The following is a 72,089-nucleotide window of genomic DNA, read 5'->3' as shown; positions in this document are numbered from 1 at the left end:
CACAAAAGTGAAACAGAGAACACGATTAATAAACAGATAAATGAACTCAGGACAAAAATAGACAACATTAAAGAGGAAATGACTCAGGATATGGAAAACCTCAGAAAAAAGAATGAAACAGAACTGCAAAACAAAATGGAAGGCCAATCCAGCAGAATAGAACAAACAGAAGACAGAATCTCAGAACTTGAAGATGAAATGGTAATTAAAGGAAAAACCAAAGAACTATTAATTAAACAACTCAAGACCTGTGAAAAGAAAATACAAGAACTCATCGACTTGATCAAAAGACCAAACTTGAGAATCATGGGCATCGAAGAAGGAGAAGAGGTGCAAGCAAAGGGAATGCATAATATATTCAACAAAATAATAACAGAAAATTTCCCAAATCTAGAGAAAGATATTCCCATACAGATGCAAGAGGCCTCCAGGACACCAAACAGACCAGATCAAAATAGAACTACCCCACGACATCATCATTAAAACAACAAGTTCAGAAACTAGGGAAAGAATATTGAAGGCAGTAAGAGAGAAAAAACAAGTAACATACAAAGGTAAACCCATCAAAATCACAGCAGACTTCTCAATAGAAACATTAAAAGCAAGAAGAGCATGGGGTGAGATCTTCCGGGCACTGAATGAAAATAACTTCAACCCTAGGATACTCTACCCAGCAAAACTATCATTCAAAATAGATGGAACAATAAAAGTCTTGCATGATAAGCAGAACCTAAACAATATGTGACCACAAAGCCACCATTACAAAAGATTCTTCATGGGATTCTGCACACAGAAAGTGAAACCCAACTTAACCATGAAAAGACAGGCAGCACCAAACCACAGGAAAAGAAAAAGCAAGAAAGTAGAGAGTAACCTCAACTTAGGTACACACAATCAAATCTTCAAACAACCAAGAAAACTAAATGACAGAAATCACCACACACCTATCAGTACTAACACTTAATGTTAATGGACTTAATTCACCCATCAAAAGGCACTGCTTGATGAAATGGATTAAAAAGGAAGACCCAACAATTTGTTGCTTACAGGAGACCCATGTCACCGATAGAAATAAGCATAGGATTAGGATGAAAGGCTGGAAGAAGATTTACCAAGCCAATGGCCCCCAAAAACAGGCAGAAGTAGCAATACTTATCTCTGACAAAGTAGACTTCAAAGCTACATTGATCAAACAAGATAAAGAAGGACATTCCATACTAATAAAAGGGGAAATAGACCAAAAGGAAATAATAATCATCAATCTGTATGCATCCAATGTCAACGCTCCCAATTTCATCAAACATATCCTGAAAGACCTAAAAGCATATATTAACGCCAACACAGATGTTGTGGGAGACTTTAATACCCCGTTATCATCAATAGATAGGTCATCCAAACAAAAAATCAATAAAGAAATCCAAGATCTAAAATATACAATAGATCAAATGGACCTACTTGATGTCTACAGAACATTTCATCCAACTTCTACACAATATACATTCTTCTCAGCAGCCCATGGAACCTTCTCCAAAATAGATCATATCCTAGGGCACAAAGCAAGCCTCAGCAAATATAAGAAAATAGAAATTATACCGTGCATACTATCTGATCACAATGCAGTAAAAGTAGAACTCAACAACAAAAGTAAAGACAAAAAACATGCAAACAGCTGGAAACTAAATAACTCACTACTTAATGAACAATGGATCATCGATGAAATAAAAGAGGAAATTAAAAAGTTCCTGGAAGTCAATGAAAATGAAAACACAACCTACCGGAACCTATGGGACACAGCAAAGGCAGTCCTGAGAGGAAAGTTTATAGCCATGAGTGCATATATTAAAAAGACTGAAAGATCCCAAATCAATGACCTAATGATACATCTCAAACTCCTAGAAAAGCAAATCCCAAAACAAATAGAAGGAGAGAAATTATAAAAATAAGAGCTGAAATCAATGAGATAGAAACCAAAAAAGCCATACAAAAAGAATTAATGAAACAAAAAGTTGGTTCTTTGAAAAAATAAACAAGATCGAGAGACCCCTGGCAAACCTGACTAAAATGAGGAGAGAAAAACCCCAAATTAGTAGAATCAGGAATGCAAAAGGGGAAATAACAACAAACACCATGGAAGTCCAAGAAATCATCAGTGACTACTTTGAGAACCTATATGCAAATAAATTTGAAAATCTTAAAAAATGGACAGATTGCTAGATACATATGATCATTCAAAACTGAACCAAGAGGAAATTAATCACCTGAATAGATCTACAACACAAAATGAAATTGAAGCAGCAATCAAGAGTCTCCCCAAAAAGAAAAGTCCAGGACCTGATGGATTCTCTGCTGAATTCTATCAGACCTGTAAGAAGAACTGATACCAACCATCCTTAAACTGTTCCACAAAATAGAAAGGGAAGGAAAACTGCCAAACACCTTTTATGAGGCCAGTATTACACTTATCCCAAAACCAGGCAAAGATACTTCCAAAAAGGAGAACTATAGGCCAATCTCCTTAATGAACATTGATGTAAAAATCGTCAATAAAATAATGGCAAATCGAATTCAACAACACATCAAAAAGATTATTCACCATGACCAAGTAGGCTTCATCCCAGGAATGCAGGGGTGGTTCAACATACGAAAATCAACAAACGTAATAAACCACATTAACAGAAGCAAAGACAAAAACCACTTGATCATCTCAATAGATGCAGAAAAAGCCTTTGATAAGATCCAACACCATTTCATGATAAAAGCTCCAAGAAAACTAGGAATAGAAGGAAAGTACCTCAACATTATAAAAGCTATATATGACAAACCTACAGCCAGCATTATACTTAACGGAGAAAAATGAAAACCATTCCCTCTAAAATCAGGAACCGGACAAGGATGCCCACTATCTCCACTCCTATTCAACATAATACTGGAATTCCTAGCCAGAGCAATTAGGCAAGAAGAAGGAATAAAAGGAATACAATTAGGTAAAGAAACTGTCAAAATATCCCTATTTGCAGATGACATGATCCTATACCTTAAAGACCCAAAAAACTCTACTCAGAAGCTTCTAGACATCATCAATTGCTATAGCAAGGTAGCAGGATATAAAATCAACATAGAAAAATCATTAGCATTTCTATACACTAACAATGAGCAAACTGAAAAAGAATGTATGAAAACAATTCCATTTACAATAGCCTCAAACAAAATCAAATACCTAGGTGTAAACCTAACAAAAGATGTGAGTGACCTCTACAAGGAAAACTATACACTTCTGAAGAAAGAGATTGAGGAAGACTATAGAAAGTGGAGAGATCTCCCCTGTTCATGGATTGGTAGAATCAACATAGTAAAAATGTCTATACTCCCAAAAGGTATAGTTAAGAACTTTCTCAACGAAACCCCAGCAGCACAGCAACTAAGAGATAGCATAGATAAATGGGACCTCATAAAACTAAAAAGCTTCTGTTCATCAAAAGAAATGGTCTCTAAACAGAAAAGAACACCCACAGAGTGGGAGAAAATATTTGCCAGCTACACATCAGACAAAGGACTGATAACCAGAATATATAGGGAACTTAAAAAACTAAATTCTCCCAAAACTAATGAACCAATAAAGAAATGGGCAAGTGAACTAAACAGAACTTTCTCAAAAGAAGAAATTCAAATGGCTAAAAAACACATGAAAAAATGCTCACCATCTCTAGCAATAAAGGAAATGCAAATTAAAACCACACTAAGATTCCACCTCACCCCTGTTAGAATAGCCATCATTAGCAACACCACTAACAACAGGTGTTGGCGAGGATGCGGGGAAAAAGGAACCCTCTTATACTGTTGGTGTGAATGTAAACTAGTACAACCACTCTGGAAAAAAATTTGGAGGCTACTTAAAAAGCTAAACATTGATCTACCATATGATCCAGCAATACCACTCTTGGGGATATACCCAAAAGACTGTGACACAGGTTACTCCAGAGGCACCTGCACACCCATGTTTATTGCGGCACTATTCACAATAGCCAAGTTATGGAAACAGCCAAGATGCCCCACTACTGACGAATGGATCAAGAAAATGTGGTATCTATACACCATGGAATTTTATGCAGCCATGAAGAAGAATGAAATGTTATCATTTGCTGGTAAATGGATGGAATTGGAGAACATCATTCTGAGTGAGGTTAGCCTGGCCCAAAAGACCAAAAATCGTATGTTCTCCCTCATATGTGGACATTAGATCAAGGGCAAACACAACAATGGGATTGTACTTTGAGCACATGATAAAAGCGAGAGCACACAAGGGAGGGGTGAGGATAGGTAAGACACCTGAAAAATTAACTAGCATTTGTTGCCCTTAACGCAGAGAAACTAAAGCAGATACCTTAAAAGCAACAGAGGCCAATAGGAGAAGGGGACCAGGAACTAGAGAAAAGGTCAGATCAAAAAAAGTTAATCTAAAAGGTAACACACATGTGCAGGAAATTAATGTGAGTCAACTCCCTGTATAGCTATCCTTATCTCAACCAGCAAAAACATTTGTTCCTTCCTATTATGGCTTATACTCTCTCTACAACAAAATTAGAGATAAGGGCAAAATAGTTTCTGCTGGGTATTGAGGGGGTGGAGGGAGATGAAGTGGGTGGTAAGGGAGGGGGTGGGGGCAGGGGGGAGAAATGACCCAAGCCTTGTATGCACATATGAATAATAAAACAATAAAAATAAAATAAAATAATTGATATGTAGACACAAAAAGTAAGATGTTGGAAGCAGCCAGGAATGACAGAGTGTGGCGTTGATGCAGGCTTACATAACCCTGTTGAGCAGAAACTTCCTCTCACATAGACGAGAAGAGTTTTTTCTTTGGTTCAGCTGTCTGTGGGTGAACTGAATACTCAAACACTTTTTATTAGCAGAATGAGGCAATGCTGGACAGCTGTGTTCCAGTTTTCAGTTTTATTGACATAATCATGGGAACCTCACTCATACATAGAAAGGAACAGAGGGTGTTGTTATCTTAATACCACTTCATTCTTTAAATCTCTTTCAGGTTATCTGCCAAAATGTTCATTGTTACCTATAAACAAAAATTACTTGTAATGGTCTAATAATTCTAATAATTTCTTTTGACTGTATTAAAATGAAATGATTGGAAATGCCATTTGTTTTTCAGTCATCAGTCATGACTTGTCAACTATTACCCACACCTGCAGCTGTTTCACTCCTCGAGGTGAACAGTTTAATTAATATACTCAGAAAGGCTTGGTGGTGAAATTAGAGTGGTAATTCAGCACATTTTGTGTAGTGTATTTTTGTACAAGTTTTAAAATATTTTTTCCAGGGCCTTGTCATGTACATTTAATTCATCTAATTTTTGGAAAATAGACCCTGTGTAACTCTGCCCAATCAGTCAATCTTTCCTTTCTTCTTACTTTCCTTCCTTCCTCTTCCTTACCTCCTTCTCTCCCTTCCTCCCTTCCTTTTCTCTCTCTCTTCCTCTCTCTCTCCTTTCTTCCTTCCCCCTCTCCCACCTTCCCTCACCTCCATCTAGAGACAGAGTCTTGCTGTATGATTCAGGCTGCCTTTGACTTCATTATGTAACATTCAAGTATGGTCTTGAACTCTTGACCTGCTTGTCTTGGCCGCCCAGGTTTGCCCCACCATGCTCCACTTAGGGTATTTTCTCAGAAAAGTATAAGTTCATTGTTAAATCTAAATAAATATGAATTTTATGTCTCAAAATAGGACATCTACATTTCACTTATTTATTTTTTGGCTGTATTGAGGTCTCAACTCAGGGCCTTGCACTTGCTAGGTAGGCACTCTACCATGTGAACCATACTTCTATCCCTTTTTTTGATTTTCAGTTATTTTTCTGATAGGAGCTTGTATTTTTTGCCTGGGACTGGCCTTGTACCTTAATTCTCTTATCTATGCCTAGCTACCTTTGTAGCTAGGGTTACAGGTATTGTAGCAGGGGGGAGGATCAGAAAAAAACAGACTGAGTCCTGAGAAAGTATCAGGGAGGTAGGGATGGCATAGCAGAGAGATAAAACTTCAGAAATCTGAACATGAGGCAGGTCACGTAGCACCAGGGAGGGGAAAGTTACGTAGCACTAGGATAAAGTAGCCAATAAAATTAAATATAACCATATATGGATTAGACCTTGCTTTTTGCTGCTGTAACCTGCTTGCAAGGGTATATAAGGTGAGACTCCTTTGTTCTCGGGGCTCAGCCTTTGGACATGAGTCTGCTGAGTCTGTGCTAGGACAATAAAACTTTGCTTCCTGCTAATTGCCCCAATGGTCTCATAGCTCAGCTAGCAAACTACTGCAACATTTCTCTTGGGGGCTCGTTATCCAGGATTGCAGAGATGGTGACTTATCACCTCCCTTGTCACAGGGCTTCTTCCCCCCGGACCACCAGGAGAAGAGTCTACCAGGCACCAATGGATAGCTTGATCCAAAGGGGGAATTCATCCTCTTGGTGAGTTGGGGTGAGGGCCTCAGATGCACAACAGAACCCAGTGAGGCACAGGAACCAATGAGGGGAGGGGAGCACCACTCATCAGACTGGTAAGAACCTGGGTTCAAATTCAGGCCTGCCCCAGGAGGCAGAAAGAGGAAATTGATCACCTCTCAATGAGACACCATAGTAACGGCCTTTTTTGGGGTGAAGCCGTGTCTCTCAGGTTCAGGGAGTGGGGTGGAAGTACTGTGCTGTGTGAGAGTATATGAAAAAGTGAGCTGAGACCCAGACTAGCTGTGAAGTGAGTGAGGAGTTCCCGCCCACTCTGTGTCTGTCTGGCAGTCTGGTAACAGGAGGAGATGGGTGGAAATCAGAGTAAGAACACTCCCTTGGAGTGGGATTTAATGGAGACTATGGAGTTAAGTTAACTCCTAACAAGCTAAAGGTCCTTTGTGAAGCAGATTGGCCTGCTTTTGGTGTAGGATGGCCCCTGGAATGGTCACTAGATAAAACTGTGATTAATGAAGCTTACAGAGTAATTATTTAAAAAAACCCTAACACCCAGGAAAATGGGAAAAGCCAAGAAGCTAAAATTGGTCTTAAAAAATCAGACTTTGTTGTTTATTTAAATTCAGGTAGCAATTTATTGGGTGGAATGAGGAGAAATCAGAGTTTTCCAGTCTTGATGGGTAGTTTTGGGTGCCTCAGTTTGCACATCTTCACCCAAAATGGGCATCCTGAAGGAGGACTGAGGCTCAGCACTAACTGAGCTCTTACAAAAATTAACACATGAAGGATAAACTTGCACTGATATATAAGGTCTAGTCTGACTTGAAAGAAAAGGAATGTTGCAGAAGGGTTGTGAAGGTAGAAAGGGGGAAAGTGGAGGAATGAAAACAAAATTGGGATGAGGTCTTCATGAATGAAGTGAGGAGAGAGAGAGAGAGAGAGAGAAGAGAAAAAGTAAAATGTCATAAAATGTTTGGAGACAGAAAAGGATGAAAGGTTTAGTACACTCTTCAGTTGAATTTTTATATCTTAACAAGTAAATAGAAAACAATTTAAGGTTATTAAAATATGCCAGAAATACTGAACTTGCTGGCACCTTTACTTCTAGGGAGCATAAACAGGGAGAACCTACCAAAAAGGGTGAGAAAAAAGAAGCAACTTTGACTGTTGCTGGTAAACGAAACAAAACAAAAAACTGTTCCAAAAGGTTGGTGCAATAAGCTTGGTCTGTTATTGAGAGAGTCAGGAGATGCTTGTGCTTCCCTTGCTAATGACTGATCAGATTATGCATCCATCTAATGCTGTGCTCACAGCGTGTATGCGTAAGCATCTTCAAAATGTTTCTTAAACTGCTGCTGTAAGGTTAATATGATACTCAAAGTAACAAAAATAAAACAACCCAGGGTATTTATTTTAACGATCTCTGTTATAAACTGCTTAGGTTTTTTACACATAAATATGTAAACATCTTGAGAACAGTTCTTATTATAGAGTCAATGTAAAATTATTACTCTGTTCTATTGCTACTTTTAAGAAAATAGGTTACTAAGCTTATTTCAATAAGGTCTCACTAATATGCAGGCATTCGGGGGTTAACACTCTGGTTTAGACCAGAGGAAAAAAAAAGAAGAAAAAGGGGGCCACAGCCTGCAGCAGGAATCTTGGAATTTGGGTAGTTAAAGAAATGACCTTCACGTGTTTCATTCTGTCATAAATACAATTTGGGTCTATTAACAAATGGGCTTTCTATAAATTGCTTTTATCCAAAAATAATTTCAAGGTTTCTTTCTTTCTTGTTTTTTTATACAAATGTAAGGATCTAAGTTAAAAGATTTTATGAGTTATTTTCAACAAGTAACAAAATATATAAAAGGTATTAAGGTTATGGTTTATAAAAAATAAAGAAAGGATAAAGACAAGCTCCCCCAGAGGGTACATATTAAGTTGTCACAAAGATATAGATGCTTATGTAAGTGATTAAGTTAACTAAAGTCTAAGAAGTTACATTAAAGTTTTTATAAGGTCAAAATTTAATGTACTGATTTTAAGTAAAAACTTAATTGTCTAAGCTCATAACAACAAAGCTATCTTTAAAATATTGTATTGTTCTTGGTAATATTTTTTAAAAATTGTCTTAAAATGGTTTTTGTTTTATCAAGATAAATTTTTGGTGCAACAGGTTAATCCACAAATTTGTCAAGACAACAAGAATTTATTAAAACACAGAAAAACAAGAGGCAGCTGAGCACAGGGAGTACTGCTGCACTGATATGAGGGTTGAGACAAACCCTTTACCTTTTGACATAAAGCCTAAGTGCACCCTCAAGATAGGATTAAAAAAAAACTCAAAAAGGAGCACTGTACTGGAAGTCAAGACCTCCAGTTTTTATTGGACTCAACAGAGTGGAGGTGTTAGTCCTACTCTTTCCACATGTTGGATGGAGGGAATTTTTGTCCTGGGATGGCCAGATTGGGCCTATTATTTTAGGGGGGGATCCATTGACTACAGGTTGGTGGGATCCTGCTGTATGTCATGAGCCATGTGTTAATGTCAACAATCTGGGATGTGATCCCTTATCAACATCTAAGCCATGATTCTTGGCCACTATGTTTCCTAACTCCACACTTAGTCCCCATAAATATTTATCTGTGCTCTCTGGTGATTTTTGTCAGGGTTTTAACTACTAAGGTAACTGAGTCATGTTCACTTAAGAGTTGGTTTATGTTGGGGTTAACAATAAGGACAGCCATGTTAGGACTAGACCCCCTCCCCCTTGCAGATGGCTTACCTTTATCTCCCAGGATAGATGCCAAGGACAGTGACCTAACTACAACTTATCTTTCTTGATTTCCCAGCAACAGTATCCCTTAGTGACCTTCCTGGTACTTTTCCACTGGCCCTCTATATCTAGCCCAAGCCTGTGTATGGCAATGGGCTCTGGCTCTCTTGCTGGGGTCTCCCTCCCCAGGGCGCCTGCCTAAACAATAAACCCTGTACTGGTGTTTGAGCCATCTCTCTGCCTCTTCCATACCTCTTATTTTCCAACAGTTTATATAAAACTTTCTAGATGACCTCATGGTTAAATAACTATTGTCTTGGGTGATTCTAGAACAGTTAGTACCCTATATGTGTCTGTGACTGGGCTATTTGGGTTTACTAAAAGTATTCTTTCCCCCTACAACTGACAAAAATCTAAGGTTTTACCTCAAGAACAACTAAAGTAATATGTATATATAACCTCTATAGAGTTGTGATGCTGTTGCTGGTTCCTATATATTATATATATTTATGTTTTTCAAGTATATCAAGCCTTCTAAAATACAAAATTTAGATAAACACATAACAAAAAGTTAATGGTACTGAGATATTGTTCTGTTAGTTGCTAAATTGTCCATCAGAATTTTAACCATGACTCTTAAGTTTTTGTCATTACAGTTCTGATCCTTCTGGGCATTTACAATCAAATCCATAAAAAATGTAACTACTTATGTGCCAACAGGTTAGCTTTTTATCTGAAGTGTGTGTGTGTGAAGTGCTAGGGTTTGAACTCAGGGCCTTGTGCTTGCAGGCAGATGCTCAACCAGTTGAGCCACACTCCCCAGCCAGGTTAGCTTTTTAGACATCTGCTTTTGTTAGATTTTGTTTTGTATTGTCGTTGTCTAGAAGCCCATTCTCTAAGAGCCACTCCTTCTAAGCCTCTTTGTTGCTTAAATTTGTTCAAAAGGGTCTAGTTGGCACTGACTCCCACCTGATCTGTTCATTATTCCCCCCCGCCCCCCAACATGGGACCAAGACCAAACAAACAAACAATATCCAGGAAAGAGCAACCAATCAAGAAAGATCTTCAGTCTGAGGCCATATCACCCTGCCCACACCCAATCTCATCTGGTCTCCAAAGCTAAGCAGGGTCAGGCCTGGTTAGTACTTGGATGGAAGACATATTTTCAGAAGAGACTGCTCAGAGACAAACGGTTTGGAGACAAGGGGGCAATGCCATCAAAGGTCAAATGGAGTCACTCATGCCACACTTCTCAAAAATAACCAAAGCTGAGAGGATTGAGGAGCTAGTTCTTATACACATGTGGCTATCTGGCATTAAAGCCCCTCCAGACCCAAACTCATATTTTTAGACAGGTCTTCTATTAAATAGAGACAAAATAACTTTTTTATGGGCTCTAAACATGTCCTTTGATACTTCAAGATGATAATTTTAACTTTTTTTTTTTTTAAAAACAACATGTTTTCTTGGACATATATACTGGTAAGATATTGTTGCTATGGTAATTCTACTCAGTTAAAAACAACAACAACAACAAAGACATTGTCTGGGTAAAAAATAAAATGTCCACTCATTAAAACCCCATTGGAGGGGCCCTTTTGTTGTTATCTTGTCTACTACTCCCATCATAGTTAAAGTAGTAGTGATTGTTCCTTGGATCAACCACAGTTGAGTCAAGCCAGCTTCTCTTGAGTGGGAGTGCATCCCTGATCCAGTTCCACCATGCAAGATCACCCTCTGAAACCTAAGTGCTCTCCCTTAGCAGGACTCCGCTTCCCAGGAAACAACAGGGGACCAAGAACAACAGGATGACATCCCTGCTCTAGTCACCTGGAAAGCTGACTAGTCTATGCATGGCAGAAGCTTGAGATATCAACTCTCCAACGGGACAAACAGGTTGTTTTTCATACCAGTTATTCCACTGTAATGCATTGTCACCCCTTGTCTGTATCTGTTGCTGTAATTCTCACCCTAGTCTTCTTGGCAGAAACCTGTGGCTGATTGGTCTCATGGTGAAAGGTTTTTATTTGCTGTCTTCTATCTCTTTTGAGCGGATGCATAATTACTATTTATTGTTACAGATCTGGTTTAACAAAGGACAAAATATGCAGCTCTCCTTCACAAGGGAAAGCTGCCTCTAACTACACCCATGGCACCTGTAACCCTGTAAACTTCACTGTACTTAAGTCATCTGATTAAACATAGGGAAAAGTAATTAATATAAAAATAGATAAAAAGGGTCTTAACCCAGAGAGTCTGATACACCTCTAATTAGTAACTGTTACCCATGAGAGTGCCTCATACCAAGTTTTTCACTCCTTTTATAAGGAGATGAAAAGTGAATTTTCTATCTCTGCCAAAGCTAAAAGCTTATTCCTCACACTGGCTGAGTCTATAGTCCAGACACTGAATGTCACTTCATGCTATGTTTGTGGGGGGACCAACATGGGAGACCATTGGGCTTGGAAAAAAGATGACAAATGGTCTCCTGAGTAAGTCATCCAGTACTATGGTCCAGCCACCAGGGAAGAAGATGGGTTCTGGGGCTATTGCAGCCCTATATATATATATATGCTCAACTGCATCATCAGGCTACAGGATGTTGTTAAAATTATAACTAATAAAACTGCAAGAGGTCTCAATTTGCTGGCAAAACAAAGCACTAAGATGCACAATACCATCTATCAGAACCACTTGGCTTTAGACTATTTACTTGCTTCTGAGAAAAAAGTTTGTAAAAAAAATTTAACCTAAACAACTGCTGCTTACAAATTAATGATAAAAAAAAGGTTGTAAAAAAGATCACAGACAAAAAAAAAAAAAAAAAACACCCAAAAAACCTTGCCCATATCCCCATCCAGACTTGGAGAGGATGGGATCCCAACGACCTGTTTGGAGGATGGTTTTCTGCTTTAGGTGGATTAAAAACCCTGATAGGGGCAATGGGCCTAATCCTAGGAGCATATTTAATATTGCCCTGCCTGGTCCCTCTGCTGCTGCGGTCTATCAAGACTATTATAAAGGCTATTATAAAAAGGAGAACAGCCACACATGTAATAATGTTATAAAAATACAAACCCCTAAATTAAGATGATGTTCTTTAACCTAAGTGGGTCTGAGCATCAAAGGGGGGAATAATGTAGCAGGGAGGAGGATCAGAAGAAAACAGTCTAGGCCTGAGTCCTGAGAAAGTAGCAGGGAGGTAGGGATGGCATAGCAGAGATAAAACCTGAGAAATCTGAACATGAGGAAGGTCACGTAGCACCAGGGAGGGGAAAGTCACATAGCACTAGGATAAAGTAGCCAATAAAATTAAATATAACCATATATGGATTAGACCTTGCTTTTTGCTGCTGTAACCTGCTTGCAAGGGTATATAAGGTGAGACCCCTTTGTTCTTGGGGCTCAGCCTTTGGACATGAGTCTGCTGAGTCTGTGCTGGCACAATAAAATATTGCTTCCTGCTAAACTGCCTCAGTGTCCTGTATCTCAGCTAGCAAACTCCTGCAACAGTATGAGCTACCGTGCCTGGCCCTGGGACTTCTATATTTAAAATTTAGTCACACATGAGATCACTACATACAGTATATGTGCTATATTTATACATACAGTATATAGTGCTATATTTAGAACTCGGTTCCTTATTATTTACTGTAGAACAATGCAAAAGAATCATGAGTTATTGATAAAGCAAGCAGTATGACAATGGGAGCTATACTTCTTAGTACATGAGTGTGTAAAACTCTATCATGCAGCTTTTGGGAACAATGAAATAAGATTTTATTTAAAAACTCAAATAACTATTGCAGTTTTGTTTTACATTGTGACCATTTGTATGTATCTAATAAAAGATTAAAATACATATTGCTGTCTGGACACTAATATATAATTTTGTTTTTAATCAATGGAAAATAGAAATAGTGAAGTATTTAATTGGTTGGGGAATGGCTGTAATTGAGAAGCATTTGATAAAAACAGGTTTTAACTATTTTCATGATTACTACATGGTTTATCAGGAAGAAATCACATAAAATTTTACCCATAGCTTTTCTAGACTGTATGTTGGAAGCAGTCCTATTAATAGCTTTGTTGTAGACTTAACTCAGCAGACTTTTCCTTAAACTGTTTCCTTAAAATGCCTCTGCCATCAACAGAAGCTCTGTTGGCTTCTGTTGATGGAGTGGCCCAAGTGATAGAGTTCCAGCTTAGCAAACCCTAGCAATCATGAGCCCCTGATTTCAAGCCCAACTACTGCCAAAAACAGAAAAAAAAATTAAAATTCTTATTCACTGCTGATTGTCATCCTATGAAGTAGGCATTGTCGTCTTGGTGTTAGCCATGGGCTGTTTAAAGTGCTAAAGGTGGCAGACCCACTAGTGAAAGAGATGGAGCCAGGCACATGAGGCTTATGCTTGTTATCCTAGCTACTCAGGAAGCAGAGATCAGGAGGATCATGGTTCAAAGCCAGCCCGGGAAAATACTTCCATAAGATCCTACCTCAAAAACACCCAACACAAAAAAAGGGCTTGTGGAGTGGCTCAAGGTGTAGGCCCTGAGTTCAACCCCCAGTACAGTGAGAGAGAGAGAGAGAGAGAGAGAGAGAGAGAGAGAGAGAGAGAGAGAGAAAGGAAGGAAGGAAGGAAGGAAGGAAGGAAGGAAGGAAGGAAGGAAGAAAGGAAGGAAGGAAGGAAAGAAGGAAATAAAAGAAAGAGTTGGAACCTCACCCAGTGTGGCAATACCAAATCCTGATTCTTCCACTTGTACTTACTTTGAGCTCTATACCCCTTCCAGCTTACTGTTTAGAAGCATGATGTGGGGAAGTGTGGAGCCTTCTTAAAAACATGAACCTCAAGCCTGTCATGTGGATGGATGAACAACCTCACAGTACCCTGTGCTTGCCTGAAAGCAATCCCATCCAGAGCAAACCTCTTCACTGTTTCTGAAGTGGGTGAGGCAGGGAGAGCATTGCACAAATGACAGGAAGGGCAGCAAAGTGTCCCAAGACACCCACTGGAGTGACCTTGGACTCTCTTAATGATCCTTCTGGAGATGACTACCAGGGCCTCCAAGTCGAAAGCTGGGATAAGAGGGCTGACTGCACTGGAGAGGCCCTAAGCCAGTGAAAATTCTGTTACTAGCCTTTCTCAGGAAGAGGACACCTGTGGAAGAAGGAAGCATTCACCAGAACTACTGGAGGTGGCTCCTCTTTCTTCCCCACCTGGAGCTCAGTTGCTTCTGAGTGAATGTTGAGCAAATATTTATGGAATATCAGCCTATAGGAGACCAGCTCTTAGCCTGCACTGGGCACCCATGTGACCTGTCTGGCCCCATCCCCATTCTCACTGTCCCTGAGTTTGGTGAGGAAAATTGAAAGATTTAAACCCTCTTTCCTGTTCAGTCAGGTTTGCACCACATGACCAAAAGCACAGCGGCAGGAACTTCCTGCCTTCTCAGCCAGCATTCATAATCTCTTAATCACTTTTTATCCTAACAGCCCCATAGAGATGTCATCATGTCCCCACTTTAAAGACAAAGCAATTGAGGTGAGAGAGATGAGGCTTCCTCATTCACTTGAACACAGGTCTTCTAATTCCCACATGGGCAGTTTCTCTTGATACATACAGCACAACGTGAGGTGGGGGTGGAGGGACTGATTTGGCTTGTATGGTGGCTGTCTTTAGAAGCACTTGAGAGCTTCCACAAACCATGCAGGGCTTTCCTCTGCCCCCAAAGATTTCACTGGCTTGGCTGGGATGGGGCCAGAGACCAGATGTTCTTAGAGTGCCCAGGGAGCCACATGTTCAACCAGGGCTGAGAACCACTACTGTGTGTGTGACGGTATCTCTATGAGAAAAAGCTGGGTGGTGCCTTTGAGAATGCTCTTTATTCCAGAACCAGTGCATGGTGGCCTCTGCACCAGGAATTCCTGGTCAGTCAAGATGAAGACTGCTTTGTCCCACCTGGGGGACAGGAGGGCTTCCTGGGTGAGGAAGTGGCACATCAACTGTTTACCCAGGTACTGGGCCTAACAGGTGAAAAGGCACAGGTACCCTACCTGTGGAGCAGATGCCAGGACAAGATATATCAACAGTATTTTCAGGGTTTTGCAAGTTGCTCTTCCTAACTCAGGAGTTTGATAGAATGAAATCCACAAAGGTCTTAACTCACACAGTCCTAAATTTTTATTATTAACTTACTTTCTCTACTAGTGGTCAACATTCTTGTGACCACAATTTAATCAGAGCATGAGGCGCTAATGGCATCTGACCTTTACTAATGATGTTCAGTGCACTGGGCACTGTTCCATGTCTCAGAGTGCTTTATGCCATCCTACATCAGAGCAGCCTTGTGTCAGAGGTGCCACAATGATGCCCTACCTTACAATAAGGAAGTAACCCATCCAAGTTCATAAACACACACATACACATGCAGCCAGGAAGTAGTGGAGGCCTCACTAAGGTTGGTCTGACTTTACCACAAGCTCTTAGGTGCTACATGTTTCCCTCACATTAAAGCTGCAGGTGCTAGGCTGGGCACTAGTGGCTCATGCCTGTAATCCTAACTACTCAGGAGGCAGAGATCAGGAGGATCCAGGTTTGAAGCCAGCCTGGGCAATTAGCTCGTGAGACCCTATCTTGAAAAAACCCTATCACAAAAAATTGGGCTGGTGGAGTGGCTCAAGGTGAAGGCCCTGAGTTCAAACCCCAGTACCACAAAAAAAAAAAAGAAAGAAAGAAGGGAGGGAGGGAGAGAGAGAGAAGAAAGAAAGAAAGAAAGAAAGAAAGAAAGAAAGAAAGAAAGAAAGAAAGAAAGAAAGAAAGAAAGAGAGAGAAAGAAAGAAAAAGAAAGAAAGAAAAGCTGTAGGTCCTCAGCTTTGTTAGGGTCTCACTTCAGTGCTAGTGATGGCCAGGTGGTGCAAGTCCTTGCTGGGAGAGGGCGCCTGGCTGCAGACCTCATACAGGGTGTTTGGCAGCAACAAAGCCATGGCCCGTCTAGTTCCACAGCCACCAGCAGTATGCAGAGCCAGCTGGTTTCTACACTCCTGCACTGTTGTGACCAGGGGTGATCACTGTCCTCAGGGTAGCCTGCATGAAATACAGTGTCCTCTGCTGCCCTCCACAGGAGCAAACAGCACTGCTGGATGAAGGACTAGCTTCAGTTGTCAGTGAGCTGGCCACACACAAAGTGCAGCTGTCCTCTCTGGTCACATGTGAAAGGAAAAATGAGAGGAAAACTGAGGCATTCAGGAAAGGAAAAGGAAAGACACTCTGAGAAAGAATCTTTATCCTTCACAAGCAGCAGGCCTTTATTTGGGAAGAAAGACCTGAGAGGGACCCTCAACCATCAGAGTAGCACTCTGAGAGGGACAAGAGCATGTTTTTCTTACAGGCTGGGTTTTTAAGTATCACATGGCAGGAAATGGGAAGGTTGGGAAGGGTGAGCACCAGGTGCATGGCTGGAAGGGAGGATAGGAGGAGGTGGTAGACATCGGCTGGGAAGGCCATCAGGGCTGGGCAGTTTTGCGTATTGTTTTTCTCTTGCTCTTTTATCTGGGGTAGCCATATTTACATCGTTTCAGTGTTCCTTGGCATTCTACCATTCTAACAGTGTGGGAGCCTTTCACCCACTCCCATTAGGCTGGTGCTTACTAAGTGCCTGCCATTGGCCAGGACACTAGATAGTAGCTTGAAGCCAAATGAGGAAATACATATCTTAGTAAAGGTAAACATATGGATAACTATGAAAGCTAGTATTATTGTAACAACAATTTGTAACTCCAATTCTTGTTTTCTACAGGATTGAAGCATTCAAAAATAATTATTAGTCTAATGGCTAGTATTAATGTAGCTTTGGTGCACATTTGGTTTTCTATATAATTTAAGAGGCTGATGCATTTCAAAGAATTGTTAGTTTGTATTTTGGAGCACACAATGAAGATGTAATTTTTGTGAAATCAACAACCAAAAGAGGGGGGATGGAGCTGTTAAATTAGCCATTTTTTTAAAGGTAAGCTGGTATAAACTCAAGTTACAGTGTTGCAGCTTTGCGGTATTAAACTAAAGAAAATGCCTATAGTAGATACACCAAAGGACATGAGAAAGAACAATTTTAATTTCATTTAAAAACATTTAAATGAAATATTATTAGTTAAAAAGCTAGTATTAGTCTAAAAGCTAGTATTATTGTAGCCAGCCTGGCTACATAACACTTTTTTATTTCAATACAAAAAAATCAACTAACTACAACAGAAGACAGTGCTGCAGAACAGGAGGGACCAAAAGCTGTGCAGAAAACAAACAGCAAAGTGACGAAAATCCTCCTCATGCAGAGACTGGCAGAATGGATTTTAGAAAAAAAACAACTACATGCTGTCCACAAGAGATTCACTTTACATCCAAAGATACAAAGATTGAAAGAGATTGGAGGAAGCCAGCTGTAGTGGAACAGGCATGTGAGTCCAGTACTCAGAGGCTGAGGTGGGAGGATTTTAGTTCCAGACCAGCCTGAGCTACATATGAGACCTGGCTCAAAAAAAAAAAAAAAAAAACCAACAAAAAAGTGGTCAGATGGAAAGAGTCATTCCATCCATAGAACCAAAAGAAGCAGGGGTGACTACATTAATATCAGACAAAATAGAATTTAAATAAAAAACCTACAAGAGACCAAGGACATCATATATTAACAAAAATTTCAACGTTGTAAGAATACATAATAACTATAAACATTTACACATCTAATGTCAGACCATCAACATACATGAAACAGAAAATGACAGAATTGAAGGAAGAAACAGTTCTATGACAATAGTTGGAATATCATTACCTCCAATAATGGATAGAAACAGCAAACAGAAGAAAGCAAGGAGCACAGTGCCAGTGGCTCACATCTGTAATCCTAGCTAGTTGGGAAGCTGAGATTGGGAAGATTGCAGTTCAAGGCCAGTCTGAGCAAATAGTTTGTGAGACCCCATCTCCAAATAACCACAGCAAGATGAACTGGAGGTGTGACTCAAATGGTAGAGTGCCTGCTTTGCAAGCACAGTGCCCTGAGTTCAAGCCCCAGTCCAACCAAAGAAGAAGGAAGAAGAAGAAGGAGGAAGAAAGGAAGGAGGAGGAGACAATAACAGGGGACATGAACAATACCATAAATAAATGAGTTCTAAATGACACAGAACATGTGACATTAGCAGCAAACATTCAAGTGCTGCTCAGGGACATTTCCCAGGATAAACCATGTATTAGATGATAAGTTAAGTATCAATAGATTTTTAAAAAATAAATAGTATACATCATATCACATTAGACCAAAAATGGATATAAAGTCAGAAAACAACTGAAATAAAAGTAGAAAATTCACACAATTGTGGAAATTAAACAACACACTCTGAAATAACCAATGGATAAAAGACAAATATTGCAAAGCAAATTAGATGAGGGTTGGGGGCATGGCTCAAGTGGTAGAATGCTTGCCTACTAAACATGAGGTCCTGAGTTCAAACCCGAGAGAGAGAGAGAGAGAGAGAGAGAGAGAGAGAGAGAGAGAGAGAAAGAGAAGGAAAATACAACAACCTCAAACTTATGGGATGCTGTGAAAGCAGACTAACAGGGAAATTTATAGCTATAAACACATTTAAAACCAAGAAAATCTCAAATTAACAACCTAACTTTACAACTTAAGGAGAAAGAACAGAGACTCCAAGATGGTGGCTAGAGGGAGGTGGCTAAAGTAAAATCTTGGAGAGGTTCTGGAGATACACCTTACAGGAAAAACCACCGAGAAGAGGCAAAACTTTGACCCCTCCACACCCCCAGTCTGCACATAGCATCTTCACTTCACCTTAAACGGAGAAACCAGGAGGGCTCCCATGCCACCGCCAGACGCCAGCGCCCAGACAGCTTGGGAAGACACAGACCACAAGGTGAGCTAAGCAGTACACAGTAGTCCCACAGACAACCCTGGGCCAGATCAGCATAGCCCCCTGGACAGACTGACCCACACCCAGGGAAAAAAGATTAAAAAAACCTGAATAATAAGCAATAACAACAAAAAAGACATGTAGCAAAGAGGGCAGGGCACCCTGAGCACCAAAGAGCGGGGGATGGAGGGGCGGCAATCAGGAGCAGGAAAGCTTGTAAAAGTGGTGGTGGGAGGAAAACTCCACAGGAGAGGAGGGAAGACCCACTTCCCATGTGAACTGTAAATAAACACGCAGGCCTGAGAAAGCTGGTGCAGTGTCACCTCCCCCAGTGTGCTTGGAAAGGGGAAAGCTTGAAGCAGTGGCTGTTGCATACAGGAGAACTCTAAGAAAACAAAGCCTGTGGGGCCAGGTGTGTGTTAAGCTCACTCCTGAGATCTGCATAAATAAAGCCTCCAGCAACAGCAGGCTGACAGCAGTGGGCAGGTGAGCCACAGCCTCAGATAGCCATTCACAGAACTGTCTCCAGACTCTTTTTATTTTCTCTCCCTTCCTTTGATTAGACAACAACCAAACTACACCTGCATGCTGAAAAACTTACTGAAACTGTATTGCATTTGAACTTAGGACACTTTGTGGTGTTTTTTTTTGTTTTGTGTTGCTTTGTTTTGCTTGGTTTGGTTTTTTTTCCCCTTTGATGAGACAAAAACAGAACTACTTCTGAGACACCATCTCCAGGATTGGAGGCTGAGGGACGAACACCAAAATTATTAAGACTGAAATCTATTGCATCAGAACTTGGAGATTTTTCTTTCTTTTTTATTATTATTATTATAATTTTTATTCATTTTTTATTTTTTATTTTTTTCAATCCTCTCTCTGTCTTTCTAATGCCTGTTCAGCTTACTGTTGATTAGAACACTATCTCTCCCTGTTTATATCTTTGAAACTTTTATGTTTGTTTCTTTGTTTTGTTTTTTTCTACTTGCTTGTTTATTTGTTTTGCCCTTTTTCTTTAACTTTTTTGCTTTCCATCTCTTCTCACCCTTCCATTCTAAATATCACCAGTGTTATTATTACAAGCTAGAAAATACTTAATTGCACACAGTACAGGGACAGTAACAACACCAAGGGCAATGACAGAAAGACAGAAAAAACAGGGAAACAAGTTTCCCCACAGCAAAAAATTAGTACAGGAACCAGAGGGAAATGAAGAAAACAGATACTCAGATCCAGACTCCAACAAAATGAAGATAAACTATGCCAAAGAACCCAATGAAGCCCACAAGAATAATCTAAAAGAAGAAATACTACAGGTACTCAATGAGAGTTTTATAGAGATGACACTGGATATTGTCAACCAAAATGTACAGGAGACACTCAAGAAATTCCAAGACAACAAAATAGAGAATTTGAAAAAGCAAAAGAAGAAATAAAGGAAACCATAGAAGCACTGTATAAACACAAAAGTGAAACAGAGAACACGATTAATAAACAGATAAATGAACTCAGGACAAAAATAGACAACATTAAAGAGGAAATGACTCAGGTTATGGAAAACCTCAGAAAAAAGAATGAAACAGAACTGCAAAACAAAATGGAAGGCCAATCCAGCAGAATAGAACAAACAGAAGACAGAATCTCAGAACTCGAAGATGAAACGGAAATTAAAGGAAAAACCAAAGAACTATTAGTTAAACAACTCAAGACCTGTAAAAAGAAAATGCAAGAACTCACTGACTCCATGAAAAGACCAAACCTGAGAATCATGGGCATCGAAGAAGGAGAAGAGGTACAAGCAAAGGGAGTACATAATATATTCAACAAAATAATAACAGAAAATTTCCCAAATCTACAGAAATCTATTCCCATACAGCTATAAGAGGCCTCCAGGACACCAAATAGACCAGATCAAAATAGAAGTACCCCACGACATATCATCATTAAAACAACAAGCTCAAAAACTAGGGAAAGAATATTGAAGGCTGTAAGAGAGAAAAAACAAATAACATACAAAGGTAAACCCATTAAAATCACAGCAGACATCTCAACAGAAACATTAAAAGCAAGAAGAGCTTGGGGTGAGATCTTCCGGGCACTGAATGAAAATAACTTCAACCCCAAATACTCTACCCAGAAAAACTATCATTCAAAATAGATGGAGCAATAAAAGTCTTGCATGATAAGCAGAAACTAAAACAATATGTGACCACAAAGCCACCGCTACAAAAGATTCTTCAAGAGATTCTGCAAACAGAAAGTGAAACCCAACATAACCATGAAAGGGCAAGCAGCACCAAACTACAGGAAAAGAAAAAGCAAGAAAGTAGAAAGTAACCTCAACTTAGGTACACACAATCAAACTTTCAAACAACTAAGACAACTAAATGACAGAAATCACCACACCTCTATCAGTACTAACACTTAATGTTAATGGACTTAATTCACCCATCAAAAGGCACTGTTTGATGAAATGGATTAAAAAGGAAGACCCAACAATTTGTTGCTTACAGGAGACCCATCTCACCTACAGAAATAAGCATAGGCTTAGGATGAAAGGCTGGAAGAAGATTTACCAAGCCAATGGCCCCCGAAAATAGGCAGAAGTAGCAATGCTTATCTCTGACATAGTAGACTTCAAACCTATATTGATCAAATGAGATAAAGAAGGACATTCCATACTAATAAAAGGGGAAATAGACCAAAAGGAAATAACAATTATCAACCTATATGCACCCAATGTTAATGCACCCAATTTCATCAAACATACCTTGAAGGACCTAAAAGCATATATTAACTCCAACACAGTGGTTGTGGGAGACTTTAATACCCCATTATCATCAATAGATAGGTCATCCAAACAAAAACTCAATAAAGAAATCCAAGATCTAAAATATGCAATAGATCAAGTGGACCTAGTAGATGTCTACAGAACATTTCATCCAACTTCTACACAATATACATTCTTCTCAGCAGTCCATGGAACCTTCTCCAAAATAGATCATATCCTAGGACACAAAACAAGCCTCAGCAAATATAAGAAAATAGAAATTATGCCATGCATTATATCTGATCACAATGCAATAAAACTAGAACTCAACAACAAAAAGTAAAGACAAAAAACATGCAAACAGCTGAAAACTGAATAACTCATTGCTTAATGAACAATGGGTCATTGGTGAAATAAAAGAGGAAATTAAAAAGTTCCTGGAAGTCAATGAAAATGAAAACACAACCTACCAGAACACCTACTGGAACCTTTGGGACACAGCAAAGGCAGTCCTGAGAGGAAAGTTTATAGCCATGAGTGCATATTTTAAAAAGACTGAAAGATCCCAAATCAATGACCTAATGATACATCTCAAAATCCTACAAAAACAAGAACAAGCAAATCCCAAAACAAATAGAAGGAGAGAAATAATAAAAATAACAGCTGGAATCAATGAAATAGAGACCAAAAGAACCAAAGAATTAATGAAACAAAAAGTTGGTTCTTTGAAAAAGTAAACAAGATTGAGAGACCCCTGGGAAACCTGACTAAAATGGGGAGAGAAAAAACCCAAATTAGAATCAGGAATGCAAAAGGGGAGATAACAACAAACACCATGGAAGTCCAGGAAATCATCAGAGACTACTTCGAGAAACTATATTCAAATAAATTCAAAAATCTTAAAGAAATGGATAGATTTCTAGATACATATGATCATCCAAATCTGAACCAAGAAGATATTAATAAATGAATAGATCTATAACACAAAATGAAATTGAAGCAGCAATCAAGAGTATCCCCCCCAAAAAAAGTCCAGGACCCGATGGATTCTCTGCTGAATTCTATCAGACCTGTAAAGAACTGACACCAACCCTCCTTAAACTCTTTCATGAAATAGAAAGGGAAGAAAAACTGCCTAACACATTTTATGAAACCAGTATTACACTTATCCCAAAAACAGGCAAAGACACCTCCAAAAAGGAGAACTATAGGCCAATCTCCTTAGTGAACATTGATGCAAAAATCCTCAATAAAATAATGGCAAACCGAATTCAACAACACATCAAATAGCTCATTCACCCTGACCAAGTAGGCTTCATCCCAGGAATGCAGGGGTGGTTCAACATACGAAAATCAATAAACATAATAAACCACGTTAACAGAAGCAAAGACAAAAACCACTTGATCATCTCAATAGATGCAGAAAAAGCCTTTGATAAGATCCAACACCATTTCATGATAAAAGCTCCAAGAAAACTAGGAATAGAAGGAAAGTACCTCAACATTATAAAAGCTATATATGACAAACTTACAGCCAGCATTATACTTAATGGGGAAAAACTGAAACCATTCCCTCTAAAATCAGGAACTAGACAAGGATGCCCACTATCTCCACTCCTATTCAACATAGTACTGGAATTCCTAGCTAGAGCAATTAGGCAAGAAGAAGGAATAAAAGGAATACAAATAGGTAAAGAAACTGTCAAAATATCCCTATTTGCAGATGACATGATCCTATACCTTAAAGACCTAAAAAACTCTACTCAGAAGCTTCTAGACATCATCAATTGCTATAGCAAGGTAGCAGGATATAAAATCAACATAGAAAAATCATTAGCATTTCTATACACTAACAATGAGCACACGGAAAAAGAATGTATGAAAACAATTCCATTTACAATAGCCTCAAACAAAATCAAATACCTAGATGTAAACCTAACAAAAGATGTGAGTGACCTCTACAAGGAAAACTATAAACTTCTGAAGAAAGAGATTGAGGAAGACTATAGAAAGTGGAGAGATCTCCCATGTTCATGGATTGGTAGAATCAACATAGTAAAAATGTCTATACTCCCAAAAGTAATCTACATATTTAATGCAATTCCCATCAAAATTCCAATGACATTCATTAAAGATATTGAAAAATCTACCATTAAGTTTATATGGAAACACAAGAGGCCATGAATAGCCAAGGCAATACTCAGTCAAAAGAACAATGCTGGAGGTATCACGATACCTGACTTCAAACTATATTACAAAACAATAACAAGAAAAACAGCATGGTACTGGCACAAAAACAGACATGAAGACCAGTGGAACAGAATAGAGGACCCACATATGAAGCCACACAACTAAAACCAACTTGTCTTTGACAAAGGTGCTAAAAATATAAGATGGAGAAAAGACAGCCTCTTCAACAAAAACTGCTGGGAAAACTGGTTAGCAGTCTGCAAAAAACTGAAACTAGATCCATGTATATCACCCTATACCAATATTAACTCAAAATGGATCAAGGATCTCAATATCAGACACCAAACACTAAAGTTGGTACAGGAAAGAGTAGGAAATACTTTGGAACTAATAGGTATAGGCAAGAACTTTCTCAATGGAACCCCAGCAGCACAGCAACTAAGAGATAGCATAGATAAATGGGACTTCCTAAAATTATAAAGCTTCTGCTCAACAAAAGAAATGGTCTCTAAACTGAAGAGAACACCCACAGAGTGGGAGAAAATATTTGCCAGCTACACATCAAAGGACTGATAACCAGAATATATAGGGAACTAAAAAAATAAATTCTCCCAAAATTAATGAACCAATAAAGAAATGGGCAAGTGAACTAAACAGAACTTACTCAAAAGAAGAAATTCAAATGGCTAAAAAACACATGAAAAAATGCTCACCATCTCTAGCAATAAAGGAAATGCAAATTAAAACCACACTAAGATTCCACCTCACCCCTGTTAGAATAGCCATCATTAGCAACACCACTAACAACAGGTGTTGGCGAGGATTCGGGGAAAAAGGAACCCTCTTACACTGTTGGTGAGAATGTAAACTAGTACAACCACTCTGGAAAAAAATTTGGAGGCTACTTAAAAAGCTAAACATTGATCTACCATATGATCCAGCAATACCACTCTTGGGGACATACCCAAAAGACTGTGACACAGGTTACTCCAGAGGCACCTGCACACCCATGTTTATTGCGGCACTATTCACAATAGCCACGTTATGGAAACAGCCAAGATGCCCCACCACTGGTGATTGGATCAAGAAAATGTGGTATTTATACACAATGGAATTTTATTCAGCCATGAAGAAGAATGAAATGTTATCATTTGCTGGTAAATGGATGGAATTGGAGAACATCATTCTGAGTGAGGTTAGCCGGCCCAATAGGCCAAAAATCGTATATTCTCCCTCATATGTGGACATTAGATCAAGGGCAAACTCAACAAGGGGATTGGAGTTTGATCACATGATAAAAGCGAGAGCACACAAGGGAGGTATGAGGATAGGTAAGACACCTAAAAAACCAGATAGCATTTGTTGCCCTCAATGCAGAGAAACTAAAGCAGATACTTTAAAGCAACTGAGGCCAATAGGAGAAGGCAACCAGGAACTAGAGAAAAGGTTTGATCAAGAAGAATTAACCTAGAAGGTAACACACACACACAGGAAATCAATGTGAGTCAATTCCCTGTATAGCTATCCTTATCTCAACTAGCAAAAACCCTTGGTCCTTCCTATTATTGCTTATACTCTCTCTACAACAAAATTAGAGATAAGGGCAAAATAGTTTCTGCCGGGTATCGAGGGGATGGGGGGGAGAGGGAGGGGGTGGGGGGTGGTGGGTGGGGAGAAATGACCCAATATTGTATGCACATATGAATTAAAAAAAATAATAATAAAAGAAAGAACAAAGAAAACCCAAGCTAGTAGAAGAAAAAAAGTAACAAAGTTAAAGCTGAGAATAATGAAATAGAGATTAGAAAACTAACAGACAAAATCAACAAAAGTCTGTTCTTTAAAAATATCAAGAAAATTGTCAAACTTTTAGCTTAATGGTCTAAAAAAAAGGAGAAGAAATTATCAATTTTAGATGTGAAAGTGGGGACATTTCACCCATTTCTAAGGAAATAAAAGGAATTATAAGAGAGTACTAAGGTCAATTGTACACCACAAAATAGCATATTTGAAATTGACAAATTTCTAGAAATAGAAAACCTACAAAACTATATCACAAAGAAATAGAAAATCTGAATAGATCTATAATGAGTAAGCAGATTGCATCAGTATCAGAAATCTCCAAACACAGAAAAGTCTTGGATGTGATTACTTCACTGGTGAATCCTACAAAATTTTACAAAAGCAAAGCTGAAAATAAAGATCATGTGGCTTCTAAATTTTTTAAAAGTTGAAGAGGAAAAAACACATTCTTGCTGATTCCACGAGGCAAGCAATGTTCTGATGCCAAGGCTGGACAAACATAGAAAACTATAGACCAATATCTAATATCATCATGGGGATGAACAGTGATGCAGGAATTCTCAACAAAATACTAGCAAATCTGTCAGCAGCACATCACAGGAATTATGCACCATGACCAAGTAAGACTTATTTCTGGAATGTAAGGATGGTTCAACATACAAATATCCATCAGTGTAATGCCCCACATTAGCAGAATGAAGGAAAGAAAACACTTCATCATCTCAATTGATGCAGAAAAGTAATTTAACATGATTCAATCAACACCATTTCATGATGAACACACACAACAAACTAAAAATAGGTGAAACTAACTCAACATAATAAAAGCCATGTATGCAAAACCCACAGTGAACATTTATACTCAATAGTGAAAGACTGAAATCTTTCCTCCAATATAATAAACAACGCAGAGAATCCAGCCAGCCAGATTTGACACTGATCTGCCTATCAGTCATCCAGATGTTGAGTATTTCACAGATGGCAGCAGCTTTGTCCAGGATGGCATACATTTTGCTGCATATGCAGTAGTAGACTCTGGACACTGTCACTGAAGCACACCTGCTGCTGGTTGAGACTGCTGCACAAAAAGCTGAGCTCATTGCTCTCACATGGGCACTCCAGCTCACTGCAGGAGTGCGGATAAACATCTACATGGACTTTAAATATGCCTTCACTACCATTCATGTCCATGGAGCCCTATATAAAGAAAGGGGGCTCATTAACTTGGGAGGAAAAAGTGTTAAATATGGACAAGAAATTCTGGAATTGCTAGAAGCTATGTGGGCCCCTAAGGCACTGGTGCTGAGGGCTCCAGAAGGGGAGACAGCAGCTGTTCAGGGAAACTGGAAAGCTGATAGGGAAACCAAGTGAACAGCCCTCACAGGAGGACAAATGTCAGTCTCACTGAAGCTGCCTTGTTCCCATGACCCCATGGTATACTTAACAAGAACAGGCTTGGTTTGAGACTGAAGGAGGAAATTTCCTGCCAGGTGAGTGGTGGAAATTCATTGACAGCCATATTGAAATTCCAGAGTCACTGTCTCCCACATTTGTCAAGCAGGTCCATGAAGGAACTTAGTCAGGGCAGAAAGCTCTCAAGACCACCTTGGCCCAGCATTTTTATGTCCCCAAGCTCTCTGGCATAAGTAAGACAGTATATGAGAGGTGAAGTCTGTGTGCCAAAAACAATCTCTGTCAAGGGCCAAGAGCACCACCCCAGGTGTAAAGTGTTAGAGGAACTCCTTTTGAAAACCTGATTGTGAACTTTACGGAGATTCCATGGGCCAGAGGATGTAAATATTTGCTGGTGTTTGTCTGCACCTCCTCAGGATGGGAGGAAGCCTTCCCTACTTGAGGAAGCCTGGGAAGTGGCTAGGTATCTGTTAAAGGAAATCATCCTTCTGTTCAGAATACCTGTGTCTATTAGACTGGACAATGGACTGGCCTTTGTGGCTGAGGTAGTACAGTTGGTGGCTAAGGGCTTAGGAATAACTTGGAAGCTTCACATGGCCTCCTGCCCTCAGAGTTCAGGAAAAGTAGAATGTGTCAACAGGACTCTAAAATTGCAATTGGGAAAACTATGCCAGGAGACCCACCTACAATGGGATCAGTTACTTCCCATAGCCTTGCTTAGAATTAGGTCTAGCCCCACCAAGTGGATAGGTCTCTCCCCTTTTGAAATTCTTTTTGGGAGCTCACCCCCTTTAGTTAATGGCCTACGAGGGGACCTTAAGGAAATAAGTGACCTCATCCTGAGACAGATGCAGGCCCTTGGGTTGATGCTCTCAAAAATCAATGACTAGGTAAGAGAGAGACTCCCTGTTAGCCTGACAACTCCCACACACCCTTACAAACCAGGGGATGCTGTTTGGATAAAGGAATGGAATGTTCAACCACCAAAGCCCTACTGGAGGGGCCCTTTTGTCATTGTTTTGTCTACCCCCACCGCAGTTAAAGTAGCAGAGATCGTTCCTGGATCCACCACAGCAAAGTGGAGCCAGCTTCCCTCTAATGGGAGTGCATCCCTGACCCAGCCTCATCATGCAAGATCACCCTTCATAACACCCATACCCTTCCCCTACAGGACCCTTCTTCCCAGGAGACAACAGAAGACCACAGACAATGAGATGTTAGCCCTGCTGTAGTTACTCTGGAAGCTGAATAGTCTACGCACAGCAGAAGCTTGAGGAGTCACCCATCTCACCTTTGGGGATGAGTCCCTTCCATACTTTCTTTTTGCTAATCTTGGTCAGCATTCTACCTGGGGACCACCAGGCCTTGACTTGACTCATGTATATGCACTACCCGAGTGGGAAGTGTTGTTACCAAAATTCTGGTTTTCCATACATATTATTCTTGTGCAGGCACAGTTGTTGGGTCATGTTCCCACAACCATACCACCTACTCAATGTGCTCTCATTACAGTCAGAATATCTGTTTTAACCCCATCTATTGCCCATAGGAGCAATGGCTAGAGGTCCAAAACTTCACCAGCACTGGGGAGCTTATTAGCCAGACACATGTTTACAACCCCAAAAGGCCAGTGTCTATATACTTTGATGTGTGTGCGGTAATAGCTAAAAACTCCATCTATTGACCTCAGGATATTAGAAACACCTGCAGAGGCCTGGCCTGGGAGAAAACTTACATGTTGAATGATAAGTATATGTGCCAGGAAGACAACTCTTGTCCATGTATTGACGCAAGCTGGAACTGCTGCCCATACTGGAGTTGTGTTTCATGGGCTACCTGGCAAAAGACAGAACCCTCCACCCTCCTTCAACAAGGAGTAGCAACCTCTAACTGCTCCCTTGGCACCTGTAACCCTGTAAATTTTACTATACTTAAGCCCTCAGATTGGGCACAGAAACATAAGATTGGTATAATGATAAATGGAAAGGGGCTTGATCCGGGACTCTACTGCACCTCAAATTAGTAACTATTACCCATGAGAGCTCCTCATACCAGGTCTTTCACTCCTTCTACGAGAAGATGTAAAGTGAGTTTCCCATCTCAGTTAAACCAAAAACCTGTTTCTCTCACTAGCTGAGTCCATAACCCAAACTCTAAATGTAACTTCACATTTTGTTTGTGGATGAACAAATATGGGAGACCATTGGCCATAGGAAGCAAGAGAACAAAACCCACAGGAGCCCTTTAATAAAACTGCTCTCCCTAGCCACGGGGAGAGCACTCAGAGCCTAAAAACCTCTATTATCAGGAATTACTGTATCTCCTTTCCGAAAGACCAATTCTCCACCCTGGTAGGGAACTTGATCTACTTGAAACAAAAGTTTTACAATGATACTGCTCAAGGTGACTCAGTGGTGGTGGTGGTGGTGGGGGCTCCCAATTACACAGAGCCACAACCTCACCTGCTGGCTAACTTCCCTAAACTTGCAATAGCATGGAATAATCTGACCGTGGGCATAGAGTGGTGGGCGCCTAAGGGGCTATATTGGATCTGTGGGGAACGAGCTTACACAATCCTTCCCAACGACTGGTTCGGGTCCTGTGTTCTGGGCACCACTGGCCTTCTTTCTTCTTGCTCCCCTTTAGACAAGGTGAAAAATTAGGAGTCTCCATTTATGAAGAAAGGGTAAACAGGAAAAAGCAAGATGCCCTACAAACAGGGGACTGGAAGGACAATGAATGGCTTCCAGAGTGGATCATTCAATATTATGGTCCTGCTACATGAGCAGAAGATGGCTCCTGGGGCTATCGCACCCCAATCTATATGCTCAGCCGCATCATCGGGCTTCAGTCAGTGGCCGAAATTCTAACTAATGAAACAGCTAAAATCCTCAACGTGTTAGCAAAACAACAAACTAAAATACGCAGCACCATCTACCAAAACTGTTTGGCTTTGGACTATTTGCTAGCCTCAGAGGGCAGCGTATGTGGAAAGTTCAATCTGAGTAACTGCTGTTTACAATTGATGATGATGAAAAGGTAATTGAAGAGATTACTGACAAGATGAAAAAGTTTGCCCATGTCCCTGTGCAGACCTGGAAGGGATGGAGTCCCTGATAAGTACAGCCTCTTCTGCAGCCTAAGCCACAGCTGGTTTCACTCCTTGCAAAACAAAGCCCACCGTTCCTTATCTCCCACCCCTTTACTTTGCCCGCCCCTAGACCTTGCTTCAGCAGCTGGTCTCATCCCTTGCCGATCAAAGCCCAATGTCCCTTATCTCCCGCCACCTCCTTTTGCCTGCCCCTAGACCTTGCTCCTGCAGCTGGTCTCTTCTTTTGCAGATCAAAGACCATCTCTTGCCCTTGCTTTCTCCCAAATGCTACTTACGATCAGACTGGCTGAGAGAAGCTGCTGTGCCTTTTTCTGGAGGCCAGCCAGCGTGCTTATTAAACTTTTGGGCATGAGATAACTCTTGTAAGCCTCCTTTGTGTGCGGTGTGCGGCGTTTTCCTAACAGTCCCGATGACCTGTTCCAGGCTTTGCCCCTGTTTAGGTCCTAGGTGGGTTCAGGACCTAAACAGGGGCAAAGTTCCCTGTTTTAGGAGCATGCCTGATATTACCCTGCCTAATCCCCCTGGTACTGCTGTCCTTCAAGACCATTATGGAAGCCAGCTGCTCATGTAATGATGCTGTGGAACTGTAAACCCCTAGATCAAGATGAATCTCTTTGACCCAGAGGTGGGTCAAGCATCAAAGGGGGGAATGTGGCAGGAAGGGGGGGGGGATATGGAGATAATGAGAGAGAAAGAGTGCAATAGTGAAACAAAAATAACAGATTTAAGGAATGTCACCTGGAGTGAGACCAGAGAAGGGTCACCTTGCACCAGAGGTTAAAATGGCCAATGAAATAGTATGTGACCATGTATGGGACAAGCTGTACCCGCTCCCCCATTTCTGTAACCTGCTCTAAATGGTATATAAGGAAATTCCCCTTTGTTCTTGGGGCTCAGCCTTGGATTGCAAATCCGCTGATTCGCCGCTGGCCTGCTTAATAAACTTGCTTCAGGAAAGCTTTGGCGCCCCGTCTCTCTGTTTGAGTGTTCCTGCAACAATACATACATCCATAGGATGGACTGTCATTCAGCTTTAAAAAGGAAAGGCATTCCGGCTGGGTCTGGTAGTGCACGTCTGTAATCCCATGCCAGCCCAGCAAAAGTTAGTGAGACCCTGTCTTAAGGCACAGCTGGGCTTGTGGTGCGCGCGGGGCCAGCGGTGGCAAAAAGAGAGATCCAATTTTAAAAACGCAGGGAAAAGCTGGAGCGACTGTCTAGCAAGTACAAGGCCCTGAGTTCCAACCCCCGGACCGGGAAATTGTACAACATGTATAACACCGACAAACTCGCAGGCCACTGTGTTAGATGAAATGTCAGTCCCCAGTGGCACAGGAGGGGTTTAGTAGGTGGGTTTCAGCTTTGCAGGTGGAGAGTTGTGGAGAGGAACCATGGTGACTGCTGCATGTCCCTGAAGGCACTCAATTCCAGCGAAGCGTGCACACGGAAGAAGTCTGGGAGTCTTTGCGCAGTTTACAATAAAAAGTTGAAAAACTTTGGAGCTGCGCACACAGCTCGGCGCTCACGAAAGCGGACCCCGCTCAGGCCCTTCCCGCCCGCCCACCCGAGAACCGGAACTTTCCGCGCCAGCAGCCGCGAGGAGGGCGGGGGAGGGCGCGAGAGCGTACTTCCGGGGCGGGCGCGCGGCACTTCCGGGCCGGCCTTGCGTCCCGCCGCCATTCGGGTGGCCGCGCGCAGGCCCCGCAGCTGCTGCTGCCCGGGGGTCCTCGCCGCCCTGGCCTGGACGCGGCGCCGGACGGTGAGGAGCGGCGGGCGGGCCGGGTGGGGCGGCGGACACGGCTTCTCTGTGCGCGGTCTTGCTCCCGCGCGAACCGCGGCTCCTTCCGCTCCTTGCACCTCGCTTCTCGCGGGGGAGGGGGTCGTGGCTGTGGAATCTGCCGAGGCTGCTGTCCGGAGTCCAGGGGCCGCAGCCGCAACGGGGCCCCCTCTAGTGGGCTGACGCGGGCGGATGGCCGCGGGCGGTCCTAGCGGGACCTGGGGAGCGGCGCCCAGCCAAGAAAGGGCCGGAGGCGGTGCCAAGAGGGGGAGGGCGGGGCTCCCGCTGCTCGCCTGTGCGGGTGGTGTCCCCCAATGAAGTTAGGCGCACCCCGTGACCCTGTGCCTAGGTGAAAGCATCAGAGGTTGTGAGGAACGCGAGACACTTTTAGGGAGTACACATTCCGTGGACGCCGAGTGGTATGCACACGACACGACACATATCCGAGCCCACGGACTGTAAGTCGTGGCCATGTGCCTAGTGCCCTTCCGACCGCCGGCTCCGGTCTGTCACCCTGGCTGCTAGGGAGGCGCCGTTAGGTGACCCCAGCTCATCAGTAAAGGCTGGGCGCGGTGGGCCACATATGCGAGACCCTGTTGTTAAACTAAAGCAAAAAAGGGGCGGGGGCGTGGCTCAAGCATTAGAGGCGTGCCTCTCATGGAGGCCCTGAGTTCAGACCTTAGTACCGCCTTGGCCCAGAAAACAAAACAATATGCAAATACCCACCACTAATTAATGCAACGATTAACAGGAGAAATGAAGGGGGATGTAACGGTTCATGGGAATTTTGTGCAATTTTTCTTTAAAATAAAGCCATTTAAAAATAATATTGTATTAACTTTAAAAACCAGCTAGGGGTGAAGAACAAGGGTAGTAAGTATACAGAATAGTTAGCTTTAACCATTCTCTACATCTTGGATTTTGGTGTAAAAAGGTGTACATCAAAAAAATTTTTTTTGTGTGTATGGCGGTATTGGGGGTTTAACTCGGCCTTGAGCTTGCTAGGCAGGTGCTCTGCCACATGAGCCACTTCACTAACTCTCAAAATGTATTTTAAAAGATGATTAGTAGTATTGGATGGGAATAGATGTGGTACAATATAGCATAGGGCTGCATTGAAGCTACTCGTGATGGGCTGACAGCGCCAAGGATTAGAATTTAAAATGCAAGATGCAGTCTACAGTGGCAAAAAGAATGAAATTTCCATTAATCTGGATGATTTAGAGTTATTTTTATAGTTAGGAGCTCTGAAATTTTGAAAAGCATTTTTCTACACGTTAAAGCTGGAAGGAATCTCAGCTCTGTAGCCCTGCCTAGAAGCTGGATCCTGGACTGAGGTCTGTAAAGGACCCATGGATTGTTCAGACAGACATGGTGGGGAAGAGCATTGTGTTTCAGCAGAGAATCAGACCTAATTTTTGTTGTGATCTTTGACACGTTATTTCTCTTCCTCAACATTCGTTTTCTCAATTGTAAAATAAAAAGGTTTGACTCAAGTCCTCTGACGACCCTTTTGGTCCAGTACTGACTTCTCATGGGGTCTTCCTGACAAATCATCTTGTTCCATGTCCTGCTGGAGCATTTTGCAAAACTGTTGAGCTGGATTTTGTTCTGCTGTCTTCTACTTACTGCTTCTAGAATATAATTTTTCCCTTGTGAAGTTAAGTGTCTGTGCTCACAAATGACTTTTTTTTTTTTTTTTTTGGCATTACTGGGGTTTGAACTCAGGGCCCATACCTTGAGCTACTCCACCAGCCCTTGTTTTTGTGGTGGTTTTTTTCAAGATAGGGTCTAACAAACTATTTGCCTGGACTGGCTTTGAACCTCGATCCTCCTGAGAAGTTAGGATTATAGGTGTGAGCCACCAGCGACTCGTTTTTTAATTCTCCCTGCCATTGTGTTCTGCCTTTTGTTTGTTCCCTAGTTTGTCCCAAGATGCTTTTTAAAGTGTCTTTTCTGCCCACAGCTGGAGATAGTATCTGGAGACTGGGATACCCTACCCAGTGCAGAATGTCGGACACACATTCCTGTTTTATACCATTGATATGTGGATTCTAAATGGTTGATAGGGTTCATCTTGTTACTTTTGGCCACTTTATACTGGCTTTTCCAGATTTTACTGCATTTATAATGTTCTAGAAAGAACTTTCTTTTCTGCCCTTTGTCAGAGGCTGGTCATTTGCAGGCCATTCACTGTCAGCCTTGTTTCCTCAACTATAAGTTGGAGTTTTAAAGTAGATGATCCTTTAGATGGGTGCTCAGGTCTCCTCTAGTTTTTAAAGTCTGTGAGTCTAAGGTTGAGTTTCCAGTCTTCATGAGAGTGTTAGGATTGAGTGAATGTTTTATGAACATACTCTGTGTACCAAGGATGTTACAAGGGTTACAGCCATGAATAAATTGATCATCCCTGCTCTCTGAGCTATGGTCTGGTGAGGAGTCAGGCTGGAGTGCTAGGGGGTGGAAGTGTGCATATGGCTGGCATCAGAGACTGGGAGAGGGAAAATGACCTGTGCTTAAAAAGATGAACTGTCTGAAGGATGAAGGATTTGCCTGATGGCTGGGTAGCATGTGGAATGTAAAAGAGAGGGAATATCTTGTGGAAAGGCCCAGCTTGTAGAGTCAGGGAATTACATGTGGTCAGCACTTTGAGAATGCAGATGGTCAGAACCAGACTGAAGAGCTTTGTATGTCATGTTCAAATGTTACACTGCAGGTGTCCGGGAAACTTCTAGGAAATGTGAGCAGGTAAGTTACATCTGACTTTTGGGTTTCGGAGAGGACTCTGATAGCACCATCTGTGGGTAGGTGGGGAGGTCTGGTGTCAGTATTAAAGCTTAGCAGGGGTAGGGAATGGAGAAGGGGCTGATGGTGTGCCAGAATATACTGGTAGCAATTATATATGCATGGCCAGTTTATCCTGTTGTGTTCTTGTGAATAAACTCACCTAAACCATGTGCACACAGGGAAAGAAGGGGGCAGAAGCTACTGAAGCAGGTCCTTCCTTTCCTCCCTGGGTCCAAACACTACCATCCCACTTCCTGCCAGAGTCCTCTTCCTTTTGACTCTTGGTCCTGTCTATTGTGTTGCTTCTTTCACCACTGCTTGTCAATAACATTTATAATAAACAAAATGTCAGCTGTTTTTACAGTGCAGTTGCACTGGCAGTTGTCTGAGTGCTTGTCAAAAATGAGGTCATGCAGAGTGCCTGCCTAGCAAGCATGAGGTCCTGAGTTCAACCTCCCCCCCATCACCAAAAAACAAACAAAAATGCGGTCACTTTGGGTACCAATGGCTCACACCTGTAACCTTAGCTTCTTGGGGGGCTGAGATTCTGAGTTTCAGAAGGATTGTGGTTTGGGGCCAGCCTTGGCAAATAGTTCCTGAGACCACCATTTCCAAAATAACCAGAGCAAAATGGGCTGGAGGTATGGCTCAAGCAGTAGAGTGTCTGCTTTGCAATCGTGAAGCCCTGAGTTTAAACCCCAGTCTCCCCTCCACCAACCCCCCCCCCTTTACAGAAATTGAAGTTATGGTGAGTTTGAGAAAGGTCTGGCTGGCATCTTTATTTATTTGGTAAGGGCTTACTTATCTGGTGAGACAAATCACTAGGCTCTTCTCTGGCTGAGGATTCAGTCTTATCAATTATTCTGTCTTAAAAGTCTGTGGTCTCAGCCTTACCAAAAAGCTGAGGGAACTGCTTTTATTTTTGTGGTGCTGGGGTTTGAACTCAGGGCCTTCACCTTGAGCCACTCCACCAGCTCTTTTTTGTGTCTCAGACTATTTTCCTCGGCTGACTTCAAACTATGATCTTCCTGATCTCTGCTTCTTGGATTACAAGAAGAAGTTAGGATTACAGGCATGAGCCACTGGCACTTGGCACAATCCATTTATTAAGTGAATGAATTAAATGCTTAATATTAGGATAGGTACAACATTACGAGAAATGTTAACATTAAATCAAGCCAGTATTCGGTTAATAAAGTTTATCTTTTTGTAGCTAGATTTCATTGTTGAATGCTTTTCTGGGAGGATTTGAAGTGTCTTGCCCAGCCTTAAATAACCTACATGTAATCTTGGTATTCACTTATCTTTGTGTGCTGACGACTTCGTGATTCAGGGTTTTAGGGCCAAAGTGTAGAGTGTCAGTGTCAATAGGTAATTCTGGGGTCTCACCTAGGTCACTGAGTTCTACAACCTGGACTGGAGAAGTAAATTCATTTAACTGCTCTGAATCTCAGTTTCTTCATCTATAAATGAAAAACGATAAGTAATAGTGCTAGAGGATTAAATGAGATGGTCTATATGAAACTCCTAGTAGAGTGCCTGGGACTCTGTTCAGATTCATTTTCCATCCCCTTCTCTTGTAAATCTTAGAGATATCTAATAAAGCATATGCTATTCTAGACTAAGTTTGCAGTCATAGCATGGACTAGGACAACATTTTATTCAAAATCATGATCTACAAATATAACTTATTTCTGCCTTGTTGCAGCACAACATTTCTACCTAAAGTGCACAGTGTGTGTTGTGACAGAGAAGATGGAGGTGTTGCAGGAAGTGCGTAGGCCCTCAGCCCGCCTGCAGTGTGACCACTGTGGGTTCAGGGGCACCGACTATGAGAGTGTGCAGATCCACATGGGCACCATGCACCCAGAGTTCTGTGACCACATGGATGCTGGGGGGCTAGGGAAGATGATATTTTACCAGAAAAGCGCGAAACTCTTCCACTGCCACAAGTGCTTCTTCACCAGCAAGATGTACTCTAATGTGTACTATCACATCACGTCCAAACATGCAGCCCCAGAGAAGTGGACTGATCACCCAAAAAGCCAGTTAAACAAAGAGGCAGATCCTGTGGAAAGCCCTTCTCCTGAACACCAGAATACACCTTCTAGCCCAGTAGAACCAAGGCCTGTCCCTGCCCTCCCCGTAGAAGCACAGAAACTTGGCCCAGGTTTGTCTCCAGAGTCACCAAAACCTGTCCCTCCTGTTCCCCTGGATCCTCAGAAGCTGGGCCCTGTTGTCCCTCCTGAGCCACCAAAAACTCCTGTTCCTTCTCCTGAACTTCCAAAACCAGCTCCTTTGGTTTGTGATCCACAGAAGTCTGCCTCCGTCCCTTCTCCAGAACCTCAGAAGCCTGCTTCCATATCTCCTGAGCCAGTGAAAGTTGCTCTTGTGAGCCCCAAGCCGCAGAAGCACTCTCCCTTTACAGACACAGGGGGTCCCCCTTCAGCCTCTTCCCCAGAGTCACCGGTTCTGGCTACTTCCCCTGAGCCTTGGGGGCCATCACCAACTGCATCTCCAGAGTCTCGGAAGCCAGCCCGGACTGCCTCCCCTGAGCCAAGAAAGCCATCCCCATCAGAATCTCCTGAACCTTGGAAGACATTCCCTGCCATCTCCCCAGAGCCCCGGAGACCAGCCCCAGCTGGGTCACCAGGATCCTGGAAGCCAGGGCCACCTGGGTCCCCTAGGCCTTGGAAATCCAGTCCTTCTGCATCATCAGGACCTTGGAAGCCATCTAAGCCTGCTCCATCTGTGTCTCCCGGACCTTGGAAGCCAATTCCTTCTATATCACCAGGCCCTTGGAAACCAACTCCACCTGTGTCCCCTGCATCCTGGAAGTCTTCAGTCTCACCTGGTTCCTGGAAAACTCCCCCCACATCTCCAGAGTCGTGGAAGTCTGGCCCGCCAGAGCTTCGAAAGACTGCTCCCACTTTGTCACCTGAGCACTGGAAGGCAGTTCCCCCTGTGTCTCCCGAGCTTCGCAGGCCAGGCCCACCACTCTCCCCAGATATCCGAAGCCCAGCGGGTTCTCCAGAGCTCAGGAAACCCTCAGGGTCACCAGACCTCTGGAAGCTTTCTCCTGACCAGAGGAAAACCTCTGCATCACTTGATTTTTCTGAGGCTCAGAAAAGTTCCCGTGGTGGTTCTCCTGATCTCTGGAAGTCTTCCTTTATGATGGAACCTCAGAAATCTTCTGTCTTCCCTGAGGCACGGAAATCGGGTCCTTCTGGGTCATCTGAGTCCCCCAAAGTGGCCTCAGATGTCTGGAAGCCTGTCCTCTCTATCGATGCTGAGCCTAGAAAGTCCACGCTGTTTCCTGAGTCCACCAAAGCAGTCCCTCCTGTTTCCCCAGAACCACGGAAACGTGTGCTTTTCCCTGAGTCCCGGAAGCACACGCTTTTCCCTGAGCTCCCCAAAGCACCCATGCTCTCAGAGGCTCAGAAGGCAGCAGAGCTTGGAGATGAACTGCAGCTGGATGCCAGAGATGAGGAAAGGGGAGACACTTTGGTTCCGGAAGAGCTGCTGGCCACACCTAAGAAACTCCTGGAAGATGCTTTAAGTCCTTCTTCCAAGAAGCTCAAGAAGGACAGCCAAGAGAACTCGGATGCTGAACTTAGTAGTAGTGAGTACATCAGATCAGATTTGGACACCATTGACCTGAAGGGCCAAGAGTCAAGCAGTGATCAAGAACAGGTGGATGTGGAATCTCTGGATTTTAGCAAAGAGAGCAAAATGGACATGACCAGTCCAGAGCAATCCAAAAACGTGCTGCAGTTCACTGAAGAAAAAGAAGCATTTATCTCTGAAGAGGAGATTGCAAAATACATGAAGCGAGGAAAGGGAAAGTATTATTGCAAAATTTGTTGCTGTCGTGCTATGAAAAAAGGTGCAGTTTTGCATCATTTGGTCAATAAGCACAATGTCCATAGTCCATACAAGTGCACAATTTGTGGGAAGGCATTTCTTTTGGAATCTCTCCTTAAAAATCACGTAGCAGCCCATGGGCAGAGTTTACTTAAATGTCCACGCTGTAATTTTGAGTCAAATTTCCCAAGAGGCTTTAAGAAGCATTTAACGCATTGTCAAAGCCGGCATAACGAGGAGGCAAATAAGAAGCTGATGGAAGCCCTCGAGTCCCCATTGGAGGAGCAGCCAATCTGATTTTCAAGCACAGAGTGAGTACTTGCTCTGCTGCAGAGTTGTTTGCTGACATTGTAGCTTGTTCCGTAGCCTAGTTGGATCAGTAGATGGTGATGTGTATGGTGTACTGTGTTTAAATTGTTTCACTAGTGTTACAAAGGAAGCATTTGGTTATTTGTTCATGGTCTCTTTTTTGGCTACCTTATAAGTCAACACATTTTTACTGTGTATTTCAGATGAATAAAACTTCTGTTTTTTTAAAAGTATATTTGAATAGTAATACAAAGGGGTAGGCATTCTATTTAGTAAACAGAGCAAGTTCTAAACACCTAGTTAAAACATATCTTTGTGTGTTATGTAAAACTGATTTCAGATAAAAGAAATTTTCAGTGGAGGACTTCCTAGCATGCTCGAGGCCCTGGGTTCAATCCCCAATATCTTTAAAAAAAAAAAAAAAAATTAAGTGGAATGTTTAAGAATTAGGTGTGAAAAATAAATTTGAGAAAAAAGTTGTTCCTTAAATGTATTTTCAAATCATGAGTTATTTTCTATTTGATCATGTAAAATTAGTTTATAAATCTAACAGTTTCTAGATGTTTATTAACTTTTATGTCATAGAAAGTTGGGAGTCTCAGGGTGGCTGATTTTTCTGCTAACAGGGAAAGTTGAGTAAGTCTTTAAAGCAGGAGGCTAAGAGAGTGATAGTGTAGTGGGGTTGCTCTTTTCCTTAGTTATTCCAGGGGAGTCTTCCGTGTGGTGTCTTGCTCTTCACTTCCCTGCCAGCTCACACTAACAGATGATCCTTAATTGCCAAATGTGTTGCAGAGTTTGAAACTCCTCCGCCTGGGCCTTACGTGCCCCCCTGTTGGTGCTTAAGACCAGGGTAATGGGTAGAAGCTGAAAGTCTTCCAGATTCACAGCAAAATGTTTTATAAGCAGAGCTCGGCATGGTGGGGTACACTTGGAATCCCAGCTACTCAGGAGGCTGAGGCAGGACGATTGTTTGAGCCCAGGAGCCGAAGACCAGCCTAGGTACCATAGTGAAATGTTAGAGAGAGAGAGAGAGAGAGAGAGAGAGAAAGAGACAGAAGAAAAAAATGTAAATACATTTTTGAGAAATACTTCAGTTTTGTTACTGTAAATACCTCATGCCTGTTCATGGGTTATTTTATTCCAAGATATTTTGTCAAATGTGTATCAACAAATTAAAAAAGGCTTTCATGCCACCAGTGTCTTCATGGGTGTTTTCTTTTGTGTAATTGTGTTAATCAGACCATCATTGCTCTTACAAATACCTGGGAGAAACAGTTTAATGGTTTATTTTAGCTCACGGTTTTAGATTTCAGTCCATAGTCAACTTACACCATTAGTTTTAGGGCCTTAGCAAGGCAGAAGCATCCTGGAGGAAGGACTTGCTAGAGGAAAGCCTCCAGTAGCCAGAAAGCAAAGAGGAGTGACAGCCAGGACCAAGATACACCCTCAAAGGCACGCCTTTAGCAACAACTCACTTTCTCCCACAGTCCCACCACCTCCCTGTAGTCTGTACATATAGGGGTAGATTAAATCATTGACCAGGCAGGGCCCTCATGATCCAATTGCAATGCCCAGAGACAATGACATTGGCTTTACTAACCTCATCCAATCAAGTTGACAAGATTAACTGTCAGTAATTTTTGCTGTGAGATCCAAGTTCCATTTTTCTTTTCTGCTTCCACTTGTTTTCAACATGCTAGTTTTCCTATATTGAGCAGCATTTTCTAAGCTGTTTTTTTTTTTTTTTTTGAATTCTCTGGTTATGCACTGTGTGATTGGCACTCTGGGACATTTCTTGGTGCCCAGTAGCTTGGAAAGGTTGCTTGAGCCCAGTGGTTACTTGTGTCGCCTGCCTCACTGCAAGTGTGAAGGGAATTTTTGCCTAGCCAGGACTGAGACAATGGGTCTAATTTAGCTTTAACCCTGTTTGGTTAAACCCTTGCTCTGGTCTCACCCACTCTTTTAGAGCTTAGCAACCTTTGAAAAGTAGCATCTCTCATTAGTGTGACCAACTCAGGACATTTTCATTTTCTTCCTCTGTAATAAAGACTTTCTAATGAACTCGACCCAGTGTTTTCATATAATACAAAAGTGAGTGGAAAACTGTACCGTGTTTTATTCCAGTAGGATGGACTCAATGCCATTGTATCAAATGACCATTTTAATTTTATTCTACTACTCCTACATTGTGATCTCACTGTAGCAGATACTGCTGTTGTTCTAATGCTGGTGTGAATTCTGTGACTTTGTCTTGAAGACCTAGAGGGATGCTCATGAAATCAGAACTGCAGGCCTTACAAGATGGAGGGCTCCTTTCTAGGTTGAATTACAGCCCCAGATCTGAAAGTTTGTACCTTTCTCAATGTAGTGGTTGCTGTTCATGTTATTTTGATTACATGGTCTATCACTTGTTCATATCACTGATTACCTGGACTTTAGTGTCTTAAACCTACTAGTGTGTTCTCTAACAGTTCATGGACTGCAGTCAGGTATCCCCTTGCTCTTCCCAGCTTCCAGAGGTCCCATGCACCTTGGCTCATCTTTAAGGCTGCAGCTTAGCATTTCTACCCTCTTGCCATTAGCCTCTCATTCTTTGGCTTTGCTTTCCTCCCCTCTCCCACCTTGATTGCTTGGGTCAGTCACTCAGATAACCTAGGACAGTCTCCTGTTCATAGTCTGCCAATTTGCAACCTCAGCACATCCTTTGCCTCACAACTGCTATAGTCACAGGCTCTGGGGATTAGGACCTGGACATCTTTGGGAGTTGTTCTGCCTGCCTCCCCTAGGTAGAAGTTGGGGTGCTGACTTCTTGGCCTGGCTTCACAGCAGTCATGCCATGGAAACCATGGACTTCTTTGGCATTGTGTCTTTCCACTTCCTTTCCTGGTCTAGGCCCTTGTCACTGTGTAGACTGGTGTGATAACTGCTCAGGCTTTACCCTTTTAAGAGTCAACCCAAGTCCATCTACCCTTAACAAAATAAGGTCTTTACACACCAGCTAAAGTAACAGGTCTAGTTACTGCTGTTGGCAAACTACCTTCCTCAAGCAGTCTTCCCACTGAAGACATTTGGGCAGGTTCTCTGTGCTGGGTAACCTGTGGCTCATGCCACAGTAGACTGTGTTAAAAAGGTGGCCAGAGTATAACCCACATTGCTTCAGAAGCCCCTGGTCCCACTTTGGGTCACGTGTGTCTGGTGCACAATTACAATAAATGTAAGTGGTCTATTTACCCCAAGTATGACAAAAGCTGACAAGAGCAATAGAATTACGAGATGCAGCCACCTGCTGCGTACAAAGCCAGATGTTAAATACAAGAAAGATTTAAAAGTAAAAAAGTATCATTCAAAAACCAACCAAAAGGAAGTTGGTTTGTCTTTTTTAACTTCAGAAAAGGAGTCTAGGGAAGGAAGTATACTAGCAATAAAGGGTATTTAATAATGAAGGCAAACCTAACACCTAATAGACGTTGGTTGCTTTGAAGTATATCCAGCAGAAGTTGAAAAGAAGTAATCCACAAACAGTTGGAAAATAATTTGCCTCTCAGATAAGAGAAGTATATAGATAGCAGTGATAACAAGATTTGAACCACCTTGTTAGGCAACTCTATAATAGTCTATCCAAAATTGCAGAATAGGCACATACTCCAAGTGCACAGGGACATCAATAAAAGTAGGACATATTCTGGGCCTTAAGATGCAATCAAACTACCAAGGACTGAAATAATGTGTATGAATTCTTATTGTGGAATCAAAAATTAATGAAAACAATTCAAATGCCTAGAGATTAAATGGCACCCTTCTAAAAGAAAATGCAGAGTGGAAATTAGAACTCATTTTGCATCAAGTGATGGAGGATCTAATAATTGGAATGCAGCTGAGGCCATAGTAGAGCAAAATTAGAGCAAGGAAATGAAAGATTTGGGTTTATGCAATGCAGAGAGGAAATTTGAATGCTATAAGCATCCCAGAGAAATAGCTGCATGATGGAATAGCAGCCACTGAAAGCTGAGACCAGGTGTGTGTGGCTGAAAGTGGAAAATTGCAGCACAGTTGGATACAGGCATTAAAAGTGTGGTGTCAGGCCCTGATGACTAGGGGAGATTATTGTCAGTTTTTGCTGCTATACAGAAAACCACAGGCTGGGTGGCTTAAACAGCAAATTATTTCTGTAGACTGAGAAGTAAAGGCCAAGGTGCTGGCTGAGCCACTTCCTTGAGAGGACCCTCTTTCTTCTTTGGGAAGGAATGCCTTCTTGCTGTATCCTCATGTGGCAGAGAAAGCTTCTGTCTTAGAGAATACGTAATACAAACTGAATGTTGGTAGAAATATGGACTCTGGGGCTGGGCTTGGTTCAAGTTGTAGAGAGCTTGCCTGGCAAGCATAAAGCCCTGGGTTCAATCCCCAGTACAACAAAAGAAAAAGAAATCTGCCTCCAGAGCTTAGATATGCAGTTCCAGGGGATCTTCCTTGTCCTATACTCTTGTAACCTAGTCCTCTTGGCCGGATCCTTCTCTATGGCATTTCTTAACTGTAAGAAACTTTTAGCCCCTCACCCCTGCATCCCTCAGAGGTGTGGATGTCTCCGTACTGGACTGCTGAAAATCCTGATGACCACCAATTCTGGTCAGACACCCTGCTCCAAGCAGGTGGGTCTGTTGATTTGTGCAGACTGGAGTACAAACAGGAGCCAGGAGGGAGTTTTTTATGATTTATTACCTATTGCAGCCCTCAGCCAGCCAGCCCCCATTGTCTACCACATCGTGGCCCTTGTTGCCCAGGCTACTCAGTATAGCAGTTTTATACCAGTATAGACAAAGGTAGCATCCAGACAAGTTATTACATGTACCACACATGCAAATCCAGCAATAGTTACATAACTATCTGACCTTGGGTGGTTACCTAGCAACAGTAAATGTGCCTGGGTATGGTGATTAGCTTAATAATCACTTTCCCTACAATAACCATAGCTTATGCTTTTGACAGGCAAATACAAACACCTCTTTTAAGAATACTTTTCTCTAGAAAATTCTCTTGTGTTCCTTCCCAGGAAATTTTTTTTTCTCCCATAGAGGTGAGTTACTTTTGTGTCTTTTTCAACATAGGAACCTTTTGCTTAAAGTCATATAATAGACATTATTTTATGCAGAGTCACATGGTGGCACAGGGCCTCACATGGCAGAGAGAAAGAGGAGAGAGAGGGAGAGAGAGAAAGAGAGTGAATGAGTGTCTTCAGGTGTCTCTCAATATTCATTTATGGGGGTGGGGGCAGGGGGGAGAAATGACCCAAGCCTGTATGCACATATGAATAAAAAAATTAAAAAAAAATTCATTTATGGGGGATCCACTCCATTAACCTTACCTAATGTGAATAACTACCAAAGGAATCTCTTTTAAACGCTATAGTTGGATTAAATTTCCCCCTTTTAAGTCCTTGCAAAAAGAACTGAATTTTGACACATGAAGCTTTGGTGGATATGCTTAAACCTTAGGATCCTAATGTGTCCTGAAATGGGAAATTCAGGCAGAAAATCCAAATTCGATAGCATGGTGGCTGGAAAACTTAAGAGAACCCAAAGCATTTGCTTTTCCAAGTCGAAGATAAGCCAATACTGCAAGCAGTTTATCTGCCAGTAGCTACATACAGGTCATGTTGAGCAAGCATCCAGACGAGAATTGTATGTTCATAGGCACATATAGTCTTTAAGGGGGCTGGCTACCTTGCTGTGTTTTCTGAGGACACAGAGTGGTTTCAGGGCCTCCCTTGATGTCAAGGGTAAAGGGCTCTTGTCATCAGAAGGCTGTTCTGGTGAAGTTTAAGCAGCATCTTTTCATATACTGAACAAGTGACAGATAATTATGAGCTAGAGAGAGTTATAGTTATCCCTAAGTTTTATATTAGTTAGAAACACGATGGTTTTGTGTTCAGAACCACTTTAAATAGAGCAGTACCTTCCATTTATGTTTCTTCAGTCTGATTAAGAATTATTCCCATTTGCCTGGACAGATTTCATATATATGTCATCTTTGATTTTCAAAATTTTAACCTTAAAATATTTAAGTGACAATATTTGTATACATCTATGGGGTATAATATGTTTGAATATATGTATACACTGGAATAACTAAATGAAGATAACTAATATATTCAGCACTTCACATACTTATTTTTATGTGGTTAAAAAGATTTAAAGTTTTCCTCTTAGCAATTTTGAAGTGTACATTACCAACTGTAGTCATCAAGCTGTGTATCATCTCTCAAAAAACACATTTCCCTAGTGTAACTGAAACTTGTACTCTGTCCAACAAATCTCCAGATTCACCATCCCCCCATACTCCGCAACCTCTGGGAATCACCAATGTACTCTGTTTCTACACATTATATATGTTCACATTCTATATGTGTATATGTACATGCTCACCAACACTCACTGTCATTTTATTGAAAATAAGTTCTTTATACTCTAATAATTGTCTCCTTGTCCATCAATTTTAGTTTCATGAATTCCTGTGTTAGCTACTCTTTTCCTTAGTGTGACAAAATATCTGACAGAAACAGCCCAAAGGAGGAAGGATTTCCTTTGGCTGATGGTTTCAGAGATGTTATTCCATCATGGCAAGGAGGACATGACAGAGCATCTGAACACTTGTTCTTACAGTTGTAAACAGGGTCTTGTTCTGTAGCCCAATCTCTGTAGCTCTGTGATCTCAAACTGAAGATCCTTCTGCTGGAGCCTCCTACGTGCTAGGATTGCAATTGTGTACCAGTACACCAAGCTTTATTGTGACTTTCATCTTTCTATAGTTCTCTGATGATTAGCAGTGCCGAGCGCTTTTTCCCATGTACTTGTTGGCCATTTGTATGTCCTTTTTTGAGACATGTCTGTTGAGATCTTTGCCCATTTTAAAATCAGGTTGTCTTCTTGCTATTGAATTGTTGAGCTCATTTATATTTTTGATATAACACCTTAACAGATGCATGAGTTGCAAATATTTTTCTGTAGTTCTGCATGTTGCCTTCCTCTCTAATAATTGATTTCCTTATAAGTTTTAATTTGATGGATACTTATGTTAGTTACTTTTCTTGTCACTGTGACAAAATATTGAAGAAACAATCTAAGGTAGGAAGAATCTTTCTTTGTGGTTTAGCTCATGGTTTCAGAGGTGTCATTCTATCATAGCAGGGAGGATGTGGCAGAGAAGAGCAGTTCACAAAACAGTGGCCAGGAAGCAGAGGAAAAGTCGAATACAGGAAGAGGCCAAGCAAGATACAGACCCTAAGGACATGTCCCCACTGACCCACTTTCTCCAGATAGGTCCCATCTTCTGTCTTTTACCACATTCCAGTAATGTCATCATTTTATGAATTCATCAAGGGATTAATCCATTCCTTAGGTCAGAGTTCTTACGATCTAATTGTCTCTGGAAACACCATCACAAACCCACTCATATCTGTGCTTTACTAATCTCCTAGGTATCTCTCAATCTAATCAAGTTGACAATTAAGATTAATCATGACAATACCATTAGTCTATTTTTGCCTTTACTTTGGGGACCAATGAAAAAAAATTGTGGTTCAGATCAATGTTCTGTTTCCCTGTTTTCTTTACAAGTTTTACAGATCTAGGTCTTATGCTTGTCTCTAACTCATATTGAGTTCATCTTTGTATGTTGCATGAGAAAAGGTTACAGTGTCCTTGCTATCCACTGTTTCCAACAATCTTGTTTGAAAGACTGTTCTTTCCTTTTGGAAAGAACTGGCTCTTGGCACCTTTGTGAAAAACCAACTGAGCATATATTTGTGGGCCATTTTTGGAATTTCTCTCTTGTTCCACTTGTACATGTGTACTGCTCTTGTGCAATACCATGATGTTTTGAGGTCCATAGCTTTTTAATAGATTTTGAGAACACTTAGTGTGATACCTTCAGCTTTGCTCTTTTTGCTCATGATTGTGTTGCTAGTCACTCTTTTGTGGTACAATATGAATTTTTTGATTTTTTTAACCTATATCCAGGAAAAATGCTATTGGAATTTTGAATTTTGAGAGGCATTGTATTGAATCTGTGGATCACTTTGAGTATAATGCACATTTTAATAATATTAAATTCATTCATATATTTATAAAATCATGTCCTCTGAAAAGAAGAGGAACAATTTCTCTTCATTTTTCTGTTTGGATTCCTTTTCTTTTTCTTGCTTCAATGATTGGATTAGGATTTCTTGTATTATGTTGAAGAGAAGTGGTGAGGGTGGGTATCTTTGTCTTATTTCTGATCTTAAAGGAAAAGTTTTCAGATTTTAACCATTGACTATAATGCCAACTGTAGGGTTGGCCTTTATTATGTTGAGTTACATTGCTTGTATACCAAATTTGTTTAGAGTATTTATCATGAAAGGATAATAAATTTTATCCAATGTTTTCTGCATCTATTGAGATGATCATATGGTTTTTAGACCTTTACTGTGTTAATGTACTGATCCCATTTGTTGATTTTCATATATTCAAGCATCACTGCATCCTAGGTATAAATTCCACACGAGCATGTCAATGTTCTGTAAATATGTGGCTAAAATTAGTTTATAATTTTTAGTATTTTGTTTATAATTTTTACATGTATGTTTATCAGGGATATTGGCCTATAATTTTTCTATGTATACCTAATATAAATTTCTTAGAAAAGGAAAAGGAATTGGGAGGGCACATGAAATTTATGACAGTGGGATCTCAAGTTACATTGTAGCAAAACAACTCACCCCAGTTACAAGGTCAGTGGATGAGCTGGAATCTGAGTTTATCAGCTGCCTACTCCCAGTGTGGGCATTTAACCTAAATTTCACTTATCTCTGAGTCTTTGTCCCTACTGACAATTGATAAATCAGTTGCCCCTGACATTTAAGATGATCTGTTATTCTTGGCCCTGAGTGTGTTGCTGGCCTGGTAAGATGAGGGCTTAAGCAAGAAGGATAGATTGCATGCAAAGAGCCTGTGGTTGACCAGGGAGCCATGCCACATGCTCTCTGCAGCTGCCAACCAGGAAGAACTTCCACTTCATCCTGGGTTCTACCCATTCCTGTCTGGCCTTCATTTCTCATACTTACTGAGGTGCTCCATGGACTGGAACCAGACCTCAATTTGCTCTTCCCTCTGACAATTATCTGTGCTTGCTGCCACTTGGAAAAGCTGTACCTGTTGAAAAATTTCAATTTCCTGGGGCAAGAGGACTGACAGGATGCTGACAGAGCTTGTATAGAGAATGTTGTAGGGACCTTGGGGAGGGAAGTGGCAGGGGGCTGGTCTCCAGGACTTTTTTTTTTTTTTCAATTAACTAGACTCTTCTGGAGTTGGGTTCAAAGAGCCCCACTTTCAGGTAGTTATCTTTGATTCTGGTCCCCTACCCACACCCTCCATTGGGATGGGGATATTCTTTCTATGTGTACTAAAGCCTCCTAATAAACCAAAGATGCAGGTGTGGAGCCAGTGAGTCACCAGAATATGGGAGGTCTCTGTCTTCACTTTCTTCATTCACTGGAAGTTGATGCAATGCCTCTGGAAGGCTGAGTGCCAAAGTCCATCAGAAAGGCCCCTGAGTCCATTAATAACCCCCATCCTTGACCCCTGCCCACAGTGCCCAGTATGGTCAGGGGATGTACATGAAAAAGGACTGGGGGCTGGGTCAAGCCTTGGGCTCCAGAGAAGGAGGAAATGGGAATGGAGGCTTGGAGGCCTTAAATCCAAACCTTCTCTGCTGACATACAGGGAAACTGAGGCCTCAGTAATGCTTGACCACATAGGTGCTTTCTGACCTTGGAGAGGCCCAACTTTACTTTCTTCCCTTGGGCACTACCTTGGGGAGAAGCTGAGTCCAGCTCAGCCAGATCCCTGTGCAGCTTTGCATTCAGATAGCCCTGCAGCTTCACTTGGGGAACAGGGACTAGTAGCCTATTAGTAGGGTCTGTCACACATAGCTCAGATGGTCATGCCCTCAGCACACAGGAGTGGCTGTGAAGCTCTCATGAGAGCAGGTTTACCAAGTGCTGAAGCCTAAGGGTTCAGTACAAAGGGCTCTCTCCTCTGAAGTCTCAGGATCCTGGTCCCAAAACCACACAGCCCAAACTCACTCATATCCACATAATCCTTCATCACTGTGTGCATCATGTCTAGGTCAGTGAGAAATGTCCCAAGGTAGGGGATGGCACCCTGTGCCATCAGGATAGTAGTGATGATGGGCACCCATGCCCAGGTGCCCACTCAAGGGCTATTAGATCTACCACCTGAAATTCATCATCATGTTTCCTTGGCCCTCTAACCAGGTCCCCTCTTAGAGTCACAAAGGACCCTTAATTTCTTCTGTTTTCTCACTTTTCTCCTGCAGGCCTCCAAGGATACCAAACACCCCTTAGTTGCCTCCATGGTGATATTTTAACATGTATGAAATGTTTTGTTGTGCACATGTCCACCTTTTCCCCAAATCTACTCTGACTGCAGTTCTCCTGGGCTCTGTTCTCTCTAATGGAGGCAACTTATGCAACATGGTAAAGGAGAGAAGGGCTGGAGTGGGAGTGTCCCCTACTTCTGGTGGAGCCCAGACACTCATAGGGTCCCACCTTCCTGAACAGTTCCTGGCGAAGTGTGCCATATGGGCACAACCCAGCCTAGCTCAGAGTCTGCAATGGCACACAGTCCCAAGAAGGCGACTGTGGCCTAAGTGGGAAATCAGGAAGGTTCAGATATGGCCAGAGATTACTGGAAATAGCTGGGGTTTGTTTGCTCACTGATGATGCCCAATTTATGATTACCCAGGACCCAATCTAGTATGGAAAATAGAACAGTATTTTCTTTCCTTCTTTCTCTTCCTTCCCTTCCCTCTCTCCCCCTCTCTCCCTCCCTCCCTCCTTTCCTTTCTTTTTTTTCTTCTCTCTCTCCCTTCCTTCCTTCCCTTCTTTCTTTTCTTTCATGATACAGGAGTTGGAACTCAGGGCCTCATGCTTGCCAGGCAGGTGCTCTACCACTTGAGCTGCACCAGCCCTTTTTTATGTTTTTTTTTTTTTTTTTTTTTTTTGAGATAGGGTCTCATGAACTATTTGCCTGAGGCTGGTTTTGAACCATGATCCTTCTGATCTCTGCCTCCTGAGTATTTAGGATTACAGGTGTGAGCCACTGGTGCTCAGCAAGCTGGTATTATTATTGTCCCATTCTACTGCCCACATGTGGACAGGGAAGGCTTATAGGGGTTAAGAAACTGGCCCAGGTGGCAGAGTAGATAATATACGGAGCTAGGATTCATCCCAGATCACTGTAATCTGGTTAGGGCATGACTGGATGGAGACTGTTGGTGCCAAAGGGATGGCATGGTTCTGCCTTGCAGAGCTCACCTGCTTACCACATTTATTAGAATCACCTTCTCTGCCAGTAGCTTGGAAGAGAACATCATGGTAGTCATGACCTCAGTGGACCAGTTCTTTTCAGTCAGAATGGGCAGGAGGGTTCTGGATCTGGGTTGCTTCAGTGCTGTCACTGGACATGGCTCTTTCTCTGGTGCTGGCACTGGCTCCAGAGCTGGCCCTGGTGCTCACTCTACATGGTGTTTGTATACCTTGTGCTGCAGTGGACTCTGACTGCAAAGCAGGCTCCAGCTTTGCCAGTGGTGCTAGACTGGCTGTGCATCTAATACTGGGAATGGCTGATGCTCAGGATAAGCTACAAGAGTTAGAAGAAAAAGTTTCACTAACATAAGGCACTTTCCAATGGCCTTTTCAAACGAGGAAAATAACTCACTGCATTTGTAGAAATTCCAGCCTCAAAGCAACACCCCCCCAAAGTCTTCCAGGCTATAGTGCACCTACCTGGCCATCTGTTTCTGCCTCAGTGGGGTCTGCATATTTCAGCTAAGGAAGAAGAAAGTATGTGGGAGCCCCCAGGTCTGCTATGACCAAGTTTGAGCTACCTTAGGATTGAATATATGAGAATGGAAGAAATTTCAATATACTGTTCTACAAGATGCCCCAAATGGAGAAAATGGTGCTGGAAACAGAAGGGTGAGCAAATAGAGGTCAAGAGGCCTGGCCTTTCCTACTGCACTGTCTTTCACCAAACTTGTGTGAATCTGAGTCCCTGAGCTTGCCACTCTCCACCTAGAAGACAGACGCACACCATCCAAGTCCTCTATGACTGTCCTGGCAGTGGCAGACCTTGTCCAGCAAGGCTAGTTCAGACAATTAAGGGCCTCGGCTTCACACTGGCATCAGTTTACCACCCCCCACCCCCCAAGGGATGGGTACAGAGTCCATGCACCTGAGCACTAACAGCTGAGGTTCCAGACAGATTTGTGGGCAGGTTGCTCATCATAATCCCAGTTCTGGGTTCCCTGGATAGGATGTGTGGCTGTGACATGAAGGAGGATAAGCATGTTGGGAACTGGATTGCTGAAGGTGAATCTCTCAAGTAATGACTCTGAGCCCTAGTCTCTCCTTTCCTTTACAGGGGGCCTTAGACTCTACCTGCAGCTCAGTTTGACTTGATCTTCCTATAGGGGAGGCTCTAAAACATCAGCCCTCTTATAGGAAGCATAAGATATGAGATCCAGGGTTCTGCTAGTCTTCCCAGCCACAGTCCATGCATCCCTCCCACAGAAGGCCCTCATCTGGGTTTAAAGTCCACCCTTTTTTTTTTTTTTGCTGGCCCTTGGGTTTGTGATTCTGGTCAGTATATAAGAGAATGCATTTCTACCTAGAGGATACCAGGAGGACATCAAATCTAACATTCTGTGGCCATGACCTGCATTATACAGTCTATTATGAACATCTGACTTCTCAAATAGAACTGAGGCCTAGCAGTTGTCTGATTTGTTCACTGCATTATGTCAAGTTTCTACGAAAGTGACTGTGCAAATTGAATGCTTAATATATATGTACCAAATGAATGAACCACAAACAGAACCTTCTCAGATATCTGAGCAAGCTTGGGGAAATGCCAGCTAGAAGAAATCTCAATCCTCTTTTACAATTCAGAAAACATACCTCTTTCTGTGTGGTCTTCCAACCAGAGATGGACATGGGCTATTGAGGAAAGAGGCAAAGAACTTCTGTAGTGGGGGAATAGAGAAATATAATAGCTATGTACAGATACAGCCTATTCAGTAGCCCTTTATTTAGTTTTTTCAGTACTGAGGACTGAACTCAGGGTCTTGTGCATGCTCGGAAAGTGTCGTGCCACTAAACTACACCCCAATATTTAAGAAATATTGAGATAGAGTCTTACTTTCTCAGGCTTGTCTTGAAGTTGTGATCCTCCTGCCTCAGCCTCCCAAGTAGCTGAGATTATAGTGTGTAGCACTATGCCTGGAATCCAGTAGCTCTTTTTACAGAGTCAGCCACAAGGTACCTGCTTGTCATGTTTTATGCCATTTTTGTCCCTAAATCCTTTTACTATTCTCACTTCTCAGAGGAACACACTGAAGATCCACAGTATGTGGCAGATTCACTGTTGTGCCTCGGAGGGGACAGACACTTACCCACTGAAGAGCTGGTCCATGAAATGTAAGATGATGATGAAGTCCCAGTATGAGCACAGGAAGGTGGTGGAATATGAGATGGTTCCACCTTGGAAGAATGGTACTAGGGATTCCACGAGATTCTCCCTTGAGTGCTGCTTGAGGGTTTGTACCATGCAACTCTCTCTCAGGTTCAGGGTAGACTCATTGTCACACTAGAGAGGACAGGAAGGAACATTCAACCAGTGCAGCATCATGAACCATGAGTGGATTGGGATCTGTCTGGTTCTTTGAAAAGAAACACATACAGCTCAGGGAGTCTTGAGATACCCTGCCAGAATGTTTGGGTGGGAGATGGCCATGAAGAGATCACTGAGGAGAAGGGAGAGGGCTGATGTGGTCCTGCAGAGAAGTCCAAGCAGCAGGGAGTTCCAGCAGTGAGAACGTCCCATCCTCCCTGACAAGGAGCAAGTCTCATTGCCTAAGGGTCACAGTGGAAAGCAAGCACTGAACCTGTGACTGGAATAGTATTTAGCCTTTAGAGCCTGCCTCCTGCTGCATGTGTTGGCTGCTAGAATGGGCCAGAGCCCTGATCCTTGACTCTCTGAATCACATGATATCCACAGCTTCCTCCCCACCACAGGGAAGTGAACTATTAGGTGGAATCTGAAAACCCCTGCCCCCAGAAACTGCATTCTGATATGTATTAGCTGCCAGTCTGAGTCATGTGACTTCTGCAGCCCCTCCCCCACACAAGGAGATGAACTGCTGAGTGAGGCCTAAAAGCTCTGAGAGCAGACTCTATATCACAAGAATTTCACAGTCTCCTCCTTTCCATAGGGATGGGTTCTGTAAGCATTGAGAACAGCATGCAGAGTGACCAGGTCTCTCATTTCTCCCCCAGCCAGTGCAGAACTCAGTGTTCTGTTTGCTTCCCTTCCCAACTCTTTGACACATGTGGGGGTCACCTTGAGGCTTGATCAATAACTGCCACTGGCACACAAACTATTGTGTGGGGGTGTCTGTGGAACAAATGGAAACCAGCTTGTCCCACAGTCTGTAAAACTCCCTGCAGACAGCAGTAGCTCCCAGTGTACAAAGAAGGGACGCTTCTATAGCAAAAGCAGCCCAGAAGCAGACAACTGAACCTTCCTCAAGAGACTTCAGCTAATTTACCTTGATCTGAGCAGTGCTGCTGAGCCACAGCCCCTGTCCCAGTGCTGGGAAATAGGGCCTCAACTTGGCCACTACAGTGTCCTCCTTAAAACAGAATATTTCAACTGAAAAACTATCAGTGTAGTCTAACCAATGACTTGGCCTTGACACACAAATCCTAATGCAGAAACAAATATGAAAAAACAAGCTAAATGAGTCCTCTAAAATTCAACAACTCCACAGTAACAAACAGTAATGACAGTGAAGGACATGAAATTTCAAAGAATTAAAAAACAATTATAAGAAATGATCAATGAAATTAACATGAATAAATGCCTGAATGAATTCTAAGAAAAATCTCCCTGTTGAATGAAATGAAGAAAACAATTCAGGGCATGAAAGAAGAATGTAATAAAGATACAGAAATTCTGAAAAAATCAAATTGAAATCCTGGAAACAAAAGCTCAATAAATCAAATAAAAAACACAGCTGAAAGACTCTGTAATAGCCTGGATCAACGTGGAGACAATATCGGGGCTTGAAGACAAGGTAGATGTTTTTGAACATTCAGCTGAATATAAAAAAAAGAAACTAAAGAAGTATGAATGGAACGTGTAAGATCTCTGGGACACCATTAAAAAGCCAAACCTACGAATCATGGGTATAAAAGAGAGGTGCAAGCTAAAGACATCAAAAACATATTAAATAAAATAGCAGAAAACCTCCCAAATCTTGAAAAAGAGGCTGTCATCCAGATACAGAAGGGCCATGACTCCAAGTAGACAAGACTTCCCCACATTTAGTTAAAACATTAGGCACAACAAGGAAAGAATATTGAAAGCTGCAAGAGAGAAGCACCAGGTCACCTATAAAGGCAAACCTATTAGAATAACAGCAGATATTTCAATAGCAAGGAGGGAATGGAATGATGTATTTCAAGCCCTGAAAGAAAATAACTGCCAACCTAGATTAGTATATCCAGCAAAGCTATCTTTCATAATTGAAGGAAAAACAAAATCATTCCATGATAAAAACTAAAGCAATTCACAACCTCTAAACAGTTCTACAGAAGATACTTAAAGGAATCCTACAAACAGAAGAGAAAGATAAACACAACCACAAAAATAGAGGAAAGACTAAATCTCACTAATAAAGTAGATAAACAAATGAGAAATAAGGAAAAATCAAGCACTATGAAATCAATAAAATGGCAGAAATTACTACATATCTTTCTTTTTTCATATCTTTTGATAACAACTCAATGGTCTCAATCAAAAGACACAGTGGCAGGTTGGATTAAAAAACAAGACCCAACCACTTGTTGCCTGCACAGAATACACTTATTGGCAAAGACAAACACAGATTTAGAGTGAAACGATGGAAAAATATATTTCAAGTAAATGGAGCCTTAAAGCAAGTAGGAGTGGCTATACTCATATCTGACAAAGCAAAATAAATCAGAAAAGACAGAGAAGGTCACTTTACTCTGGTAAAGGTAATAATTCAGCAGGAGAAGAGAACAATTGTAAACATATATACACCAAATGTTGGCACACCCAATTTTATAAAGCAAATACTACTGGACACCAAACAAAATAATTGTGGGTGACCTTAATACCTCATTCTCACCAATAGACAGTTCATACAGACCAAAATTAATAAGGAAATTTCAGAGTTAAATGACATTATAGAGCAAATGGATTTAACAGACATCTACAGAATATTCTACCTAACAGCCACAGAATACACATTGTTCTCAGCAGTCCATGAACTTTCTCCAAAATAGATCCTATGTTAGGACATAAAGCAAGTCCTAACAAATGTAAGAAAATTGAAATCACTAACGAGAAAGTATAGAAAATATACAAATATTTGGAGATTGAACAATTTACTCTTGAATGAGTGGGTCATCAAAGTAATAGTGGGGACATGGAAATAAATTCCTAGAATCAAATGAAAATGAAAACATAACTTACCAGCAAAGGTAGTGTTAAGGGGCTGGAGGTGTAGCTCAAAGTGGTAGAGCACCTGCCTAGCAAGCAAGAGACCCTGAGTTCAATGTAGTACTGCCAAAAAAAAAAAAAAAAAAAAAGTCCTAAGAGGGAAATTTATAAGTATGAATGCTTTCATTAAAAAATCAAATTTCAAGTAAGTAACTTAATGATGTACCTCAAACTCAGGAAAACAGGGACAAGCCAAACCCAGAAGCAGCACACAGAAGGAAGTAATAAAAACCATGGCAGAAATGATGAAACGTAGACTAAAAGAGCAATACAAAAAATCAGTGAAAGAAAAAGCTGGTTCTTTGAAAAGATAAACAAGATGGATAAACCTTAGCCAAACTAACCAAAAAAAAAAAAAGGGGATATCTCAACAAACACTGATGAAATTCAAATGGTTATTAGGGAATACTTTGAAAACTTACATTCTAGTAAATTGGACAATGTAGAAAAGGATAAATTTCTAGATGCATATAACCTCCCAAAATAGAACCAGGAGAATATAAGCCACCTATACAGATCTATAACAAGTAATAAATTGAAGCAGTAATAATCTTCTGACAAAAAAAGGTCAGGACTGGATGGGTTCACTGGTGAATTCTACCAGAACTTTGAAAAAGAACTAACACCAATGCTTCTCACACTAAGTCCATAAAATAGAAAAGGAAGCTACATTGCCACACCAATTTTCTTTTTTTCTTTTGTGGTACTGGGGATTGAACCCAGGGCCTTGTGCATGCTAGGCAAACACTTAACCACTGAGCTACATCCCCAGTTCTCCAAACTAATTTTATGAAGTCAGAATTACCCTGAAACCCAAAACTGGATATGAACATAACAAAAAGGAAAATTATAGACACAATAATTTTTAATAAAACACTTGCAAATTGAATTCGACAACACAGTAATGAGAGTATTCACCATGAACAAGTTGGTTTCATTCCAGTGATACAAAGACGGTTCAACATATGCAAACTGATAATCACAACACAGCATATAAACAGAATAAAGGACAAAGATCAATGAGCATCTTAACAGATGCAGAAAAATCATTTGACAAAATTTAACATGCCTTTGTGATAAAAGGTCTGAAAAAACTAGGACTAGAAGGAATGTACCTCAGCATGACAAAGGCTATAAACGATATACCAATAGCCAACTTTCTATTAAGTAAGTGGAGAAAAACTGAAACCATTTCTTCTAAAGCCAGGGAGAGGCGAGGTACATGACAGGGAGATCTGCAGTAGTTCTGTCTCTAGGAATAGGCAGGGAACAGTTACATGGATGCCTATGCTGGTGGGTTGGCAGAACAGTGATGAGTTTGCAGAAGTTCACTTCTGGTTATTACCAACTTACTACCCCCAGTTTACTGACAATTTCAGACTCTGAGACAAAATGGGTTTGCTGGAAAAAGGGTCAAACAGTTGGATCCAGAAGTAGAACTGAGGTCTCCCTGGATCTAGGTGCACCACACCAAGCTCACATGGGCCTCAAACTCACCTCTCTACTGTGTAAAATAGCACTTTCTATTGTTTGCCCTAAAACAACCTCTTGAGCTTTTAGAAATACCTCTCTAAGCTTATGAGAATTCTGGGATATGGTCAGTCAATATGCTTTATCATATGGAGAAAGATTTAAGTACACTCCCTTCTCAGCCTGTTGCTGGAGGCTGGAGAATTCTAGTTATAGAACCTGTCCCTGTGGTAAAAGCCTTACATCACTCAGTGTCTAAGCCTTTTTCCAGATCTATTACATCTTTCTTAGAATGCAGAGACTATAACAAAAGAAATCACACTGGCTTCTACTTGAAGGGCCTTTGGCAAGGACAAGGGTCCATTTATATTCAAAGCAATGGTAAGCAAAACTGTGACTTGCCCAAGGTCAACAGTAGAGCCTGAGAGTTCCAACTGCTTCCACCACACCCAAGTGCCTGCACTCCAGATTGACCTGTCAGTCAAGGCACATTCAGAACTAGGGGTGAGGAGACTGTTTCAAACAGGCATAAAGCAAAAAGGAAGATTTACTGAATTATGTACTGGAAGTCAAGAGTCAGGATTCAACGACACCATGATCACAGTTTAGATCTGTCATGCCATCCTCAGAGGCCGAAGTATGTTGGGTGGTAGCCCCCACTAAAATTATGTGTAGTGCCTACTCCAGAACTGTAAGTGTGACCTTACTTGAAAAAATGGTCTTTTCAGATATAATTAAGGACCTTGAGATCATCCTGGAATACTATTGTGAGCCCTAAATTCAGTCACAAGGTAACCTTATAAGAGAAAAGATAGACACACAGAAAGCTATGTGAACACAAGGCTGTGATGAGCATGAGCAGTCACAAGGTGAGGAATGCTGACAGCCCTGAGAAGCTGAACAGGCAAGGAACAGAGTCTCCTCTGGAGGGATCCCAGCACTGCTGATACCCTGATATCAGGGCCTATTTGTGTGCTATCACCTCTCCCCTTGAGTCTGAGATCCCTGAAAGCAGGAACTAGGTCTTCCACCTGTGCACTCTGAGTACATGGCAGACAGTATATAATCTGGCAGAGAAAAGCATCTGACTTATTTTCTCCTAGTCCCAACCCTCAGCTCCCTCTTTCTAGAGTTTTTCTATGCTCATTTCTTAGACAATAACTCTCTGACTCCAAGTGCAGAAACAAATCCAATTCAGTTCCACAATGAAATAGCTGGCTTGAAGACTGTCCCTTTCCACCTTCCCTGCCTCAGTACTCTGTGCCTTTCCTTAGTACCATATTCCCAGTTTTCTGTTGCAGGTAGGTTTCCCACACAAAGGGAATAGAGAACCATCAGCAGAGGAATGCAGCACAATACATTTTACCTTTCTTTGCATATTCACACACTCTGAAGTGAGAAAGCATATATTAAGGACTTACTGTATAGTGATGACCCCTGCCCTACATTTCATAGTAACTTTTTCTAAGAATACTTATCTATAAAATCTGGAGTAAATCCTAAGAACTCACAGGTGAGTCTGTCATTAGTTAGTGAAGCCAACTAATAGGAAAGTAACCAACCTCTGCATTTTTCTCCAGGGGCCCTAGCTCTACCTGTGGGTCACACTGGAGATTGCTGACTCAGTGGGTCTTTACTGCCACATTCTGTGCAAGTGGAACAAAGCCACAGGTCACAGCCAGGAGAAATTCAGGCGCTCGTGTGGAGGTGCCAGACATAAGGCTCTAACTTGTATCTGCCACATTTATTCAGCAGCTAATTAAAAGTTGTCTTTGGAAATAAAAGTACCTTATCAGAAATAAAAGTTACTTTGCAATGGTCAGAGAATGGAAGCATGCCTCTTCAAATAATTTCTCTCTGACTCAAAGGGGAGAAGGACCGCGTGGAGGAAGGAAATACATTTTTTAAAATCTGTGGACATACTTTACTCCCAGGCTACCAGCAAGTACAAATTCTGGGGGGAATTCTCCAAACCTTGGTGCCCTAGAACCCCAGTAAACTGTCTGAACAATGCATAAACAATGCAGGATCCAGCTTAGTCCAGGAACCAGCTCAACAGAAACTGCTGGAAGCAGGGAGGCCATTCCTTCCAAAATTATGGCTCTGTAGTCAGTAGTCAGACTTGCTAAGTGGGAAAGCCAGCCCTGCCTTTTACCTTTCTGTTACACCCTGTAACTTCTACCTCTAACCTGGTGGTTCTCCATGCTCTGAACACACATAACATTCTCCCTCTCCTGCTCCCCAAACGCATCATTCTCAGTTCTTTGGGTGGGAAATTTGCTGTGGGAGAGCTAGGAGGCAGAATCCAGATGGGCTGTAGCTAAGGTTAATTTTTTTCTTCCTTCACATTGCAATTATTCTGTGAAAAGTTGGGCTGAAGATTGCAAGCTCTGGAAAAAGCAAGGGTAGTGCAGTGCCAAGATATTTGCTTAGCCAATGAGTTTGCTTCTATTTCCCAGGGAAGCAGGCTTAGATTTCCTTGTCTTGGCTGTGTCCAGCCAGTTGCTTCTGGACATGAAGAGAGGTCTCTGTATCCTCCATGTCAACTTCTGAGACTGAAAAGAACCACTTTCCATAGCCTTCTGGGGACTCATGATGACAAAGCACTACTGTGAACATGGTCCCAAACTAAGCTAAGGGATGGGGTGAAAGGGCACATTAAATTTACCAATGAGAGGGTAGCCATAAAACAGAAACAAATGGGAGCCATCAAAAACATAAAATTACCTACACAAATGGTGAAAAACCAGAGCTGATTGTTGCTCAGTGGTAGATGCATGCTTAGCATGAACAAGGCTCTGGGCTCAATCCCTAGCACTTTCCTCAGCACCTGCCCCTCTGAAAAAAAAATTGTTAGCACAATTCTGTTTGTTCCATCACAGTACAAAATCTGCAAGTTTTTCATCAAGATAGAACATAGTAATAAGTATTAGCACTTTGGTATTAACGTATTAACTGTGTCTCCAGGCCCGGAATAACCTGTCCACACCCAGGCTTCTCTAACTTTCCATCTTTTGCATCCTGGGAGTTCAAGAAGCAAAACTGCCATTCTTTCTAGCTACCCTGGTTTCCAACCTCACGTTTCCATCTTGCTGTCTGTAGTTTTCCTTGCTTCCTCAGAGTTGTCACAGGGCCTAGCGCAGCAAGGCAGAAGGCAGGTGGGCATCACGTCATCTAATATCTACCTTTGAAGGTTCTTCCCGTCTAGCAGTCCATCAGGTCCTTGAAATGCTCATGCCATGAGTATTTTTGGGAAGATAGTCCCAACTGCCTAGAGGCACCGACATCTAGCATTCTACTGAGAATCTCACTCCCCAGGGACCATGTTCCGTTCGCTCTCAGCATCTTTCATTTTTCTCTCAAGGGACTTTTACTTCTTTTTTTTGAACTAGGGAAAATTCTTTCCCTTCAGATTTCTTCAACAGGCACAAAGCCCCCTTGCCTCTTACAAATAGAATAAAATAAATCCCTTTTGTTAAACAAAAGCCAGGAAAGATTTCTTGATGTTCTTAATCCTCCCACATACCCACACTAAAGGAATGAGCAGAGAGCCAACTGCCTGCTTGCATGAGGAAAGGGAAAAATGAGAGAAAACAGACAAGTGCACATCTCAGACATGCTTGATGAATGTGTACTTACTCTCCATTCTGTCACTCAAGTTTGGGCTGTAGTCAGTAGGGGTTTCTTCCTTGGGAAATAATACTGCTTGAAAAATGTAAGAATAAAAATTTCTCAGCTGGGCATGGTGGTACACCAGCACTTAGGAGGTAGAAGCAGGAGGATTTTGAGTTCATTATCAGCCTAGGCTACACAAGTGAGACCCTATCTCAAAAACAAAACAAAAACACTACCACTGCCACCAACAAAAATAAACATCCCCCCCCACAAAAAAACCCAAGTTTCTCTTTTGTTTTTGTTCCTATCAGTCCTGTACTTCTCTGCAGCCTCTGTCTACTTTTGTCCCTTTCTCCATTCCCTCCTTCTCTCTCCCCACACTGCCTCTTCCCAGCTGGGCTCACATGTTGTAACAGAAGCTGGCCAGAAGTACTGTCACCCCAGACAGGAGACACAATAGGGCCAAAGGTAGCAGCTCAGGTGGCCACATGAATGACCAGGCCTACCCCCAACCACTTTATCCTGGGAGAACTCTTCAATTCTCACATCTGAGAGTGCCTGTTAGCCTTCAGTTTCTTGGCCTCTACAAAAGATGTCTCTTCCCTCTCCCTTAAGACTTTGGCTTGAGCTGCACCTACGCTCACTTGGTTCCCTCTTTTGCTGGCAGCAGCCTGCCCTTGTAATCAGATACTTCCACCCACTATATTCGGCTCTCTTTCCACTCATGCCCAGCTTCACTGAGCAATCTTAACCTCCACCAATGAGGTTACAACACCTGCTACAACCGCAAGAGTCTCCAATTTTTCTACTCCAGTGTTTCTTCCCTGTCTCAATTTCATACACCTAGATACTATTGCCTGTTGACTATTTAGCCTAGAAAACAAACAGCCAGAGAGATGTGATTGCTACTTTCTAATAGTTAAAGAAGAGTATCAGGATCAAAGAGCAGACCTGGGCCATATGGTGGACTGCAGACTTCTAACAAACAGCACTAGCCAGCAATGAATGGCTTGCTCTAAGGCAGTGAGCATCCTGTGATTGAAGGAGGTTGAGACGGTGTGCAGACAGCATATGACCAAACTGAGCAACATTCACATTCCTTCCCATTCTGAGATTTAGACTTAGCTTAGCATTCAGAGATTCAGGTAAATAAATATAAAATTTAAAATTTTTTAAATTGAGTACCTAAAATTATAATTCGTGATCTTTACTTATTTACACTCTACCACTAAACTCTACTATAAACAAAATTTAAAAAATTTTTATTTATCATCAAACAATTTGCATTACACACTCATTTGTCTTGCCATATATGCATTAGTTTTTAGAGAACAAAATGCACTTCATTTGAATTGGAGGTTTACAAATCAAAAGTTCAAGTCCATTTCTGGATATTTTTCTCCTGATGCTCTGTACATCTTTTTCTATGGTGAGTCACCTGATGGGGACGCCAGAACAATATTTAAATCAGAAAAATTGACAAGCCCTTCCCCCTCTTTCCTTGTTCTCCTCACATACCTGACTTTTCAGGCATAAAAACTAGTTTAAGACTGGGGTGCAGCTTGGTGGTAGAGCACTTGCCAGGTATGCATGAAGCCCTGGGCTCAATCCCCAGCACTACAGAACAAAACATTTTAATGTGTGTAATTTATTTTTTTAAAGAAAATATTATTTTCTACCTCCTTACTCTCATAGACTCTTTCTCTCCTACCCATTTTCATAGTCACATGCTTTTCATCATATTTTTCTTCCCTCCTCTGAACCCCCAAAATGTGATCACCCCCAAAATGTGATCTCCCTGACTTCTGCTTTTATACATAGTTTCAGCTGCCTCACAGCTCCAGCTTACACATGGGCCAACATAAATCTTCAGTTTGCCTGTTTCAGTTTGCCTCCCCCCATAAGCACATACAATTTCTTGGCTCAGTTTTTCTTTCATTTTTTTTTTTCAGACAAGAAAAATTCATGGATTTCATTTTATGTGTTAAGAAATAAGCAGGAAATGTGTGACTTATTTAAATTGATTTTTTAATTGATAATTAAAAAATCAAATTGAAGTGGTATGTAAAAATAAACAAGTAAACCTTGGCTCAGTTTTTCAAGTTTACCTTTTTATTCCAGACATACTTGTGTTCTCATCAGCTATGACCTTGGGAGGAGGAAGAAAGAAAGAGGGATATGGTGACAAGGTCTACAACTGCCCCTTTAGCAAGGACAGTACAAGGGAACTTTTCCTTAGGACAGCCTTGATCATATCTGCTACCTTCCCTTACAAGGTTCTGTCTTACCCATTGCTACGGCACTCACTCAGATCTGAAGCATTTTCTTGATTCAGCTTCAACTGGGGGAAAAGGGGTAGGGAGGTTAAGAAACAATCATTTAGCCAAGGAGGTAAAAGTCACTTACTTTGGTGGATAACAGACCTGCCAAGTTGTGGCCATAGATCCCTCTACTATGCTATCACACATGCAGGGCCAGTGAAGAGAATGGGCCGTGTGCATTTAGGTCCTCATTCTGACACTCACTAGGTGAGCTTGGAAAGGTCCTGCATTTCTCATCCCTAAAATGAAGTAAATTAAAAAAAAAAAATCACGGCTTCATATAATTGTAAGGATTAAAAGAGTAAATGGAAAACAGAGTTCCATGCCAATTAAAGGTTATACAATTCCTGGCTTAATTTGCTATTTAGCTTCCAGTCTGCAGGATACCCTTGTAAACTAATGAAATGTTCAGTTTTCCACCAATGGGAATACAAATCATGCATAAAGTTATCAAAGTCTCTTGCATTACAATCCCTGGTCAAGAATTCCAGAAATACAGCAGAAAACTAAGATTCTTTTTATTTGTGAATAGTTTCAGGTCTCTAAATTCCTCAATACTTAAAATATAATTCATAGACTGTAAACGAAGGAGTAAGGCCTTGCTCAGAAGCACCTATCAAACACAAGAAAAGCAGGCAAAGCATATTGAATTTTTTCCCATCTTTATTTATAAAGAACACAACTCCTCCTGACATAGACACAAATATGCACATGTTCCAAGAAGTGCATTAACAACAACAGAACTGGGGAGAAGAGAGGGACCCTCATTAACATCTGTGTAACTCACACTCAGGAGCCACTGGGAACACTGTCTCTGACAGGACATCTCACCTCAAAACAGGAAGAGACCTTGATCTACCTATCCACAGGCAGAGAGAGCACCTTTAATCTTCGGCATCATCAAACTGCCCTGTTTCAAAGACCATCTTGGAATAATGGGGTATCAGTGGAGGTGGATGGTGCCAACTGGGGTCATAGATCATGTCTCCTTGTGGGGCACAACACAGCCAAGGTTTTATCTCTTGAGAAATGCTCCCCTGGATATCATCAGCATCTGTAGGCAGTTTCAAAAGACAGATTAAAGAAAGGAGGGAAGGTGAAAATGGACTGCAAAAAATGTTTAAGGGATAAACATTTATTTTGCTTAATAACACATGTCATATATATGTGCACACACATGAATTGCAAATACGATCATTCTGCACAATTCATGTTTGTACTTCATGGACAAGGTTCTCAGCAGTAGAGGGGAAGCCAGTGGATAGCAGAGCGCTTCTGTCTGCAGTTACTCAATTCAGACAAAAAATTTGGAGTAACATTTTTCCCATGTTAAAACAAAGTGATACATCATGGAGTCAAGTGTTTATTTTTCTTTTCCATTAATGTAAAAAGAAGCTGTCACAGAAATTTCAGACATGGGACAAGTGTGAGGCTGAACTCATATATGTGGCTCCATCTTCCAAACTGCATGTAGGGGACTGTCTGGAAGAATGGTCTGAGAAACTCTAGGTTGGGAGCCCATAAATTCCACACCTACCATAAGGATTCCCTTGATCTGCTTTCAACTCCAAGTCCCAGTCCTCGTTAAAAAGATCAGCAGTCTGCTCCCTAGGTGGACAGCATGTTCCTTCTGACAGCTCCCAGGCCTTCAGTTCCCCATCAGTTTCCTCCTCCTCCTCCTCAGCAAAGCCGCCTTCTCCAGAATGTGTGTTCCCGCCATGGGTACTGTCATTAGGGGTGTTCTGGGCTCCACTGGCTGAGAAATCAACAGAAGGAAGGTCTTACAATGGGTAAACCAGAGAAGTCCTGCTCATGTGCTTGGGCGAGTTCTGGCAAACTTGCTAAGGGCAGTAAAACAAGCACACAAAGCTCTTTAGCTACCTGAGCACCTACCAACGTGTTACTTGGTTTAGGTTTTTTCAGTAAGATTAATTGCCAAGTCCTGTATGTAGTTTACATAGCAAGCAAAGCACAGTTGACATTTTTAGGGGATTTACAGGTCATTGAGCCAAATATGCTTCCACAATATAAGCTTCTGTTTTATTTTACTGCCTAATTCCTTCCTTTAGTTTCAAAGAGAGGGAGTGGTTTTTGGAGAAGAGCAGGGACTGTCCAGACACAGCATTCTTTACTGGGGAAGCTGGAAGGAACATTGTCTAAAGACCTCACAATAATGGAAGAAAGCCCAGGAAGGATAATGGACCTCTAAGCATAGACTGCTACTGTGATAGCAGATCTAAGGTGAGGAAGGCGTTAGCACCCAAACAGCCATGACACTAACACTGTAACATAATATTAGCAGCTATCGGCACTGGGTCTGGAACCAGACTACCTGGGTTCACATCTGCTCTGCCAGTTACTAAATGTATAACTGAGTTGAAATTTACTTAACTGACTCCTCAATAACTTAAACACAGAATTACCATATGACCCAGCAATTCCACTCCTAAAATATACCCCAAGGAACTGAAAGCAGGATTAAACAAACAAGGATGTTTACAGCAGTACTTTTCACAATCACCAAAAGGCAGACACATCCCAAATGTCCATCAATGGGTGAATGATCAACAAAAAGCCATAAAAAGGGAGTAAGTGCTGCAACATGAATGAACCTAGAAAATATTGAGTTGAAAGAAGCCTGACACAAGAGATCACATACTGTATGAGTCCATTTATCCTTAACTCACATTACCTATCCATAACAGGTAAGTTAATAAGAGACAGAAAGTAGATAACTGGTTGTGGGTTTAGGAAGGAGAGAGTGACTATTTAATAGGTACAAGGTTTCCTTTTGGGGTGACAAAAATGTTTTAGAACTAGATAATGGAGGTGGTTATACAACAGTGTTATTGTGCTAAATGACACTTAATTGTATGCTTTAGTCAAGTGGCAAATTTATGTTAGGGGTCCCTGGAAGCTCACTGGAGGTGTGGCTCAAGTGACTGGCTGCCTAGCAGGCACAAGGTCCTGAACTCAAGCCTCAGTACCACAAAACAAAACAAAACAAACAACCTTCCTTTAAAAGCTGGGTGCCAGTGACTCATACCTGTAATCGTAGCTACTCAGGAGGCAGAGATCAGGAGGATTGCAATTCAAAGCCAGCTCTGGCAAATAGTTTTCGAGATCCTATACTGAAAATACCCAACAGAAAACAGGGCTGGCAAGTGGCTCAAATGGTATAGCACCTGCCTAGCAAGAATGAGGCTCTGAGCTCAAACCCCAGTACTGCCCCCCAAAAAGATTATGTTGTATATCTTTCACTGCAATTGAAAAACCCTATGCCTCAGTTTCCTCATCTGTAAAGTGAACACGCTGTTGTGAGACTTAATTTAGAAACAACAACAACAACAAATGGAAAAAGACATGCTTAGAGCTGTTCCTGGCACACAGTGAGGTGCTCTGATCTAGACAAGCCCTATCCATTAAAACTTTTTTCAAGGATGGAAACACTCCTTGCTGTTTTAACAGCCATGTGTGTTTACTGAGTACATGAAATGTGGCCAGTGTAACTAAGGAGCTGAATTTCTCATTTTATTTAATTATAATTAACTTAAATTTACATAGTTATCTGTGGCTAGTTGCTACTGTATCAGATACTAAATTCTAGATTCTCTCACTCAATCCCTAGAACAACCCTAGGAGGTAGATAATATCAGCCCAGTATTAAAGATAGATAAGGCTAGGTGACAAAACTCAAGGCCAGGACTCTCTTTTGGAAATGAAGAAAAATTTGCCCCATCCAAAGCCTATATACTCTTTTCACTGTTTCAAGTTGTTTCTCTCAATGGGAAGGGTGGGTTTAGGTATAGGGAAAGTTCAGGACTTCCCTCAAAGAAGCTCCAGTAGATTTTCTAAATGAGGATTCAGCTGAAACACTGGGAAAAGATGGCAACTCAGCAGCAAAGAGGCTTGGTTAGTAAGAAAAGGTACAAAAGAAACAGAAGCTATCCTCTTTCTTCTTCTCTGCCTCTCCCAACATCCACCCACCTCTGCCATCTACTTGCCTAGCTGATCCGTGGCTGTCTCAGTCTCTTTCTCTAGACCAGAGTGGTCAGATGTGGTAAAGCCAGCCTGTGGAAGAAGAAATAATTGCCAGGAACTTGGGTATCTGCAACATGCACAACAGAAAGCCCATGCCTTGAAGCTTCAAACTTACCCTCCCATACTGCCCTTCATGGTACCGAGCTAGGACCCAGCAACCCACATTTCTGCTTTGCCCTGTGATACTTGGCTGGAGAAAGGCTTTTTCCTTCTCATTGCTGTCTGCATCGTCTCAGCAACACTTCATCCTGGCAGTGGGAGTGCCTTCCTGTAGTGGCAACTGAAGCCGGCTGCCAGTTTTCCAATACTTGTAGAGCCAGCCTCATCACTGGGGCCTCTCTTCAGTCTGGATCCAAGGACCTCTCCTCCAAGCTCAGAGACCCCAGCTGGAATTTCAGCTCTTCAAAGCCTTTCCTCTAAGTTTATAAATTTTAATCACTCCAACCTCATCCCTTTGTTTCCTCAGCCATTGGGCTGGTAGCGGTTTCCTAGAGCTGCTGCCTCCATATACAATTTTTACTTTTCCAGTTACTTAATGACTATATCTTGTTAACAACTCCTTCTAACAAATTCTGTCTCTTCACTGATGTTCCCTTGGAAAACTAAGCACTGAAAGAAACACTCCTAACCCCCCATAGCCAACCAGATATTTCTCAGCCCCACTACTTAGTTCCTGAAATGCTAACCACTTTTGAGACCTCTTTCCAATGGAACAAGAAATGTTCACAGCTTGCATGACTAGATCTGATTTCAATCCTAGCTCTGCCATTCATTCAGGGTGTGACCTCTAGAAACTGGAGGAAGATTGTTGTGATTCTGCAGAGGGCTTATAATGACATAACATTTATGGAAACAACTAGCATGTTGCAGGAGTGTAATATTTCTTCACGTTTTAAGAAGGGGTATGATTAAACTATATTATATGCATGTATGAAAAGATCATGATGAAACCCAGTACTTTGTACAATTAATAATGCAATAATAAAGTATTAAATTCACCCTTTATCCTACATCTAAATTGTACTTGCAACTTGTGCCCTAGTTAACATTCATCATCTAGTCATGCCTGGGTATAATGACTCAGTTCCACCTCCTGTAGTCAGTGACAACCACTGGTCACTACTTCCCATCAAGGGGTTGGCCTCTCACCTAAAACTCCTAACCATCTCCCTACCACCTATCTGGCCCAGCCTTAGAAAGGGATAATCACTACTCTGGCGAAAATCTTCAGCAGCCCTCCACTGCCAAAGCACAAGGTCATGTACATTCACATTCCCCCTCCATCGACTTCTTAAACATAGCTCTCTGCCCACCGGGGTACCCAAGCTCGAAGCCATTTGCATTCTCATCTCCATCCTTTGCTGGGCCACCACCCTCTCACATGCTTTCCTGTTCTGCCCTGAAAAAATTAGTCTAATCCTATTCTGCATCCCAAAGTAAATTTCTTTGCAAGTGTATGACTACATTTTTATCTTGGGGCAAGTACCATTTCTGATGTTTTAAGCATTCCATCCATCCACTCAGTAAGTGCATGTATTGTGCCAGGGACCGTGTAGACAGCCCTAAGCGGAGGGTTCCTAGCGTTAAGGAGCTCACTGCCTAAACACTGATCGACCATAAATCATGGGTAGATGATGACTATAATAACAATGCTTTTGGAAAAATTAGGCGCTGTCAGGTGCGCACACGGAAACAACTTGCTGGATACCCTGCGTCAAACGAGGCCTTTAGATTTCATTAAATAGATGAGAGCGCACATGTAACACCTGGCGTTCAGGATTAGCTGACCATCCCCACCAATGGCCAGAGGTCCTCAAAGCAAAGCCCCTCTCCTCCCCGTCCTCACCTAGCCCTTGCCCAGGCCCCAGCTCTCTGCCGTCATCTCCCATCCGCCAGTGCCTTCCCTACCCGCCTGCGCGCCACCCACGTCCTAGAGGATCCCTGCCCCGCAGCAGCTCCGCCGGCCGTTACCTGCCCAAGCATGCGCTTCGCGTCCTCGCCCAGCCCCGGCGCTGCCCTGGCACCGCGGCTCCAGCCGCCCGTCACCTCCCGCCCCGGGCCGCGGTGGTGGCCGCGCCCCGCCTGCCCGCGCCGCGCTCACCTCCGGGCCGGCGGAAGCTTCCAGCGCGCTGGAAAGCGGGGGACTCCGAGACGGCCCCGCGGCCCCCAGAGCCTGGGCCCCGGCCGCCTGAGGGTCCATGCCCGGGTGTCCGCGGCTCGGCGCCCGGGACGCCGATTGGCCACGTGACGCGCGGGTCCGACTGCCAGCTCGAGGATACGCCGCAAAGGGGCCAATCAGCTGGAGGTACTCGCGGCCGAGGGGGCGGGACACGGGTCAGGAGCCGAGGGCGGGGCAGCGCGCCGCGGACCAGCATCCCGCCTACTCCACGCGGGGTCAGCAAGTCTGGCAACTCCACAGGCCCTAAGGCGGACATGGTTAACTGCCATTCCTCCCAACCAGCTCCTCACATTCCCGGTACAGTGGTCAAGGACCTCAGTCTACCTGATAGTCCATAAAGACCCTGTTAATGCTACCTGAGTTTCCAACTACACTTCACTCTAACCCTTCCTTAGGTTTTTCCAAAATTCAGGCTGCAATTGGACTACAACTCATCTACAAACGGATACGACTACCTGGCAGTCCGGTGTCTCCCCACCATGAGTTAATGATCGCCTTTAAAATCAATCCATTAGAAATCGGGATAGATGATGAAAATAAACAGCTACAACGTGTGGACCATCCCATCCTGGGCTGACAATAGGATGACCAGTGCTCCCATCTTTCAGTGGTCAAAATCTACAACCTAGTAAATTCCCCGTGTTGCCATGGGGCACTTAAGGTGGCACTAGCCGTGGGCAGGGCTTGCCCTGGGGATAACGCAACTGCAATGACAGCTTTCATTGTCCCCTCCCCAACCAAGCACTGCTTAACTCTAGTAACAAACCAGGTTGAGGTGTCACAATCACTTTACTATTTAAATATCAGAAAAGTTGGAAGCTAGGATTTCCTTGCTCACCAGGCAGACTTACAAGTCTTTTGGGACATTAGTGAGCCTCTTCCTTCATCTTCCCTCTAAGAATGCGTTGTTTGTAAACAAGTCTTTTGGAAGAATTTAGGGCAGTGTTGACACCTGATATTCAGTGTTAGCTTTTTTCTTTATGTAGACTGTCAGAGATGGTAATGTGATCAAAGAATCTGTATTCTGTTCTGCTGATCCTCAAAATCTGACCTGCCCCAGATCAGCACTGTCCAACAGAATGTCAGGCCATGGCAGGAATAAATTCTGTTATTTGTGCAGTTCAATTTGGTAACCATGTAACTATCGAAAACTTGAAATGTGGTCAGTGTAAGAAGCTGAATTCTTAATTTTAGATATGAATTGTTACAAGTGGCCACTACATGGAAGAGTCCAGCTCTGGGTGAACTAGCTAGATGCATTTTCATAATCTATAATATCAAGAACCAAATAAAGGAATGTGGTAACCCACCTTTGCAAAGTGGTCTACCACCACCTATCTTCTTTGCTGTTTATCCTATGAGCAACATTTCTCTCCTAAAATAAGAATGTCATGAAAGATTTAGAAAGTTAAATTTCTCAGAACATAAGACAAAAGGGAAGGAGCTAATTTTCTTATTTTAAAGTGAACAACAGGCAAACAGCACAAAAGCTGAAAATTAAAATGTCCTAAGATAGTATGTACATATACTATGAATTGGCACAGGCAAAATGGCCACATAGTGTCAGAAAATTTAGTTAACCGCTTGGGGAAAAAAACTGTTTTCAGCAAGAGGAAGGACTTATAAAATATTTTTAAAAGAACAGAAATCACATACATAAAAACTATCCCCTGCTTGGGCTGGAGGAGTGGCACAAGGGGTAGAACATCTGCCTAGCATGTGCAAAGCCCTGAGTTCAAACCCCAGTACCAACAACAAAAACAAAATAAACCCATACCCCAGAAACCCGGCCATCAAAAACAACCACAAAAGAAAGTAAGGGGATGAAGTTATTTGCAACAAATGAGCCACAGACAACAGATTAATTTTCTTGATATTTAAAAAGCATAAACTGGGAAGAAAAAGTAGTTTAAAACCACTTTAAGAATATGACAAAACACGGAAACCACATTAAGTTCATTAATATCAGAGAAATGCATGTTAAAGTAGTATATCACTTTTCACCTATAATTATGGTAAAAATAAAATGTAATACACAATCCAGGCAAGGGTGCTGCCACTTTCAGATACTGCTTGAAAGAAGGAGTGAACTGGCAATATGAATCCATATTATCTATGTTATATCCTTTGTAATTTCCTTGTCCCATGTTAGTCTCCTAAGGAAATAACCATGGATGTGACCAAAGATTGACAAGAATAGCATTTATAAGAAAAAATTTAAAATGACAATGTTCGGTCATAGTGGAGGAGTAAAATAAATCATGGATATTTTCACAAAAGGGGGATACCCTGCCCCCTTGTTGTTGCTGGGGCTCCTCAATGCAAACGCTTCTGTTTATCAGACCTTGGGATAGATAGAAGATGTTTTTATACTGTCATAATATTCTTAAAGGACAACTTTCCCCCATCATCCAGTACCTCCCTTTGCTGCTCAAATCAGCTTAGGATATTCAGCTGTCTTTCCAACCCTATCTATCCCCCAAAGCCTCCCTTCTTTCCATCACAAAATGGGCACTCAGTATTTCCTGAGTGAAATATCTAAAAGTGTAAGTCCAATTCTGACAAATTACTGAGTTCAACTGCAGCTGGAATACAGAAGGATTTCATTTTCTTCTTCAAATTATCCT

General features: G+C 42.0%; 3 protein-coding genes across 4 annotated transcripts in view; 1 reads left to right on the top strand and 2 right to left on the bottom strand.

Moving 5' to 3' along the window:
- Window positions 1–32,104: 32,104 nt before the first annotated feature.
- Champ1 (chromosome alignment maintaining phosphoprotein 1) lies at window positions 32,105–40,395 on the top strand. Its single transcript, XM_020181789.2, has 2 exons — window positions 32,105–32,215; window positions 36,726–40,395. Exon 2 carries the CDS (start codon window positions 36,773–36,775, stop codon window positions 39,176–39,178), a length of 2,406 nt encoding a protein of 801 aa, XP_020037378.1. The 5' UTR covers window positions 32,105–32,215; window positions 36,726–36,772; the 3' UTR covers window positions 39,179–40,395.
- A 23,492-nt stretch (window positions 40,396–63,887) lies between these two features.
- Coprs (coordinator of PRMT5 and differentiation stimulator) lies at window positions 63,888–69,542 on the bottom strand. The gene is made up of 4 exons (XM_074042902.1): window positions 69,385–69,542; window positions 67,243–67,313; window positions 64,780–64,994; window positions 63,888–64,296 (listed from the first exon to the last, which is right to left on the bottom strand). Exons 1-4 carry the CDS (start codon window positions 69,481–69,483, stop codon window positions 64,127–64,129), a joined length of 555 nt encoding a protein of 184 aa, XP_073899003.1. The 5' UTR covers window positions 69,484–69,542; the 3' UTR covers window positions 63,888–64,126.
- A 1,781-nt stretch (window positions 69,543–71,323) lies between these two features.
- LOC109697897 (uncharacterized) overlaps window positions 71,324–72,089 on the bottom strand; it is a 10,633-nt gene continuing 9,867 nt past the window's right edge. For both annotated transcript variants that reach the window (XM_074042905.1, XM_074042904.1), the window contains one exon: window positions 71,324–72,089. This exon is cut by the window's right edge and continues 511 nt beyond it. The gene's annotated coding sequence lies outside the window, so the exon portion shown is untranslated.

Source organism: Castor canadensis, chromosome 10, assembly GCF_047511655.1.
Source record: "Castor canadensis chromosome 10, mCasCan1.hap1v2, whole genome shotgun sequence".
In the NCBI taxonomy this organism is placed as follows: Eukaryota; Metazoa; Chordata; class Mammalia; order Rodentia; family Castoridae; genus Castor; species Castor canadensis.
The sequence above is the reverse complement of the archived record's forward strand: the minus strand, read 5'-3'. Positions and strand labels throughout refer to the sequence as shown.

Excerpts from the sequence above, each read along its gene's own strand:
- Coprs (XM_074042902.1), bottom strand. The coding sequence starts at position 69,483 with ATGGACCCTCAGGCGGCCGGGGCCCAGGCTCTGGGGGCCGCGGGGCCG. Across the intron at positions 67,314-69,384 it reads AAGCTTCCGCCGGCCCGGAG|GCTGGCTTTACCACATCTGA; the intron begins GTGAGCGCGGCG and ends CTTCTTCCACAG. Across the intron at positions 64,995-67,242 it reads GCCACGGATCAGCTAGGCAA|TGGAGCCCAGAACACCCCTA; the intron begins GTAGATGGCAGA and ends TTTCTCAGCCAG.
- Champ1 (XM_020181789.2), top strand. The coding sequence starts at position 36,773 with ATGGAGGTGTTGCAGGAAGTGCGTAGGCCCTCAGCCCGCCTGCAGTGT.